General features: G+C 40.4%; 3 protein-coding genes across 4 annotated transcripts; all 3 read right to left on the minus strand.

Moving 5' to 3' along the window:
* Positions 19,956 to 30,067, minus strand: LOC109223391 (putative late blight resistance protein homolog R1A-10). 2 transcript variants are annotated; one of them, XM_019387684.1, is made up of 5 exons: positions 29,929 to 30,067; positions 29,042 to 29,148; positions 21,158 to 23,545; positions 20,735 to 20,950; positions 19,956 to 20,400 (listed from the first exon to the last, which is right to left on the minus strand). In XM_019387684.1, the coding sequence occupies exons 3-5, from the start codon at positions 22,648 to 22,650 to the stop codon at positions 20,346 to 20,348; spliced, it is 1,764 nt and encodes a 587-aa protein (XP_019243229.1). In that variant the 5' UTR covers positions 22,651 to 23,545; positions 29,042 to 29,148; positions 29,929 to 30,067; the 3' UTR covers positions 19,956 to 20,345. The 2 variants fall into 2 exon arrangements, with proteins under 2 accessions (XP_019243229.1, XP_019243231.1); XM_019387686.1 differs by lacking the exon at positions 19,956 to 20,400 and having other exon boundaries at positions 20,868 to 20,942.
* On the minus strand, positions 22,838 to 23,479 carry LOC109224214 (putative late blight resistance protein homolog R1A-3). The gene has a single exon (XM_019388800.1). It carries the CDS (start codon positions 23,477 to 23,479, stop codon positions 22,838 to 22,840), a length of 642 nt encoding a protein of 213 aa, XP_019244345.1.
* LOC109224216 lies at positions 41,001 to 42,733 on the minus strand. Its single transcript, XM_019388801.1, has 2 exons — positions 42,067 to 42,733; positions 41,001 to 41,815 (listed from the first exon to the last, which is right to left on the minus strand). The coding sequence occupies exons 1-2, from the start codon at positions 42,731 to 42,733 to the stop codon at positions 41,001 to 41,003; spliced, it is 1,482 nt and encodes a 493-aa protein (XP_019244346.1).

Below are 72,089 nucleotides of genomic sequence, written 5' to 3' on the forward strand. Positions count from 1 at the left end.
CAGGCTGACCCAGAAGGGTGCTCCGTTCAGGTGGACGGAAGAGTGTGAGGAGAGCTTTCAGAAGCTCAAGACAGCTTTGACTACATCCCCAGTATTGATATTGCCAAAAGATTCGGGGTCTTATACTGTCTATTATGATGCCTCGAGTATTGGCCTTGGAGCAGTATTGATGCAGGACGGTAGGGTGATTGCCTACGCGTCTAGACAGCTGAAGGTGCTTGAGAAGAATTATCTTGTCCATGATCTCGAGTTAGCTGCTGTTATCCACACCTTGAAGATCTGGCATCATTATTTGTACGGTGTTCCTTCTGAGATCTGCACTGATCACCGGAGTTTGCAACATATGTTCAAGCAGAAGGAGCTTAATTTGCTTCAGAGGAGGTGGTTAGAGCTGCTTAAGGATTATGATATCACTATTTTGTACCACCCGAGGAAGGCCAATATGGTGGCCGATGCTTTCAGTCGCCGGGCTGAGAGTTTGGGAAGTTTGGCTTATCTACTAGTAGGGGAGAGGTCCATGGCGATGGACGTTCAGGCCTTAGCCAGCCAGTTTGTGAGATTGGATATTTCGGAGACCAGTCAGGTCCTAGCGTGTGTGGTTTCTCGGTCTTCCTTATTTGATCGTATCAATGAGCGTCAGTATGATTACCCTCATTTGCTTGTCCTCAAGGACAAGGTTCTGCATGATGATGCAAGAGATGTGACCATTGGTGATGACGAGGTATTGAGGATGCAGGGCCATATATGTGTACCCAATGTTGATGGGCTTCGGGAGTTGATTCTAGAAGAGGCCCACAATTCGCGATATTCCATCCATCTAGGTGCCGCAAAGATGTACCAAGGTTTGAGGCAACACTATTGGTGGAGGAGGATGAAGAAAGATATAGCTGGGTTTGTAGCTCGGTGCCTCAATTGTCAATAGGTGAAATATGAGAATCGGAGACCGGGTGGCTTGCTTCAGCAAATAGAGATTCCGGAGTGGAAGTGGGAGCGGATCACCATGGACTTCGTAGTTGGACTCCCACGGACTTTTAGGAAGTTCGATGCCATTTGGGTGATTGTGGATTGGCTGACCAAGTCCGCGCACTTCATTCCTGTGTGTACTACCTATTCTTCGGAGTGATTGGCGGAGATTTTTATCTGGGAGATTGTTCGTCTGCATGGTATTCCAATTTCCATCATTTCAGATAGAGGTACTCAGTTTACATCACGGTTCTGGAGAGCCGTACAGCATGAGTTGGATACTCGGGTGGAGTTGAGCACAACATTTCACCCATAGACAGACGGACAGTCCGAGCGCACTATTCAGATTTTTGAAGATATGCTCCGTGCGTGTGTGATGGATTTTGGAGGTTCTTGGGATCAGTTCTTGCCACTTGCGGAGTATGCCTACAACAACAGTTATCAGTCTAGCATTTAGATGGTACCGTATGAGGCTCTGTATGGTAGGCGGTGTAGATCCCCGGTAGGTTGGTTCGAGCCGGGAAAGGCTAGATTATTGGGCACAAACTTGGTTCAGGACACTTTGGAGAAGGTTAAGTTGATTCAGGATAGACTCTGCACAGCCTAGTCTAGACAGAAGAGTTATGCGAACCAGAAGTTTCGCGATGTTTCATTTATGGTGGGAGAGTGGGTCTTGCTTCAGGTTCCGCCTATGAAGGGCGTTATGAGATTTGGAAAGAGGGGCAAGTTGAGCCCAAGTTTTATTGGTCCCTTTGAGGTATTGCAGCATGTTGGGGAGGTTGCTTATGAGCTNTCGGTAAGTTGGTCTAGCGACGATTGGGGTCGGGGGGGGGGGGGTTGCTTATGAGCTTGCCTTACCTCCTAGCTTGGTAGGAGTTCATCCGGTATTTCATGTTTCGATGCTTCGGAGATATCACGGCGATTTTCGTCTCACATGTTGGATTTCAGTTCAGTCCATCTAGACAAGGATCTATTTTATGTTGAGAAGCTAGTGGCTATATTGGGCAGGCAGGTTTGAACGCTGAGGTCAAAGAGCATTGCATCAGTAAAGGTTCAGTGGCGGGGTTAGCCGGTCGAGGAGGCGATTTGAGAGACCGAGCAGGATATGCGCAGCCATTATCCGCATCTTTTCACCACTTCAGGTATGTCTCTATGCTCGTTCGAGGACAAACGAATGTTTTAAGAGGGGGAGGACGTAACGACCCGGCCGGTCGTTTTGAGAATTAATGCCCCGATTCCCTGTTAACTGTTTTCCCCATGTGTTTTTCTGCTATTGTGATTTGCCGGGATGGTTCATCTTGAGTTTCGGAGTGTTTTGGGACACTTAGTCCCTAAATGAGAGTTTAAGTCTTAGAATTTGGGCTGTAGTCAGAGCAGTATGAAGACGACTCCAGAATGGAATTCCTTCGATTCCGTTAGCTCCGTGGGGTGATTTCGGGCATAGGGGCGTGTGCGAATTGTGTTTTGGAGGTTCGTAGCTTATTTAGGCTTGAAATGGCGAAAGTTGAATTTTTGGAGTGTCGAGCCGATAGTGGAATTTTTGATATCGGGGTCGGAATCCGATTTCGGAAGTTGGAATATGTCCGTAGTGGTGAATATGACTTGTGTGCAAAATTTGGGGTCAATCCGACGTGGTTTGGTTGGTTTCGTCATCAGTTGTAGAATTTTGGAAATTCAAGTTCATCAGGTTTTAGAGGGTGATTCGTGGTCTTAGCATTGTTTGATGTGATTTGATGGCTCGGCTAAGTTTGTATGATGTTTTAGGATTGGTTGGTATGTGTGGTTGAGGTCCCAAGGGCTTGGGTGAGTTTCGGATGCTTAACGGATTTGATTTGGACTTAGGCATTTTTCTGAAGTTTGCTGAACCTGATATAATCGCACCTGCTGATGTGGGACCGCAGGTGCGGTGCCGCAGAAGCAGCTGGGTAGTCGCAAAAGCAGAAATGGACCAAGGAAACGGGAACTGCAGGTGCGGCTGGAGGACCGCAAATGCGGGACCGCAGATGCGGCCCAGTGACTGTAGATGCGGCCCTAGACTGGATAAGTGACCTTCGCACCTGCGATGATTATTCTGCAGGTACGGGATCGCAAATGCGGTGGACCCCTCACAGAAGCGAGATCTCTGGCAGAGAAAGGGCCAAGTTGAGGGTATTATCCCATTTTCAATTTTAGGACTTTTGGAGCTCGGTGGGAGGCGATTTTTTGAGGGATTTTGAAGGAGAGCTATTGGGTAACGAATTCCAACTCTAGTTTGATCCTAATACATTAATCTAATGTTTTTTTTCCTTATTTAATCAAGGAATTTGAGGGTTGAAGTTTGGAAATGGGGAAAAATGTTCCCCAATTGAAAGTCTGAGGATTGAGTAGGAATTTGACGTCGGATTGGGATGATTTTTGTACGAGTGAACTCGCGAGTGAATGGGAGTTCGTAATTTGTGATTTTCTACCCGATTCCGAGACGTGGGCCCGGGGAGAATTTTTGGGCGTTATTCTATTTTCTTGCCTTAGCTTTGAATTCATTAGTTAAATGAGTTGCTTGTAGCTATATTTATGTTATGTAATTGATTTGATTAGATTTGGGCCACTCGGAGTTGGATACTCATGGCAAGAGCGTGATTTCGAATTGATTTTGAGCTTGATTCGAGGTAAGTGGCTTGCCTAACCTTTTGTGGGGGAAACTCCCCTTAGGATTTTGGTACTGATGTTATATGAATGCCGTGTACGTGAGGTGACGAGTGCGTACACGTGCTAATTGTTGAAAACCCCTGTTTTCATTAGGTAATTAACTATGCCTTCCTTTAATTGAGCAATACTAGTATATGTAGACTCCTGTTTAGCTTAGGAAAGAATGCTTATGTGCGTTAACTGTCTTATCTGCTTTAACTGTTCACCTGGATTTTGTGTAGCATGTTTAGAGTAAGAATTACCTGACTTCTTTGCTACGAACTTGATTAAAACTTTAGATTTTTGCTAGCTGGAACTGTTGTATACATTGAATGAGTTGTGTATTTATTTTGGGACTACGGAATGGTATTCCGAGAGATCCCTCTGTATGTTTATATTTGGGACTACGGGACGGTATCCCGGGAGATTCCCTTGTACTGGATATTTACATTGGGACTACGCAACGATATTTTGGGAGATCCCCCTGCACATTTACGATTTGGACTACGGGACAGTATCTCGGGAGATCCTCTGTATATTTACGTTTGGGACTACGAGACGGTAACCCAGGAGATCCCCTGTTGCTATCTCTGTGTACTGAATTATATCTTCTTGTGATTTCATTTTTTATTGACTGCTAGCATTTTTAACTCTACTGCAATATTTCATACTGTTTTATCTTATTATATGTATAAACCAGTAGGGCCGTGACCTGATCTCTTCACTACTCGATCGAGGTTGGGCTTGGCACTTACTGGGTACCGCTGTGGTGTAGTCGTGCTCTTTCCTGCACATATTTTCCGTGTGTAGATCCAGATACTTCTTCTCAGCCATACTTCCAGTGAGGCGAGGCAATCTTAGAGACTTCGAGGTATATCTGCTGCATCCGCAGACCTAGAAGTCCCTCTCTATTCCTCATTCAGTTATAAACTTCCTGTATTATCTTCGTTGTTAGATTTATGGAGTTAGAAACACTATGCACTTCTGTAGCTTGTGATTCATGAGATTCCAGGTTTATGGAGTGCTTATGTTCAGATCGAGAGTATTTTATTGTATATGCCGAGCGGTATTTTAAACTCCTTTATTATAATTACCTGTTAATTGTTAGTTTTCGTATCTTTGTTTCACTTTCACAAATTGTTAGGCTTACCTAGTCGTAGAGACTAGGTGCCGTCACGACACTTCACGGAGGGTTGTTGTGATGCAAAAACTCCTTGAATGTGGTGAAATGAAGAGATTGTGAATCTGCACTCAAACCAGAAGTAGAAGACACATATGGTAATTGAAATTCATCAAAAATAACATGTCTCGAGATGAAAAAATTTCTTGACTCAGGGTGATAACATTTGTAGCCTTTATGAAGTAAGCGATAACCAATAAATATACATTAAAATGTTTTTGGCTGAAATTTATCTTTGTTCTTCCCTTTAAGATGAGGAAAACATCTACAAACAAAAACTTTCAAAGAATTATAGTCAAGCTCTTCTCCATATAGTTTAGCAAAGGGAGATTTCATACTCAAAGTTGAAGTAGGCATTTTGCTGATTAGAAAAACAGCAGTCACAAAGGATTCAACCCGAAGAAATAATGGTAGATTTGCATTAAAGAGCAAAGTCAAACAAGTTTCAACAATATGTCGGTGTTTCTTTTCTGCTACTCCGTTTTGTTCAAGTGTATGTGAACAAGAGATTTGTTGTTTGATACCATTTTAAGCCAAGTGGTTGATAAATTCTAAACTATTCAATTCTCCTCCACCATCACATTCAAACACCTTAGGTTTCCTCGAAAACTGATTTTCTACTTCTCTATGAAAGACTAAAAATGTAGATAGAAAATCATATTTTCTCTTTAGAGGATCAAACCAAGTAAATCTTGTGCAATCATCAACGAATATTACATAGTATTTGATTCTTGAGATGATGAAACAGGGGCAGGTCCCCATAAATCGCTGTACACTTTTGCTAATGGCTCAATCTCTCTTTTATTTGACACTTGAAAGGTATTTACCCATTTGACAACTAGTACAAACAGGAAAATCTTTATTCCATCTTATGACATCAATCTTGTTATTACTATGTAGAAAACTAATAATTCTTGAATGTGGATGTCCTAATCTTTGATGTCATATTGTATCTGAGTTCTTCTCCGCTTTTGAAGCTGTCAATGACTCATGTAAATTTCCTTCCAAGGCGTACAAGTCATGCCTTTTATCCCCCTATGCTAGAGTTGTTCCCGTTGTCTTGTCCTTAACAACAAAACCTTTGTCTGTGAACTCAAAAGAGAAAGGATTATCCTTAACAAGCTTACTAACAGAAATAAGGTTCTTCATGAGTTTAGGCACAACTAAACATCTTTTCAATGTAGGTTCTTCCCAATATTTTTATTTCCTATATGTGTAATCGATAATTTATCACCATTACCTACCATAACAAGGTCATTTCCCTTGAATGGAGAATAATTCACAAGAAGACCAGAAGATTGCACTATGTGATTGGTGGCACCCGAGTCCATGTAGAGATGATTATCAGGTTGATCGCCAAGACACATAACTACTAGAGCATGAGGGTACTTCTTGTTGTGCCTAATAGGAATAATCTCATTTATAGAAACAAGAGAGTGTTGTATGGTTACTTCTCCCACAAATCTGATATGGATTATTTTTTGAGTTCTCCTTCGGCAGATTTATTCCTGGTTGTGTATGAAATTGTCTTTAATTAAATCCCCCTCTATTTACTCATTTTCTTTGATTTTCCCTTCCTCTAAAGGAATTAGTACGACCTCTTCCTTGAGTTTTCTGTACAATAAAGGCTACGGCTGGATCAAAGTTGGTTTGTGTCACATGCTCCTCTCCATCTTTCCTTATTTCAAACCCTCTAAGGGCAGTCACAAATTGATTAAAAGTAGGGTATGGAGCTTTACCCAACATCACAGTACGAAGGGTCTTGTATTTTCTTCCAAGACCTCTAGCAAAATTAATTACTTTGCTATCTTCGTCCAATAGTTTCTGGATAGCCATCAAGCTATCACAGATTTCCTTAAACTCCTTTATATACTTGTCAATGGATTTGGACCCTAGTTTTACAGTTTGAAGTTGAGTCTTCAACTGAAACTCATTGTCTTTGCTTTCTTGTAGGTAGGAATCCTCAAGACAAGCCCACATTTGTTTGTAGTTGAACATCCTATGATGAGGAACATTGACTCTTCTATAATCGTTCCGGAAAGCCAACTCTTCCTAACAAGAACATCGCGTTCTTCCGATTCAGTAAACTTTAGATTTGGATTGGTTTCTCCTTTCTCATCTTCTGTGGTCTCGGATGGGGGATCTTCTTTAATAACCTTGTCAAATTTCAAGGTTTGCATAAGTTGAAGGATTTGTGTTTTCCACATAAGGTAATTTGATGGTTTAAATTTAACCGGACAAATTGCAATGAATTGGTGAAATTGAAGAGGGTGATAAAGCTAGGGTAGTGCTAGAGGATACTGCCATGGTTGTTTTGAGAGGAAAAAAAAGGAACTTCAAGATCGTAGTTATTTTTAATTGAGCATAAGCTCTGACACCATGTATACATATGCCTTATTTATACATTGCTTGTGGTTCCCTTCATGTCTCCTCACACCTAATCTTTACTTAGTTGTATTCATATCAACTACAACTAATATTGTCTTATAAGATATGTATCTACAGAAACTTCAACTTACACACAAACACTTCATACGGTAGAGTCCTAGGTTACATGACCTAAAGTCTTACTTGTGCCATATTGTTTAACACGGGGGTCAAAATCACTTGATTTATATTGTGAATTTGGATATAAACTTTTACATTAGTACAATTAATAGTATTTACCAAAAACTGTGGTAGTCAAGTGAAACTACACCAATTACTAATATGTTCACGTAATATTTTTTTTCATTGGGTAGAGCTCCACCTTGGTCAAATACTAATATCCATCGGTCAAATTTCTTCAACTTGTTCTTTGAAGGTAAAAAGAAGAAGAGAGAATTGAATGTGTTGGAACATCAGAAAGAGTGAGCAAGTTAGCATATTAAGCTAGTGTTTGTCCATAGATTTCCAAATTTATTTTAAAAATTTTATTTGGGTGAAGTTTGATTTGAAGATTGAAAATGTGTTTGAACATCAGATTTAAAAACATATTTCATATGAAACATATTCTCTGTAGAATAGATCCACTTGACAATCGCATTTACTATACTGGTCGATGGAACTTTAGTAAGAACCCATGTTGAAAATTTGGTTTTTTTTTTAAAGATTGGTAATTTTTAGTACAGGTCGATTCAGGTTCTTTTTAAATATATCTTCATATTGTTTACCTCGAAAATACGAGTAACAATTAAATTTGATTTGTAATTTTAAAGATATGTGATTTAGTTCAATACCAATTAATAATCAAGAAGTATTAAGTATAGATGAAAGAAATGAATGGATCAAACCAGTATTACCAAACTGTATCGGCCTCGAGCTTAGTGACCTCGAGACGAACCAAGGACAACAAAGTAAGAATAGTAAAGAGAAAAGACAAGTCTGATGAACAATGAGCCAGAAAAATAAGATAGTATATTCTTTGCCAATGATTAGATGATCTTTACAAATGATTGGGGTCCCCTTTATATAATAGGGAAACCATAAATAAGGTACATTTCCATTTACAATAAGGAATCTTATTGGAACAGCTGTCTAACCGCCTAGTACGGAATCGTACAATTCTATTCCGGGATTTGCGCCATGATTTTGGGGGCGTGGCAGGAATCTCGCTCATTCTGTTAGAAATCCATAACGGCATTATTTCGGGGTCGAGCATACTCGGTTTCGGTACTCATCGTACTTCGATCTTCGGGCATTGCATCCTATCTTCGAGCTCGAGTCTGATCCATCGGGCTCGAACTCGACCTTACCTGAACTCGTTCTTAAGACAACCCCTCGAGCTTGGGAAATCGGGCATACCTGATTTCGACCGTATACAGATACTCCCCGCGTTTCTTAGAATAAGATGATAAGAAAAGATTTGAACCTCGATTCTCCGGCGTCTCCAATGATGATGTCATTTTCGTGACATAGGCGTTCGAAGTGACCGAAACGTCCCGTCGGTTCGCTTCCCCAAAACATTAAATGCATGCCAGTAATGGTAGGCCACTAGCGCCGCCGAACCGTCGTCCCTTATCTATAAATACTGGGCTATTCTTTGGAATTAAAAACTTTACTCCTTCATTGAATTTACTCTGATTTCCTTTCCTCTTCATCTCTTTCTCTCATCATTTGTTTCCACCGCCCCTTTAAGTTTTGGAAAATGCCAGGTTCCCATACAACACCACGCTCTGCTACCGCTTGTACTCCTTAGTTTTAATCTATGGCTAAAACTTCCAAAACAGTCCCCCAAAAAGAGAAAACATCGTGTTCTTCTACCGCCCGGCCAGCCAATCGGTGGTGCCTCCGGCTCTTCACGAAATCACCCCCGGTCCTTGTCTGATAAAGAATGATTTCAATGTCGAGAATCTCCCCGATATCGTAGGCCGATGTGAACACGTATCTCGATATATTAGTTCGATATCGAAGAAGTACCTCAAAGCTATGAAGAGAGACTGCGGCTGGGGAGACGAGGTCATGGTTCAGATCCCAAGCCTCGAGGAAAGTATCACTACCCACGTGGAGGGGTTCTTAAATGTTTACACTTACTCATTCACATTGGGTGCCCTTGATCCGGTAGTGATCGAGTTTTTCAAGACGTACGAAGTTACCCTTGGCCAGATCCATCCCTCTTTTTCGCGCATCGTGATCATGCTGTGGTATTTTTCCAGTAGGGTCGTGGGATTGGAGTTTACGCTCAACCATCTCATTTGGCTGTATCGGCCTCAACTGTTTCGAGGGCTCATTAAGCTTCAACACCGATCAAAAAAGGCTTTCTTCGCTAGTAATGACGAGGATAAAGATCGAGGCTAGATGAGCCGGTTTATTAGAGTGAGGACTTCAGATGTCATCCCTAGGGGAAAGAAGCCATTCCCGGAGAGGTGGAACTTTAATTGTAAGTGAACTCCTTCTCCAAGTATCTATTCATATTTTGCTTCCATGCTTCATAATGCTTTTACCCTTTCTGCAACCGTTGCTTGGACGCCCCACGCAGTCCCTGACCTCGAGGACTGGGTCTGAAAATTAGTTGCAACCTCCACGTACGATGAGCGCAAATGGCACGAATTATCGAGGGGCAAATGGGAGCCCAAATATCATGGTAAATTCTATTCTTAGGTTTTTGATATTCTTCTTTTATTAGTCATGCCACCTCACCCATGCTTGTTTGTGCAGGTATCGGAGATGTCTCTGAAATAAGGCCAGTCCCGCCTGGGGAAAAGACTGCGTCCTCGATTTCGAAATCGGGGAAAGACAACAAAAGTAAGAGGGCTTCGAAGCTCGAAGATTCCTAGGACGAGAGGAGCCCTACTCGGAAGCCGAGGAGGAAGCTTGTACACGTGGACTTGGATTTCGCCACCCAATATATAGAAGATGAAGAAAATGAGGGCGAAGAAATGGCGCTGGTGCCCCGAACTAGGAAACCAGTTGAGACCGCCAAGCCCTCCGACCCTGAGACCTCGTCTTATGGTGAAGGAACTCCAAAAAAAGACTTGGTAAAGCCTTCGAGTCCCCGAAGATTGAGATATTCCCCCTCCTTCAGCAAGTATGCCGGAGATGACAAGTGCTGGGAGGATCGAAGCCAATCAGAGCGCCACGAGTGAGGAGCTCGGGGCCGTGATAATGGGTCACTCACGTTCTTTACCATCTTACTCCGAAGAAGGAATAATGGATGCTCGGGATCTGCAGACGCCCGACCCGAGCAAGGTTCTCGAAGAAGATCCTTTTTGAGACTGTTTCACCGGGGTTGATGATGTCGTTGACCTTAATGATGCATCTACTCTCTTCGACGAGGCTCAGCATATCCTTTCTTGGGTAAACATTAACTTTCATAGTTATAATTTTCTCTTTCCTCCCTTTCCTTTGACTGACATGTCTTTGTTTCATGCGTAGGCCATCGTTAAGTTCAAGGACGAGCTAAGCCAATATGAGGCCAAGCTTAGGAAGGTTTCGGGTCAAGAGAAGGCACTGAGGCTCCTTTGTAGCCAAAAGGAGGAGGAGCTCAAGGACCTTCGGACTGAATTGGCCAAAGCTCGGAAAATCGAGGCCGAGCAAGATGAGCAGGTAATTGTGATTTTAACAGAGTATGGCCTTCTCGGCTTTACTGCAGAGGCTAACACATCGATGTCTCAACTGCAGCAGAAGTTGGAGATGATAGGGCAACTTCAGGTCGAGGTCGATCGGGTTAAGGCTGACTGCCACCGATGGAAAGAGAGCGTGGATCGTCTTGCTGTCGATAAAGAAGTTGTTCTAGCCTAATTGGCCTCGGATGAAACTCAACTTCGAGGCGTTAAAGTGAAGAGCCTGGCCCATGCCAAGAAAATCGAGGAGCTAGAGGCAAATCTTGTCAAAGCCGGGTCCGAGGTTGCAGAGGCCAAAGTTGAAGTTGAGAAGACAAAGGCTACGGCTGATAAGACTATCGCCGTATACTTAAGGAATGTCGAGGCTGTTCAGGCGGAGCTGAGGGAGGCCTCTGACCGGGAAAGATGAAGTAATGATTTGGCTAAGTGCCAAGCCCGGAGGGAGACTCTCGAAGAAATCCATGCCCGAGGATTTCACCTCACTGAAGAAATAGCCCAAGCAAAGGCGCTAGAAACCGATGCTAGGTTTCTCGTTTCTTCTGATGATAAAGATTTTATGAGTGGTTCCGATGGCGGGGAAGGTGAAGATGGAGTCCCCGATGAGGAGGAGCTTCTCGAAGATAGAGCTCCCGACGGTGCAGTTCCTGAGGATGTTGCTTCCGAGGATGTAGCCTTGAAATAGATTAGGTTCATTTTTTTTGTTTCTTTGTTTTTGTGTAAGGGCCCCCCGTGGGTGTTGTAAATATATTTTGTAAACATCTCTATAAAGTATTCCTTTGCTTCATCTTTTATTCTGCATTGTCTTTATTTTGTGAAAATATTTGATAACTTCAATGATCAAGTGAACCTTGGCTCGGATTCTGAATATAACAACCCTTAGGTGTTTTAGTGATCGGCGTGTGATCCTCGAACTTAGAATAGTCTCAAGGTTTTTGTTAGTGTTCGAGCTATGCTTAAGTAGACTTGGCGCGAGCTCGGAATAATGGGATTCTTTAGTCCGAGTTGAGTGAGAGCAAGGTTTTGAACCCTATATGCTTTGGCCCTTAGACTCTTTTATATCGGCTCTTAGGCTCTTTTATATTTGCCCTTAGGCTCTTAAGTTTGGCCAATTCGGCCTCTAAAGCAGCTATAATTTTTTCCTCCTTTTAGCTAAAAGACTTAGTAAAAATTTATCTATGCCATAGCATGTGTTTTTTGTACCCGTTGGGTTTTTTGAAGGTTCGACGTACGGAACCTTATTAGTAATTTGTTTATATAAACATAATCGAATACCTCTTGAGGTTATTTCAAATGCTGATGTTATCGAAGCCTTTATATTATTCGAGAGCTGATTTTATCGAAGCCCTTTATCTTTTGCTTTTACCGAGGGTAGCGTTATTAAACCTGTTTTCTTCGAAGTGTTTGAAGGCCTTTGATTTTAAGGCAGAAGTCGGACGTCTCCGAGCCGCATTATTTCGGCCGTAGCCTTTTTATATGACCGTAGCCTTTAATATGGACGTAGCCTTCGGGTATGTCTCTTGGACTTGTTTCCCGATAACCTTTCGAACTTGTTTCCCGATAACCTTTCGAACTTGTTCGAAAGGTTTGTCCCCGAGTATGATGTCCTTGGCATTTATATCGAGGGGATGCCTCTTTGAGGTCTTATGAGTTCGAGTTTTTGATGATTCGGATGTGTTGACTGTCGATGACAGTCCCCGAGCATTCGGGGTGTATTTGCGTTCCGGCCGTTGGGCCGTTTCTCGTAGAATTGTAAGGGTAGAGCTCGTATAATAGTAGACTTCTTTGAGACACAAAGTGTTTGGACATAGAAGAAATGCTTCTTTGAATAACTGGTACATGCGTGCATGTTTTGCCTTCGAGCCTCGACTATTCTATATAAACAGAGTTCATCTGACCGTTTGGCCCATTACAAACATCTTTTATCGAGGCCCTCTTAGGCGTGAAGTATTTTCCTCTATAATATGACCTCCGAGGGTGATTCCCCCCAGTATTTGAGGTTGATTGAAAAAAAGCCTTGGACTGTTGAGTTCTCCTTAGGTAGCATATAGTTGTTGCCTCGTTAAAACCCTCGCCGGTAAACCCCATTTGGGAAAAAATCCGATCTAAGGCAAAAAGAGTGCTACGCATGCTTTAAAACTTAAGGCCTTCATGTAAAAAGGTGCCTTCGATAGCTTCGATCGAACGCCTGCAATGAGTTAGTTTCAAATTCAAATGGACAAGAAAGATACATTCATACCTTAGCACTAGTATCGTTTGAGTAATGATATGTTCCAATTGTTCGGCAGTTGTTCACCTTCCATTGTGCTAAGTTTGTAAGATCCTTTACTGACAACTCCGAGGACTCGATACGGACCTTCCCAACTCGGGCCCTGTTTCCCTTCAATCGGTTCTCGAGTATTGAGGGTGACTTTTCATAGAACTAAGTCCCCGATTGTAAAGTGTCAAAGATTGGTCCTTCTATTGTAGTATATCTCGATTCTTTGCTTATGCGCGGCCATCCGAACAAGTGCTGCTTCTCGTTTTTCATCTAATAGCTCGAGGCTAGTGTTCATAGCCTCGTGATTTGATACCTCCAATGCATGTCGAAACCTGGAGCTGGGTTCTCCGACCTCGACATGGATAAAGGCCTCGGAGCCATATACTAAAGAGAACGGAGTAGCCCCGTGCTAGACTTCGATTTTGTTCGATATGCCCAGAGGACCTCAGGTAGAACTTCTCTCAATTTTCCCTTTGCATCGTCCAACCTTTTCTTGAGGTTTTGAATAATAGTTTTGTTTGTTGACTCGGCGTGTCCATTTCCAATTGAGTGGTATGGTTTTGATAAGATCCTCTTTATTTTATGTGCTTCGAGGAACTCCGTCACCTTGCTTCCGATGAATTGTTATCCGTTGTCACATACAATCTCGGTAGGTATCCCGAACCGGCATATGATGTGGTCCCAGATGAAGTCACTAACTTTTTTTTCTCTGACCTTATCGAAGGCCTGTGCTTGCACCCGTTTAGAAAAATAATCAATCATAAACAAAATAAATTTAGCCTTACCTGGGGCCATTGGTAGAGGGCCGACTATGTCCACTCCCCACTTCATGAAAGGCCACGGGGATAGGACCGAGTGGAGTTGTTCTCCGGGCTGGTAGATCATCGGTGCAAACCGTTGGCACTTGTCACTTTTTTGACAAATTCCTTAGTATCTTTTTTCATGTTGTCCCAGTAATTCCATGCTCTAATAATTTTGCGAATTAAGACTCGGCACCGGAGTGATTTTCACAAGTACCTTCGTGGACTTCTCGTAAAACATAATCGGTATCTCCCGGCCCTAAACATACTGCCAATGGCCCATCGAACGTTCTCCTGTACAATGTTCCATCTTCATCTAATGCAAACCTAGCAGCCTTGGTTCGTAGGGCCCTCGATTCTTTATGATCTGATAGGAGTTTTCCATTTTTCAAATAATCGATATATTTATTCCTCCAATCCCAAGTCAAACTTGTTAAATTTATCTCTACATGACCCTCTTCAACCACAGACCTTGATAACTGGACGACAGTCCCCGGGATGATATCTTCTTTTTCGATCGAGGATCCCAGATTAGCAAGTACATCGGCTTCGCTATTTTTTTCTCGAGGCACATGATCCAGAGTCCACTCCTTGAAGCGGTGCAAAGATACCTGTAGCTTATCCAAGTACCATTGCATTCTATCCTCTTGAACTTCAAAACTTTTGTTTACTTGGTTTACCACCAACAGTGAATCGCACTTGGCTTCAATGACTTCTGCTCCCAAGCTCTTAGCTAGCTCAAGACCTGCAACCATGGCCTCATTCTCGACCTCATTATTAGTCAACCTAGATGTTTTGATAGATTGCCTAATGGTACCACCCGTAGGTGGCTTTAAGACAATGCCAAGCCCGAACCGTTTCACATTCGAGGCACCGTCCGTAAAAAGGGTACATACCCCCGATGATGTACCCGATCATAGCAGGATTTCTTTCTCCACTTCGGATACGAGGGTCGGCATAAAATCGGCCACGTCAGCTAGGATTTGTGACTTGATGGTCATTCGGGGTTGATGCTCGATATCGTACCCGCCAAGTTCGACGGCCCATTTGGCCAACCGGCCCAATAGCTTGGGCCTATGCAAAACATTTCGAAGGGGGTAAGTTTTTAATATGCATATGGTATGACATTGAAAATATAGTTTTAGCTTTCTAGATGCGCTTATCAGTGCAAGTGATAATTTTTCTAAGTGAGGGTATCTAGTTTCAACATCTCCTAGAGTTCGGCTCACATAATAAACAGGAAATAACGTGCCTTGATCTTCTCGAAATAGTACCCCACTTACCGCTATCTCGGATACTACCAAGTATAGGTAAAGTTTTTCATCCACCTTCGAGGTATGAAGCAAAGGCAGGCTCGATAAGTATCGCTTCAATTCTTCCAAGGCTTGCTGACATTCCGGGGTCAAAGCGAAATCATTCTTCTTTTTAAGCAAGGAAAAGAACTGGTGACTTCGATCTGATGACCTCGAAATGAATCGACTCAAAGCAGCTATTCGTCTAGTCTGCCTTTACACGGCCTTCACACTATCCACGGTCGTGATATCCTCGATGGCCTTGATCTTGTCGGAATTTATTTCGATACCCCAATTCCAAACCATGAAACTGAGGAACTTACCCGAGCCGACTCCGAAGGAACATTTCTCTGGGTTAAGCTTCATGTTGTACTTTCTCAAAAATTTGAATGTTTCCTGCAAATGAGTTAAATGGACCTCTGCGCGCAGGGACTTAACCAACATATCATCAATGTAAACTTCCATTGTTTTACCTATCTGTTCTTCGAACATTTTTTTAACTAGGCGTTGGTATATGGCTCCTGCATTTTTTAGCCCAAAGGGCATTACGTTGTAACAATAAGTTCCAAATTTAGTGATAAACAAAGTCTTTTCCTGGTCCTCCGAGTTCATCTGAATTTGATTGTACCTGGAGTAGGCGTTGAGAAATGTTAGGATCTTGTGGTCGGCTGTGGCATCGATCATTCGATCAATGTTGGGCAGTGGGAAAGAATCTTTCAGACATGCTTTGTTTAAATCCTTGTAATCAATGCACATTCTATGTATATTTCCTTTTTTAGGAACTACAACTGCGTTGGCTAACCATTCGGGGTATTTTACCTCCCGAATAGACCCTATTTTAAGGAGTTTGGTTACCTCGTCCTTTATGAATGCATGTTTCACCTCGGACTGTGGCCTCCTTTTTTGCTTTACCGGTTTGAACCTGGGGTGGAGGCTTAACCGATGTGTTGTTATTTCTGGTGAATCCCCGTCATATCTATGTGGGACCAAGAAAAGCAATCCATATTATCAACAAGAAATTGAATGAGTTTTTTTCTGAGTTTGGGGTTAATCCCGTTCCCACGTATACCTTTCTCTCGGGCATGTATTCGATCAGTATGACTTGCTCCAACTCCTCGACAGTTGATTTGGTTTCATCGGACTCTTCAGGAATGACGAAGGTTCGAGGAGTAAGGAAATTCTCTTCTTCGTCTTCGATTACCCGCTGCTCCGATTCCATCGAGGCTGGGGGACGGTTATTGCTATTTAGCCGCCCGCTTACCTTTGATGCTTGATTTCCCCGAGGTCGAAGGCTCTGGTATCGGCGTCACTTCATCGACTGCAAACATTTCCTTTGGAGCATGTTGCTCTCCATAGACCATTTTTACACCATCCTCCGTTGGGAACTTCATCATCTGATAAAGAGTTGAAGGTACCGCACTCATGTTGAATATCCATGGTCTTCTGAGGAGTGCATTATAGCTCATGTCGCCTTCGATGACATGGAATTTGTATCTTGTGGTCCCGGCTACGTTGACTGGCAGGATTATCTCCCCTTTTGTTGTTTCGCTTGCCATGTTAAAGCCATTTAAGACCCGAGATGCAGGTACAATCCGATCCTGTAGGCCGAGCTGTTCTACGACCCTCGATCTGATTATGTTCGCTGAGCTACCTAGATCCACTAGAACACATTTAACTTGAATTTTATTTAAAAGGGTAGAAATTACCAGGGCGCCATTGTGCGGTGGAGATATGCCTTCTGCTTTCTCATCATAGAATGAAAGGACGTCCTCGGGCACATAGCTTCGAGTCCGCTTTTCTCTGGTGATCGACACCTTGGTGCGCTTGAACACGGGTCCTTGTGGGACGTCGACACCACCAACGATTATATGGATTACATGTTGTGTTTCTTCTTGCTCATTTTTTCTTGCATCTCTTTCCCTGAAGTGGCTTTTAGCTCGATCAATGAGAAATTCTTGAAGGTGACCCTTGTTGAACAACCGAGCCACCTCCTCCCTTAGCTGCCTGCAATCTTTGGTCCTATGTCCATGTGCACCATGATACTTACACATCAAGTTTGGATTCCTCTCAGAAGGATCGGTTTGGATAGGCTTGGGCCACCTGGAATCTTTGATTCTTACAATAGCTGACAAAATCCCTGATGCGTCTACACTGAAATTATACTCTGACAATCGAGGTACCTCCACGAGGTCGGTGTGTTTATCGAACCCGTTTTTACTCATGAGTCCCCGGGAGCTTTGACCTCGATCGTTTCTCCAATCATTCTGAGGAGCGTTACGGCCCGAACCATTGTTTCTCCGATCGACATACGGCTGATACTGTTCTTTGTTTGACCTCGATTCCCTGTCTGTATCCCTCGGGGGCTTAGCTGCCGATCTATTAGGATGAACTGAACCCGAGGGGACTCCCAACTGGTCGTCTTCGACCCTAATCTTCGATTGGTAATGGTTATGTACATCCGACCATTTAAAAGCTGGATACTCGATCAGATTCTACTTTAATTATCAAGACGCAATCGAACTCCTATCATTCAAACCCTGCATAAAAGCTTGTACTGCCCAGTCATCCGAGACTGGTGGTAATTCCATTCTTTCCATCTGAAACCTGGATACGAACTACATTAACATCTCGTCGTTTCTTTGTTTTATCTTGATGACGTCCGATTTCCTCGTTGCCACCTTTATGGCCCCGGCGTGTGCTTTCACAAAGGCGTCGCTAACATAGCAAACGAATCAATAGAGTTAGGAGGCATGTTATGATACCAAATTATGGCTCCTTTCGACAATGTTTCCCCAAATTTTTTTAACAATACTTATTTGATCTCATCGTCATTCAAGTCATTTCCTTTGATCCTGCAAGTATATGAAGTAGTATGCTCGTTAGGGTCGGTTGTCCCATTATATTTGGGTATATCGGGGATGCGAAACTTCTTAGGAATGGGCATCGGAGCCGCGCTCTAAGGGAACGGTTTTTGTATGAACTTTTTGGCATCTAAACCCTTCAAGACTGGAGGTGCCCCGGGTATCTGGTCAACACAGGAGTTATAACTTTCCACTTTTTTGTCGTTGTCTTCAATCTTCTTCTTATTATTGGACTCGATCCTCTTGGTGAGCTCTTCGAGCATTCTCATATTAGTGGGATCAGTCCCCGAGCCATTTTCGTTCGACCTCTCCGGCACCGGTTCAGCACGTCGAGTGTTTTCTGGTTCAGCTATGCTCGGATTTTTATTCTGACTCTAAAGTTGAGCGATGTCGATCTGCTGAGCTTGCAGCATCTCGAATATCACTTGGAAGCTGACTCCCCCATCTCACATACCTGATGTTCCTTGGCCCCCAGATCGGGCTTCTCTGCGTACACTCCCTCCGGGGTCTGTGCCTAGATCTGCATTCAATGCAATGTGCGAACTAATATCAACTGGTTCCACGTTTGGCACTTTCCCAGGGTTTATCGGTGGTACCCGACCCCTACATTATTATTTTTCCCATGAAATCCAAGACCTTCGTTGTCATGAACAGGTGCATTTTGCGAGTTTGACATGTTTAATCTTGAGAATCAGAAAATCTTGACAAGAAAAAGCGTAAAAATAACGTCTGTAATGGGAATCAATAATGAAATAATCACTATTATCTTTAGCCCCACAGTGGGCGCCAAACTGTTTACCTCGAAAATACGAGTAACAATTAAATTTGATTTGTGGTTTTAAAGATATGGGATTTAGTTCAATACCAATTAAAAATCAAGAAGTATAAAGTATAGATGAATGAAATAAATGAATAAAATCAGTATTACCAAACAGTATCGGCCTCGAGCTTAGTGTCCTCGAGACGAACCAAGGACAACAAAGTAAGAATAGTATAGAGAAAAGACAAGTCCGATGAACTATGAGCCAGAAAAATAAGATAGTATATTCTTTGCCAATGATTAGATGATCTTTACAAATGATTGGGGTCCCTTTTATTTACTAGGGAAACTCAGCTTCGGTACTCATCGTACTTCGATCTTCAGGCATTGTATCCTATCTTCGAGCTCGAGTCTGATCCATCGGGCTCGAACTCGACCTTGGCTGAACTCGGTCTTAAGACGACCCCTCGAGCCTGGGAAATCGAGCATACCTGATTTCGACCGTATACACATATCTTCTTTTTCTTATGGTTCTTTTTAATATTGCTTTAGTGATTGCTCATATGCGTTTCCAATTGACAAACGTGATTGTGCCATTTATTAGGGAGGAAGAGTTCTTTGGTATTGCCGTCGTCAATGCAACCTTGAATCCATCTGGGTATTGTATGCAAATCCAGTCACGAGATTGAAATTTATCAAAATCTCTGCAATTTTTACAAAAATATCTGTTGAGCTTGTCTTTGTTGGAATGCCTCCTTGGCCTCTTCTTTTATAGTGAGAAGGTTTTTTTTCCAAGGTGGAGCACTGGAGCTCCTCGGGAAAGAAACTTTTTTAAAGCAGCTTACATCCTAGTTGGTAGGGAAGGTATAAGTGGACTAATTGACGTTAGGAAAATTTTGTGCCCAAATGAAAGTTGGTACGAAGGGTGAAGTTGTTATATTTCTCTTATATAATTCCACATGGAGAAAAGGTATGTGTATATCTAGCAATGACAAGAAGGGAACTTTAGGCTCCTATGCTGGGAGCTTTGGATCATACTTGGAGGACTTAATGGGTGCATATCGTTCACTTGACATGAGAGTACATCTTAGGTCTAAATATACCGAAAGATCAATGATTTAATGGAGAAGCAAACCATAACTCCATGGGCGAACAATAAAAAGTATTTTCCATCAAAAGTTTGATCAGTAAATGAGCAAACCATACCTCTCATGGGTGAAGCTAGTATGGTTGGTAAGGAATTACTTGTTCACAAGTTGAAAACTTTAAACAATCTAACACAATTTATAGACATGAATGCACGATTCTAGAACTTTATGATTTTGACAAATAAACTTATTTAGTGTACGCATTCAAGACAATCCAACAATGGTGCTCTATTTTTTAAATTATTCTTCTTTCTTTTCTCCTCCGTTCTTCTTCTTCTGCTTACTCTTCTTCTTCCTCGTCCTCTTTCTCTTCTGCGTTAATTTGCTTCGTCTTCCTTAGCTTCTCCACCTCCTCATCCTCTTTCATCTCTTCTTGTTTTTATTCCTCTTCCATTTCTTCTTCCTCATCCGATCCCTGTTCTTCGGCGCTTTTCCTTTTAAAAGAAAAAAAATATGTTGGGATTGAAATAACATAATATAATGACATTAAACATTTTGAAGTTATGACAACATAATCATGATATAAAGATAATGAAAAAGTCAATATCTTTGGGTAGCGTCATAGACATCCCAACTTTAGTTAAATAAACTCGTTTAATAAATTTTAAAAATTAATTAAAATTTACTGACAAGCATATACTGACAAGAACAAAACGTAAACCAAGTATAGAAATCTCATCGAATTTATCATTCCCCATTTCCGTCTTCATCTCTTTTCTTTTCTTTTTTTTTCTACAAATTAATTAAGTTGGGTTGATCAGTTCTTACATGGCCATCATGTAGTTGACGAACTCCTCACAGTTGATCCGTCCATCACCATCCACGTCAGCTTCACGAATTATCTCCTCAACCTCTTCATCTGTAGGTGGCTTGTCTCCGTTTGCCATGACACGGCGAAGATCAGCTACAGTAATAAATCCATCCTCATCCTGGTCAAATAGGCTGAAGGCTTCCTTGAACTCAGACATCTGATCATCTGTAATGCTTTTGGGATATTCAAAGGGAGAGGAAAGTAGCAAACTCGAACATGAGAATTTAATTGGAAGAAAACACTTTAAGTTTATAACCATAATGAATTTAGCTGCATATATATCTTACGAGTCACATGCTTGCACCTAGCTAGATAGGAATAAATTTAAATAGTTAATCAAGAAAATAAAAAAAGACTATGTAAAAGGATAAAAGACATACCGAGAGTAAGGAGGAAAAATATAGACGTCGAGATTGTCACATCCTGCAGTTGCATCCACTTCTTCCTTAATCTCCAAAGCTGAAGCCTTGAGGGAGTTTTGTTTACAATGGATCACCTTGATTGATGTAAGCGTTTCAACATCCACAAAACTCTCAGGAATCTTCTCAAGAAATCCAATACGTCTTAGCACTAAGCTCTCAAGCACGGGAAATGATGATTCTGAGACATGCCATTGCCTAAGAGGAACATCTCGAAATTTTAAGATTTTGAGCACCGGGAACTCCACATCTCTCACGTCCCACTCATCTTGGTTGAATCTACAGTAATCTTGGAATTTCAGTCTTAGAAGGTTGGGTAACCCAGCGATTGTGGAAGCTGCACATGCTGGTATCTTAACTTGGTGGAGGATCAACTCTTTGAGGCTTGAAGGTAAATAATACTTGGTGATAACAAATGTGTCCATCGAATGAAGAAAGAGTGACTGAAGTTGTGTAAGAACTTCGAATTTCAGAACGAGAAACTTTGTTTCACCAGAATCATTACCAACTACGAGTGTAAGTTCTTGAAGATTGGGAAACCTCTCAATTAGCACTTCTATATCTTCCTCAGAATCAACCTCAAGTGTCATGCCTTCAAATGTCCTCAAATTCTCCAACTTAGATGGACCTTCTTCAGAAACTACAATCATCTCACGATATAAGATTGCTAGAATCTGCACATGCTTTAGTTTCGTCATTTTCCAAATATGAGGTGTCCCCTCAACTGTTCTATTAGAATCCACCAACAAAGTTTCCAGGTTGCACAAGTGTGACACCCACTTGAAAGAAAACTCTTCGCAACACATTCTAAGGTATCTCACATGAACTAGTGATTGCAGTATATCCTCATAATCCTCAAGAATGCAGTTCTTGAAATCCAAGACACTGACAAGTCGTAAGTCTCCAACTGACGAGAGATCATACGAACGAGATAAATACTCTTTAGAAATAGTACCATGAAAACTACACTCGCTATTCCAAAAATCTCTATAAGCAAGAAAATCATCCACATTATTAGTAACGAAGAACGATTTAAGATCTTGTCCAAAAGATGTTTCCTTTTTGGAGCCGCTTGTGAGGAATTTATCAAGTGAGTTGTTGGATGTTTGCAAATCACGACGAAGCTTATGGTCGAGGTGAATGCATACTCGATGTTCCCCATCATACGAAGGTTGATATTGGTTATGTATCCCTATAACTTGCATGAACTTTTCTTCTTTAGCTTTGTTTAAGACAAAGTCACGCACTAGATCATGAATTTGCAAGGACTTCACCTTGCCGTCAAAATTCGTCTTTGAAACCATTAGTAGGCTACTAGAAATTAGATCCATCAAGTAACCTTCAGCTACTTTCTCCAATCCTCTCTCATCACTATATTGAATGTTGCCTTCGGCCATCCAGAGTAATATCAATTTAGATGCTCCAATTTTTTCATCCTCCCTAAATACTCCCATAGTCAGAAGGCAATGTCTCAAATGATCCGGTAAGTAGCTGTAACTTAACTGTATTGCCAAGTTGCTCTCACTTTCAACTGCTCCAAGATGAGACTTTAAATTGTTTGCAACTTCACACCACTCTGCGACATTCCTTTCTTTCTTTGCCAGAATTCCACCAATCAAAACAACTGTAAGAGGCAGCCCTTTACAATATTTGCAACTTGTAGCCCAACATCCCAGAATTCAGGAGGGCAAGTTTCCTTTTGAAATGTTGTTTTCTGTAACAATTTCCAGCTCGCTTCCTTGTTAGGAACCGAGGGGAATAAGAATCGGTACAGTGCTTGACTTCCATTGCCACATGTTCAATGCGAGTTGTTAACATGATTCTGCTTCCTTGTTTACCAATTGAAAAACATAATCTTAACTCATCCCATGCCTCGGCTTCCCATACATCATCCAAGACAATGAGATATCTTTTGCCTATTAAACACTTGCGCAACATATCGGATATGTCACTCTCCTTTTCTCCATTGCACTTAACACCGGTCACTTGCTTATAGATATCCCTCAGCAGCTCTCTCACATCATATGATTGAGAAATGGTAACCCATGCTCGAACATCAAAGTGAGAAACAATAGAAGAATCTTTGAATATCTTTTTTGCCAAAGTGGTCTTTCCGAGACCAGGCATGCCCAAAATAGAGACAATATCCCGTTCCCTTATTCCTCTTGTCAGTATCTTAATTATCTTCTCAGCATCATCCTCAAGCCCCACAGGTTCCTCTTCAGTTACATGAGTACTTGGCGTAGGATTTAGAGCACTCTCATCAATGTCGACATCCTCCATCCTAATTAGCTTGATCTATTTTCTCTTTGTTGAGGTTGAAATGCTTGATGTCAGAGAGCAGTATGCCTAACATGAGTAAGACCAATGACATGGTCAATCTCCAGTAAGCAATAAACAACCAGTAAGTGCGGATGAAAAACCATAAAGATGAGAAAAGAAATTGGTGCAAGCAATGGTAACTCCCCAGTTAAAATTTCTATAATGATTAAGAACTCTTAGTTCAATTTGAATGTTAGGAGAGATAGGGCCAGGAATAAAGATATTCGGGATTCAGGGTGCCCCCCCCAGGAGAAGATGCGGGAAGTGAGGTTGAGATGGTACGGACATGTGAAGATGAGATGCTTAGATTCCCTAGTAAGGAGGTGTGAATGGTTGGACATAGTGGGTTTCAGGAGGGGTAGAAGAACGCTTAAGAAATATTGGGAAGAGGTGATTAAGCATAACATGACGCATCTTCAACTTACTGAGGACATGATCCTTGATAAGAGGTTATGGAGGTCGAGGATTAGGGTAAATGTTTAGCAGGTAATATAGTGTCTGACCCTTCCATACCGATAGCTTTAATATTACCCTTGTTCGGGCTATCCTAGGATCCCTATTCTTACATGTTGTTGCTTCTGTTTTAGTTGGTGACTATCTTGTTATTGGCTCTGTTTCTTTTTCATAATGTTTTCTTGATTTGTTATTCATTTAATTAGTGTTGTGATTGTGCTTACCTGAGACAATGCTCTATCAAAAAAGTTTCTCTTCCTCCATAAGGTAAAGGTAAGGTCAGCGCACACTCACTCTCCCCAAACCCCACTTGTAAGAATTCTCTAATATGTTGTTGTTCATTTAGCTTTATTTATCAATTTATGGAAATTGCGAACATAGACAATGTGGGGAAAAGATAAAAAGTTAAATCTTAAAACAAATTGAAAAAGAAAACTGAATGGAAAAAATCAAAAGTTAAATGGCCAAAACACTAGGGATCCATGAGAGATATAATTCAAATGGTTTTCAAAATTTGAAAGGATTTATTGGAATGAGAATTAATAAATGGCAATAATTTTTCAAGAGAAGAAAATGGTGTGAGTTGAGGAAAGAGAATGGGGTGTAACGACCCGGTCAGTCGTTTTGAGTATTGTAGCCTCCTTCTCCCATTTATTGCTTATTTTATGTTCAATTGTGGTTATGTGACTTGACGGGGTGGTTGGTTTGGTTCCGGGGATGTTCCAGCATGAATTGGGACCCTTAGTCCCAAGGTTTGAAGCCTAAGTTGAAAGAGTTGACCGGATGTTGACTTATGAGTAAACAACTCTGGAATGGAGTTTTGATGATTCCGGTAGCTTTGTAATAGATTTTTGACTTAAGAGATGTCCGGATTTTGATTTGGAGGTCCGTAGGTGGTTGTAGCTTGAATTGACGAAAAGTTGGAAAGTTGAAGGTTTGGAGAGTTGTGAAGTTTGACCGAGAGTTGTATTTGTTGATACCGGGCTCAGATTTTAGTTTTAGTAGTCGGAGTAGGTCTGTTGTATCATTTATGACTTAGGTGCAAAATTTGAGGTCAATCGGAGTTGGTTTGATAGGTTTCGGCATCGATTATAGAAGTTGGAAATTCATTTAGTTTCAATAGGCTTGAATTGGGGTGTGATTCGTATTTTTTACGTTATTTGAAGTCTCGACTAAGTTTGTATGATGTTATAGGATGGGTTGATATGTTTGGATGAGGTCCCGGGGGCCTCGGGTGTGATTTGAATCTAAATCAGATTGAATTTTGGATTTGTGAAATTTCTGTTATGTTCAGATCTGGTGCAACCGCACCTACAAGAAAGAGGCCGTAGGGGCAGAGCCATAGAAGCGTCCAAGGGGTCGCAAAAGCGGCTCTGAGTGAGTTGGGGGAATTGCGCAGGTGCGAAGAAGATTCCGCACCTGCAAGCTCGCAAACGAGGGAGGATGGTCGCAGAAGCTGGGGAGGTGCAGGAGTGGTAAGTTCGCAGAAGCGGATATTTTTGCGTAGAAGTGCATCCGCAGGTGCAGGTGCAGGCTTGTGACCACAGATGCGATGGGTCGATTTTTACGTGACTTCCGCAAATGCAAATTTTTGACCGCAGAAGCGGTGATCTTGACTGCAAAAGCGTTTTTGCTGGACAGGAGTTTATAATTGAGGGTTTTGAGAATTCTCTCATTTTTAGACTTTACATGCTCTGCTAGTGGAGATTGTTGAGAGGGGTTTCACTACAAATCAGGAGGTAAGCTAGTTTGTATCACTTTTGTCCGGTAATATTAAATACCCATTAATTTCTACACCTAGATTTTGTATTGTTAAGGTGGAATTTGGGGGATTTTGGACTAGGGATTAGAGAGTATGTTTTGGGGGTTTGAGAGTTGATTTATGGTCGGAATTAGATGATTTAGCATGGTTGGTTTCGTTATTGAATGGGTGTTTGGATTTTGTAAATTTTATCGAGTTCCGAGGCATGTGGCCATGGTTGACTTTTTCGGTTGACTTTTTGAATTTGGTTAAAGAACATAGCTTTATCGTATGGGATCAATTCCTATGGCTTGTATTGATTGTATTAAATTATTTGTGACTAGATTCGAGTCGTTTCGAGGCTGATTCGCGAGGTAAGGGTTTGTTGGAGCATTGAGTTGCGCACTTTGAGTTAAGTAACACTTCTAAACTTGGTAGTGAGGGCATGAATCCATGAAATATATGTTATGAGGTGTTGAGGTGACGCACATGCTAGGTGACGGGCGAGTGGGCGTGCACCATGGTAATTATGACTCGGTTGATTCTTTGGTACTTTATAGTTATCTAATCTTTTTTTCTATCCATGAAATTACTGCGTGTTAGAGTAACTGAACTGTGATGCATGTTAGAAATCATGTTTAGGTTATATGCTCATTCTGTTGGGACCCACTGAGATAACTTCTGCTATTGAGTTATTTGCTTAAATCGCAATTATGTACTCAGTCATACTCATTCATTTGCATATCATATCTAAGTCTCTGTTATCATTTACTGTTACATCATGTCATCACTATTTGGGCTGAGTAGTATGAGATATGTGATTTCGTGAGAGTGGAGAGATTGATGAGTGAGTTGGGGCCTGAAAGCCCTGTTGTGAGCGATATTGTGGATCGGGCTACACGGCGTAACATATTATATTGGCTTTATATCTATTATTATTATGGATCGGGTTGCACGCCACAGTAGGCCTTATAGGATTTATATATTATTATAGGATCTGGATGCACGTTGTGGCGAGCCATATTAGCTTTATATTAGTGCTTGGGCAGGATCCGCCCTCCGGAGTCTGGCATACCAGTAGTTAGCGCAGGTACCGTACAGTGCTGAGTGATTGTGTGTGATGAGTGGGAGTGGAGACAGACAGATTGAGTACTCTGAGAATATGAGTACCTGGGAGTATCACTGTGATGCATTACATTTGACATGCATATTTGGCATGTAGTCATAGGGATGTTACATTCCTCATGCTGGTTGTACTAGGCATATTTTATCAGTGTTGAGCTTAAATTGTTGAACTCAAAAGTATGTCTACATTTCTATACTGTGTACGAATTGATTATGAAATTTCTCTAGGTTATTACTGTCATTTCCCTGTTATATCCGTTCTATAATAATCTTGATTCGAACTGTATCTTTCTTGGCTCGTCACTGCTTTCCGCCCAAGGTTAGTCATGTTACTTATTGAGTACGTTGGGTCGGTTGTACTCATACTATACTCTACACTTTGTGTGCAGATCCAGGTACATCTGGACACGAAGGTTGCTAGATTCGGTGCAATATCTGCTCGGAGACTATTGAAGTAGATGTTATGACGCCCACAGACCTCGACTCTCCTTCCTTTTAGTTTATTCAGTACAGCTTTATTTTTCAGAAAATTGTATTAGAGATTTAGACTATGTTGACACTTAGTAGCTCATGTACTCGGTGACACCAGAATTTTGGAATGTTGTCGTTGAGTTTCAGTTGTTTTTAGGCGAAATACATAAAGCGCCCCTTTAAGTTGTCCCCAACGATCATTTGAACACCTTAACTTGCCATATGACCAGACAGACACTTCTGCTTGATAGAAGTATATTCTCTTAAACCCCTTATGCTGGCATGGCAAATTTTGTATGTTACACTTATCTAAGCGCGTGAAGATCTTTACAATTAGGTTTATCTTTTTTTTTCCCCTAAAATCACTGTGGAATCCACCACCTCCTCCAATTTTTTTTCTCCATCTTCTGCTATTGCCCCAAATTGGGGAAGGATATTAGAGATGATTTCTCTTGGGAAAATGCAGTCGCATGTTGGGTCTGGAGCTATGCTCTTTGTTTTCTTAGAATTCTCTTTCCCTTTCCCTTTCTTCTTCCCATTTCCTTTGCCTTTAGTTGTCGTCATCTTAGCTGGGAAGTGGCCGAAGGTTGAAAACGATAAATGGTTTTGTGAAATCGACGTACGACCAACAGCCTAGTCTTCACAAAGAAGAGGGAAAGGTAGGGTTTTGAGGGTTAAAAAGAAATCAACAACACTTGTTTGGATTATATTGGGAAAGATACTTTTGTGGGAGAAAGAAGACCATGAAAAGTGGAGAAAGATTAGGGAAGAAGACGGGGGTTTAAGGTCTGATCTGGGAAAGTAGGGTCTTTTTCTTATTTCTTTAATTAAAAATTACAACTATTTCTAACATAGACTATAATTTATTTAATAAATACACGTGTCATTCAATTATTTGTCAGATGACATGTCATCAGCGAGTGTAACTCAATCATGAGGTTTGTTGAACTCGAGTGTTCACGAGGCACACCTGTGTTAAATAGAGGTGCATGTCTGGTCATATGGTAAGTTAAGGTGTTCAAATGATCGTTGGGGACAACTTAAAGGGACGCTTTATGTATTTATAAGTTTTTTAAGTTAAGGTTTTATCAGTTATTTATGAGATTTTTATTGTGAAACTTATTAAATCATGTTTTTAATTTAAAATACGTAGTTATCTTGTGATTGTCGGCTTGCCTAGTAATGTGATAGGTGCCATCACGACAGATTGGGATTTGGATCGTGACAGGTGGGGGTGGGGAGAGTTTCAAAGAGTAACCAAATAATGTTATAAAGAAAGAAATTAATTTAAATTTTGACATGTGTCATCTAAATAAGGATTGGGATAAAAATTTAAAAGTTGAACGCGCTTATATTTTTTGATTAAGCATTTATGTGTCAAGTTGCTAAAGAAGTGTGTCTTAGACACACTTTAAAAATGTTAAGTGTGTAAAGTGATTTTCACCACTAAAAAGTATGTAATAGGAATTTGGTTCATAGTTGAGATGGTAAGTTATGTATTTTGCCACGAAAGAATAAAAGAATTTGAAACATACACTTGATGGCGCAAGTTTCATGGTGTGCCAAAAAATCTAAATATCCTGTTTTAGGTGTGTACTTATTCCAGTTCAAAAAAGTTTTAGGAAATAGTATGACCACGCAAATGCAGGGTATACCATGAAAATCTGACCTAATTCGATGGATACTTATGCTCCAAAAGATAAGGAAGAAATGAAAAAAGAAAAAGAACTTACAGCCAAGTGAGTTTTTTCTGTCGCTCTTCAATTTCCTAGGTCTTAGCAGATGCAACAACAACCACCATTACGGCTCAGTCTCAAAGGTCTTACGTAGTAGATAACACCTTAAAAATTAAAAATAAAAACAAATAAAAAAGAGGAAAAATAAGGAAATTGCTAACAAACAAAAGTAGTTTCTTTGCATATTTGACTATTCAGTTTCAAAATTTGAGCACTGAATACTTGAAGAATTGTTTATGGATCTGCGGCAGATTGGCAGTACGGAGAAATTAGCAAGTTTTAAGATATGGAAACAAATTTAGTACTTGAAGATTTAAAGTATGGTTGTGGATCTGCAATCACATGTAGAGGTAACTGCAGGGACAGTAAGAATTTATCATATTCTTTCAAAAATTCAGTAGTGTACTACTCCATTTCAGCTTTATATATGACGGTACATAATTGTTCCCAAATTTTAATCAATTTAGAAGAAAACCTTTTTGCACATAAAAAGTATTCTTAGAGCTTATGATCTAAACATGTCATGACAGTTTTATGGTTAAAAGCGCAAACCAATAATGATAAAATGTTGAAATTTTAATTGTCATATGAAATAGAACAATAAGACTACATTGTAACCAATTATTATATAATTAAGTAAATAAATATATATTCTATTTTATAGATTAAACTTTTAGATAACATAAAAGCATAATTCGAAAGATCATGACCACACATGAAAGGACGTATCAAAGGCATAATTATGGTAATACAAGTATAACACGTCAACAGTTTAAAGTTTTAAATACGATGATCACACAATTCAATGGCAATAATTGGCACTTGAAATCAAGAAAACACAAATTAGACAATTGTTTCGGAAGAAGTCTTCCATGGAATCTCACCTTCAAGGCTTCTACCCGCACCAAGCTATGCCTTCTGTGTCTTTGATTGCTTAGGTTGCTTCCCGTAAAGATAATGATAAGGATATAGCAATGGTTGACGATTTTAGAGGGTGAAGCCTAGAGAAGGAATTGTTGTCGACATTATACCAGTCTTAAATTATACCAATAATACAAGATACCTAAGGTTCCAGCTGGATCCATTGACTTTGTGTTCAAGTGGTGATTTGATTAATCATCCATCATTTATTCCAAGGTCTATTCTATTAATATGACACCATTAATATAGTTTTTTAATAAAAAAAGTGTCAAAGAAATTAAATGGTTGACTATTGGAAAACAAAATGACGACATTTTTTGGGGTCGGGATGGGTTAGGGGGGCAGTGAAATTGTGTTGATAACCTTTCGTATGTAGTTGACTATTGAAAAATAAAATGATGACCTCTTTTTTTTGTGTCGAGATGGGTTAGGGGGCACTGAAATTGCATTGATGACCTTTCGTATTTAATATATTCCGCAATTATGATTAAGTGGTATGTATATTAAAGTATACATTCTTTTCCATGTATGATTTCCCCTTAATTATGATCAAATGATATGTATATTAAAGGATAAATACTTATGTACTTTTCTTTCTATGTGAGCAGTTGTAAGTGTTATTGAAACGGTATTGCTGTAAAATTAATAAAACAATAAACTTTCTGAAAAACAAAAATAGAAAGTTAGTAGAACTAAAACGTCAAAATAAATTTTGAAAAACAGGATAGTAACTTCAAAATAAATTTTGGAAAAAGTATAGGAATAAATCGAGCCCACTGAATACACAGTGTGTCCTTAAGGAAATTATTCCCCTCAAGTACCCGAGGTTGTGGAATATATCCTCCCAGGATAGAACGATTTAACTCACCGTAGTGTTGGTACCAAAAACGCCGATGATCAGCGAACCACTCGAAGGCTGTAAAACACACTGGAATATTTTTATGTGCAGAAGAAGAAGAAGAAGATCAAAAAATTTCTTAAGTAAATATTCTGGGATTTGAATGAATATTTATAGCCAATTTGGTATTGTTTCTGAAAAGGTTTGCAACCTCAGAACAACCATAGTTGTTGGAACAGGTTTGACACTGTTTCAGAACAACCATAGATGTTAGAAATATTGCGGGAAAATTTAAACGAATTTAAAATAATCTGGGAAAGAAAACGGGCCGGACCGGACCGGGTCGCGGGTCATGGGTTATTCCGGATTGAATTTTCGTTAATTAATTTAATTAAATATTTGAAAAAAAAATTGTCCAAAAAGATTAATCAATCAATTCGAAGCCGAAGCCGAGCCGAGCGAGCGACGACGACGGCGCGAGGCTTGCCTTCTTCTTAGCTCTTTAAGAGCTAAAAGATGAGCTTCTCTATATATACACAAAGATTTTCTTTCCTTCTACCAATGCGGGACAAAGTGCATTAGTAAAGTGAACTAATTCAAAATTTCACTTCCCTCCATTTCTTTTCCCACCATTTTCCATTCACAACTCTTTTGTTATAAATAACAAATAATAACAAAAATCCAACAATCCCCCACATGAATGGGGAATGGCTATAAACTTAAAGGAATGCACGGACGTGTGTGTGTTTTACGTGCAAGAATTAATTGCATCTGGATAAGTAGGTTTCCCTTTGAACTTTCCATAGTGAACTTATATCGGATATACTCGGTCAATCGGTTGATTTGATATCTTTGAACCGTCGAGCTTTGTTGTATACTTAGACAATATAAGTCACACAATCAATCCTTAACCATCAATAGTTCTTACGGTTGTGTTCGTTTCAGCCATGAACACCGCCTGGTTTCATGAGTGCTTAGAGAATGGGCCTTTACTTTCATTCCCCTTGAAGCGGCTTACACTTCACACTCACATAGGTGATTCCTAAACGTGTAATCCTGAAGACACACTATCTGGTCATATCCTACCAGACTTAGCAAATCAATAAAAAGCTTTAAGCTTTATTGACTCATCAAAAAGCCTTAATGCTTTACCTCATTTTTTAACATTGTCTTCATCACGAGAATGGGTTGAATTATTTGACAATGTTGAACCGTCATTCATAACTTTGTTTGATCTCTTTGAACCTAGCTCTTGGGATCTCAGTCTGCTAAGTAGATCTACCGCCATGATGACTTGTCCTAGGCCTTTAACCCCTTTCCCTTTGTTGATCTTTCAACTTCCTCTCTAGATAGGCCTTTTGTAAGTGGATCCGACACGTTATCTCTTGACTTTACGTAGTCAATTGTGATAACACCACTAGAGAGTAGTTGTCTAACGGTATTGTGTCTCCGTCTAATATGACGAGATTTTCCGTTATACATAACGCTCCCCGCCCTACCTATTGCCGCTTGACTATCATAATGTATACAAATAGATGCCAAAGGTTTGGGCCCAAATGGAATATCTTCCAAGAAATTCCGGAGCCATTCAGCTTCTTCACCGGCCTTATCTAAAGCTATGAATTCAGATTCCATTGTAGAACGCCCGATGCACGTTTGTTTGGATGATTTCCAAGACACTGCTCCACCACCAATTGTGAAAACATATCCACTCGTGGACTTAACTTCAGATGATCCGGTGATCCAATTTGCATCACTATATCCCTCGATCACGGAAGGGTATTTGTTATAATGCAAAGCATAATTTTGGGTATGTTTCAGATACCCCAAAACTTGTTTTATTGCCATCCAATGTATTTGATTGGTATTACTTGTAAACCGACTCAATTTGCTAATAGCACATTCTATATTTGGTCGCGTACAATTAATGATATACATCAAACTTCCCAATACTCTTGCATAGTCCAATTTTGATCACTTTCACCTTCATTCTTTTGAAGTGCATAACTCACGTCAATTGGAGTCTTGGTAATTTTGAAATCCAAATACTTGAACTTGTCAAGTACCTTTTCAATGTAGTGAGCCTGTGATAATGCTAGACCTTGTGGAGTCTTGTGAATTCTGATTCCTAAGATCACATCAGCAACTCCTAAGTCTTTCATGTCGAATTTGCTAGCCAACATGCGCTTTGTAGCATTTATATCTACCATACTTTTGCTCATTATCAACATGTCACCAACATATAAACAAACAATGACTTCATGACCTGGAGTGTTTTTAATGTAACACATTTGTCACACTCGTTGATTTTAAATCCATTTGCCAATATTGTTTGGTCAAATTTTGCATGCCATTGTTTGGGTGCTTGTTTAAGTCCATAAAGTGACTTAACAAGTTTGCACACTTTCTTTTCTTTAACAGAAACCATAAAACCCTCAGGTTGTTCTATGTAAATTGCTTCCTCCAATTCTCCATTTAAGAAAGCTGTTTTAACATGCATTTGATGGATTTCAAGACCATACACGGCCGCTAGTGCCACTAACACCCTAATAGATGTTATCCTTGTTACCAGCGAGTAAGTGTCAAAGTAATCAAGGCCTTCTTTTTGTCTATAACCTTTGACAACAAGTCTTGCCTTATATTTGTCAATAGTTCCATCAGCTTTAATTCTCCGTTTAAAGATCCATTTCGAACCTAAAGGCTTATTTCCTAGAGGAAGATCAACCAATTCCCATGTATGGTTATCCAAAATTGATTGAATCTCACAATTGACTGCCTTTTTCCAAAATACTGAATCAGAAGACGACATAGCTGCTTTAAAAGTTTGAGGCTCATTTTCAAGCAAAAATGTCACAAAATCTGGTCAAAAGGAAGTAGATGTTCTTCGACGTTTACTATACCTTGGATCTTCTATACTCGGAGTATTTTCCTTTGATTCTTCCCAAGGTCGTTTAGGTTTTTCACTTAACGACTCGTATTCAGTTTTATATAGATATATGCTTTCAAAGAATTCAGCATTATCTGATTCCATTACCGTATTAACATAAATCTCAGGATTATCGGATTTACAAACCAAAAACCGACATGCTTTACTGTTTGTAGCATATCCAATAAAAACGCAATCTACTATTTTTGGTCCGATTTTAACCCTTTTAGGTAAAGGAATTTGTACCTTTGCTAGACACCCCTACACTTTGAAATATTTCAAGTTGGATTTTCTTCCTTTCCATTTTTCATATGGAATAGATTGCGTTTTGCTGTGGGGTACACTGTTGAGTAATCGATTAGCTGTAAGGATAGCTTCCCCCTACAAACTCTGCGGTAATCCGGAACTTATTAATAAAGAATTCATCATTTCTTTTAATGTCCGATTTTTCCTTTCCGCAATTCCGTTGGATTGAGGTGTGTAAGGTGTAGTAGTTTGATGGATAATTCCATATTCCGAACATATTTCTGCAAACGGAGATTCATATTTCCACCTCTTTCACTTCTAATCATTTTGATCTTTTAATTCAATTGATTCTCTACTTCATTCTTGTATTGCTTAAATGCTTCAATTGCTTCATCCTTACTATTAAGCAAATGAACATAACAATATCGAGTGCAATCGTTAAAAAAAGTAATAAAATACTTTTTCCCACCTTGAGATGGTGTCAACTTCATATCGCAAATGTCAGTATGAATTAAGTCTAAAGGAATTGAATTCCTTTCAACAGACTTATAAGGATGTTTTACAAACTTAGATTCAACACATATTTAACATTTCGATTTATTACACTCGAATTTAGGCAATACTTCTAAATTAATGAACTTTCGCAAGGTTTTATAATTGACATGTCCTATACGAATATGCCATAAATCATCTGACTCCAATAAATGAGAAGAAGCTGAAATTTTATTCATACTGTCAACAACCATTACATTGAGTTTGAAAAGGCCCTCTGTGAGGTAGCCTTTTCCAACATACATTTCATTCTTGCTTACAACAACTTTATCAGAAACAAATACACATTTGAATCCATTCTTTACAAGTAAAGAAGTAGAAACTAAATTCTTCCTAATAGTAGGAACATGAATAACGTTGTTGAGCGTTAACACCTTGCCGGAAGTCATCTTCAGGAATATCTTCCCATAACCTTCAATCTTGGCTGTTGCATTATTTCCCATGGAAATTTCTTCTTCGGGACCAGCAGTAGAGTAAGTCACAAATGCTTCTTTGACAGCACAAACATGTCGAGTGACTCCAGAGTCAATCCACCACTCCTTCGGATTTCCAACTAGGTTGCATTCCGGAAGCATTGCACAAAGATCATCAATGTCATCATTCTTCTCCACTATGTTGGCTTGTCCCTTCTTCTTATCCTTTTTCGGGAGACGACAATCAGGGCTTTTGTGACCAACTTTTCCACAATTGTAGCAGTTGCCCTTGAATTTCTTTTTGTTCTGCTCCTTAGTTTGTCCAGAAGACCTCTTCCTCTTCTTACTTTTTGGAGCGGTCTCCTCAATGATATTAGCTCCCATGATCGCTGAATTTCCACGAGACTTCTTCTCGGCTGTTTTGTTGTCTTCCTCAATCTTTAGACATATCACAAGATCTTCCAACTTCATTTCTTTGCGCTTGTGCTTAAGATAGTTCTTGAAATCTCTCCACGAAGGAGGTAATTTTTCAATCGTTGCAGCCACTTGAAATGCTTCATTCACGACCATACATTCAGCAATAATGTCGTGAAAAATAAGTTGAAGGTCCTGAACTTGGGTTCCCACAGTTTTGGTGTCTATCATTTTATAGTCTAGAAATATGGCAACCACGAACTTCTTCAAGCATGCATCTTCCGTTTTGTACTTCTTCTCAAGTGCGTCCCATAATTCTTTCGAACTATTCATCGCACTGTACACATTGTACAAGTCATCCTCTAAAGCGCTTTTTTTTTTAAATCCACTAGGCGAGGTGCCTAGGGCTAATTCTTATATATATCTAGAATAAAGTGGAAACATAATGTCAATGTGGCTAAGAATTGTAAATGGCTACCTATTGGCTATATTTCCAACTTCTGCTCGCGTACATGTCATGTTGGCTATGTATTCTGAAAATTCTAGGCCTTGTGATTATTGTAGCTGTTGATTGATCCCTGTCGTTTGTTAAAAATCTGTAACTAACTAGAACTTCCAAAAGTATTGAACTCCTAGTAACTGAGCTGTTGTGCTTCCAAATTTCACAGATGTTCTTTGTGTTTGGAATCCAGATCTTCCCTATCTTGTATTCATTGTTTGCCATAGCTGAAGTATCTGTTATGTAACTCCTTGTTGTCCCATTGTCATAGCCCATAGAAGCCTCTGAAGTACACACTCTCGACCATAGATACCTGGGAATTATGTTGGACTTGGTCTGCTGTGACCAAAATTGCAGTTTGAACCCTGCCCTTATGTGTGAACTTCCTTTAGGATTATCTTGCCTGCGTATCAATAATGTTGTATGTGTATTTTGCCATCCTGTGATTCTTGTTTAGTCCCTTTGGTCACATAGTCGTACCCATCTAAAGTTAGAGTGTGACTCTGTCTGGTATCCTGTTGTATCCATGTTATCTTGTATTCTGCAATCTGTTGCTGAGCATGTTACATTCTTTATCAATAAGGTGCCTTGATCATGAGAAACATGCCAAAGCTCCTCAATAAGCACATAGTAGCCCAGTTTTTTATTGTGTAAATCCCATGCCATGCTTATGCCCATCCTTGCTTCCCTCCCATCGGAATGAGTACATAGTACCAATACCACCAAATGAGAGTTATTCAAAAGATGGGGCATGACCACAGTAGCGTTCCCTGCAAAAAGGAAAACTAGGTTAGCAATAAACAAATTCACCATACGCTCCTCCACATGGATTTGAGTATGATGAGCGTGTGGCATCCCAGAATTTCCCCTGCCCATGCTACTCCTTTCCTCCTCCTCTCCTAGGTTCTTGCAACCTTTACTCTGATGTATGGGCATTGTAATTTATCACTATTCATAATTTTTCTCCCTTTGACATCCAGATCTCCAAATCCAGTACACTCCATTGGGCCAATATCCAAAGCATAATTGGCTATATGATCTGCTAGCTGGTTTCCTTCCCTCACTGTATGAGATATCCTCAAGTTGCATCTTTCCATCAGCTCCCTTATTTCTTCCACATATACTACAACAGACCATGGTATATTCCATTCTCCTGTTAGTACATTCTTCACTAGCATTGAATCAGTGTGCAAGTCAATAAGAATGTAATCATGCTCAACACAGTACCTTAAGGCTTCTAGGATAGCTTTCACCTCAGCTTGTGTATTTGTACCCTCCTCTATTTCTCTACCACATGCATAGACTACATTCCCCCCTTCATTCCTCAACACATAGCCTATGGAACTCTTATCTGGATTACCCCTAGATGCTCCATCGGTATTGACCTTTATCCATCCTTACTCAGGTAACTCCCATAACACCTTAGTATATTTCAACTTGTGTGTGTATTGTTCCAGTAATAGCAGCAAATCAGGCCATTTATGTGGTACATTTTTCAAGCTTGGTTTTCTGAATTTGACTAGGTATTGAAGTGTGGTTGATACCTGGTATATAACTCTATTACCTGAGACTGCATCTCCATATTTGTATGAATTTCTTCTCTTCCATAGTTCCCAAACTATTATCGATGGCAATGCCTGTAGTACTGGTTGTATCCTTGGGATCACCTGGGCAGTCCAACACTTCACCACAGCTTGATGAAATGTGAGTCCATCAATATTAATTCCTGCAACTGATAAGAAATATTCCCACACCTTCCTAGCAGTATAGGATTTGAAAAACAAATGTGCCAAGGTTTCTTCTTGTGGTAGAACACGGCATCAACATAAAGCCATAAGGTATCCCAATCTTCTGAAAAAATCGTCTAGAGGTATTTTGTTCATCCAAACCTTCCACATGAAGAAAGACACTTTAAATGGTAACCCTTTCACCCATATCATCTTATAACCTTTGCAAGGTTCCCTCCTTCTCCTGATATAATCCCAAGCTGACCTCACAGTAAACTCACCCCTTGTTTCCAACATCCAAAAAGGTTTGTCCAGTACCATATTTTCACCTGGTGGTTTGATGTTCTGCAATATATGATTGGCTAGATCCTTAGGTAAGAGTTCCCTTAGTTTCTGCTCATTCCAGTTCCAGCCATTCATTACTTCATTACATTTTGAATTGACTCATCACAGAAGTAGTCTGGTGGTGTTATGAAATAAAGAGCCCCCAAAACCAGTCCAATTCTCAAACCAAAATAATGCAGATCCCATTTTTGGCTGCCACAGAATTTGATGCTCAATACTATCTCTGCATTCTAACATTTTCCTCCAAATATGAGAGCCATTTCTTCTCCATGGAACAACAATGGCATTTAGTTTCTTACAGTATTTTTGGCTCATAAATGAACTCCACAATGATGGTTTTGTTCTGAAGTTCCACCACAACTTACAAAATAATGCCTTAGAGACATCATGTAAAGATCTAAAATCAATCCCTCCTTCTTCTTGTGGCAAGCATAATGTATCCCAAGAAGCCCAATGCCTGCTACCTCCTTCAGTTGAACTACTCCAGAAAAATCTTGCCATGAGTTTGTGCAATTTATTGATAACAAAAGCTAGTGCATTAACTACTGATAGTAAGTGAATAGGCATACTCTGAATAACATGAGAAATCAACACAGCCCTGCCTCCTATAGACAACATTTTCCCCTTCCAAGACTGCAGTTTATCCAGCACCTTGTTTATGAGACCATTATAATATTCCATCTTCCTCCTAGCATAGAAAATAGGGCATCCAAAATATGTAAATGGGAACTCCTGCCTCCTGATCCCAGACACTCTTTCAACCTTGCTAAACACTGTTTCATTGGTAAGATGATGCATATAGACTGCAGATTTTGCTTTGTTAATCAAGTGACCTGAAGCTGCTTCATAAGCTGACAAAACTTGCATTATCAGTTGCAAGGAAGTTTTATCTGAAGAAGAAAAGATAATGGTGTCATATGCGTATGCCAAGTGATTAATCTTAGGACTCCACTTAGGCATGCCAAAGCCACAGAAATAGAGATTATTATGCAAGGCATTCAATCCTCTTGATAATGCTTCTGCTGCCAGTATGAACAAAGTAGGAGATAAGGGATCTCCTTGTTTCACTCCTCTAGTGGACTTGAAAAAACCATGTGGTTGGCCATTTATCAAGACAGAATACCAATTATTAGAGACCAAACCAAACACCCAACCAATGAATCTTTCAGAAAAGCCCATTTTCCTCAGAATTTTGGTCAGAAACAGCCATGAAAGTCTATCATAGGCCTTCATCATATCCAGCTTAATTACTACATTTGGTCCTGCCTTAGTCCTTAACCTTATATCAGTGATTATCTCTTGTGTCAATAGAACATTTTCTACAATACTTCTGCCCTTCACAAAGCCAGCTTGCTCATCAGATATAAGATTAGGTAAGAGCCCAGCTAATCTCTCATGAATAACCCTTGAAAATACTTTGTTGATAAAATTACTAAGGCTAATAGGCCTCATGTCTGAAAATGCGATCACCCCTTTCTTCTTAGGTAGTAATACTAGGTTTGTATGAGTGATAAACCTAGGAAGATCTTGTCCATTGAAGATGGCCTTCACCATCTCCACCACATCCTCTCCAACTATATCCCAGCAACTATGAAAAAAACAGTCATTAAATCGATCGGGACCCCCAGCACTATCACCATTCAGCCCATACACAGCCCGTTTGACCTCTTCTGCAGTAGGTTGTCTCAGCAGTTCTTGATTCTGTTCCATATCCACCATGTGTGGTACATGTTCAATGATATCAAATGCAGTAGGAACCACTTCTTCATGAAATTGTTTTTGAAAAAATTGTACTGCCTCATTAGCCATTTCTTCCTTATCTTCTATCCAAACACCAGCTGTGTTTTGGATTCTCTTAAGCTGTAGCCTCTTTCTCCTCCCATTCACATGTGTATGAAATAATTTCGTATTTCTATCTCCATCATTGAACCATTACATTCCAGCTTTCTGCTTCCAAAACTTTTCCTCCAATGCCAGATATTTGATTAATACTGCCTGCACCTTCTGCAATCTTTCTCTATTTTGTATTGTAGGGTTAATTTCAAACTGAGCTTCATGAACTCTNTACATTCCATTCTCTTGTTAGTACATTCTTGACTAGCATTGAATCAGTGTGCAAGTCAATAAGAATGTAATCATGCTCAACACAGTACCTTAAGGCTTCTAGGATAGCTTTCACCTCAGCTTCTGTATTTCTACCCTCCTCTATTTCTCTACCACATGCATAGACTACATTCCCCTCTTCATTCCTTAACACATAGCCTATTGAACTCTTACCTGGCTTACCCCAAGATGCTCCATCAGTATTAACCTTTATCCATCCTTGCTCAGGTAATTCCCATAACACCTTAGTATATTTCAACTTGGGTGTGCATTGTTCGAGTAATTGCAGCAAATCAGGCCATTTATGTGGTACATTTTTCAAGCTTGGTTTTCTGAATTTGACTAGGTATTGAAGTGTGGTTGATACCTAGTATATAACTCTATTACCTGAGACTACATCTCCATATTTGTATGAATTTCTTCTCTTCCATTATTCCCAAACTGTTATCGATGGCAATGCCTATAATACTGGTTTTATCCTTGTGATCACCTGGGCAGTCCAACACTTCACCACAACTTGATGAAATGCGAGTCCACCAATATTAATACCTGCAGCTGATAAGAAATATTTCCACACCTTCCTAGCAGTATAGGATTTGAAGAACAAATGTGCCAAGGTTTCTTCTTGTGGTAGAACACAGCACCAACATCTAGAAGCCATAAGGTATCCCAATCTTCTGAAAAAATCATCTAGAGGTATTTTGTTCTTCCAAACCTTCCACATGAAGAAAGACACTTTAAATGGTAACCCTTTCACCCATATCATCTTATAACCTTTACAAGGTTCCCTCCTTCTCCTGATATAATCCCAAGCTGACCTCACAGTAAACTCACCCCTTGTTTCCAACATCCAAAAAGGTTTGTCCAGTACCATATTTTCACCTGGTGGTTTGATGTTCTACAATATATGATTGGCTAGATCCTTAGGTAAGAGTTCCCTTAGTTTCTTCTCGTTCCAGTTCCAGCCATTCATTACTTCATTACATTTTGAACTGACTCATCACATAAGAAGTCTGGTGGTGTTATGAAATAGAGAGCCCCCAAACCAGTCCAATTCTCAAACCAAAATAATGCAGATCCCATTTTTGGCTGCCACAAAATTTTATGCTCAATATTATCTCTGCATTCTAACATTTTCCTCCAAAAATGAGAGCCATTTCTTCTCCATGGAACAACAATGGCATTTAGTTTCTTACAGTATTTTTGGCTCATAAATAAACTCCACAATGATGGTTTGGTTCTGAAGTTCCACCACAACTTACAAAATAATGCCTTAGAGACATCATGTAAAGATCTAAAACCAATCCCTCCTTCTTTTTTTGGCAAGCATAATGTATCCCAAGAAGCCCAATGCCTGCTACCTCCTTCAGTTGAACTACTCCAGAAAAATCTTGCCATGAGTTTGTGCAATTTATTGATAACAAAAGCTGGTGCATTAACTGCTGACAGTAAGTGAATAGGCATACTCTGAATAACATGAGAAATCAACACAGCCTTGCCTCCTATAGACAACATTTTCCCCTTCCAAGACTGCAGTTTATCCAGCACCTTGTTTATGAGTCCATTATAATATTCCATCTTCCTCCTAGCATAGAAAATAGGGTATCCCAAATATGTAAATGGGAACTCCTGCCTCCTGATCCCAGACACTCTTTCAACCTTGCTAAACACTGTTTCATTCGTAAGATGATGCATATAGGCTGCAGATTTTGCTTTGTTAATCAATTGACCTGAAGCTGCTTCATAAGTTGACAAAACTTGCATTATCAGTTGCAAGGAAGTTTCATCTGAAGAAGAAAAGATAATGGTGTCATCTGCGTATGCCAAGTGATTAATCCTAGGACTCTACTTAGGCAGTCCAAAGCCACAGAAATAGAGATTATTATGCAAGGCATTCAATCGTCTTGATAATGCTTCTGCTGCCAGTATGAACAAAGTAGGAGATAAGGGATCTCCCTGTTTCACTCCTCTAGTGGACTTGAAAAACCATGTGGTTGGCAATTTATCAAGACATAATACCAATTATTAGAGACCAAACCAAACACCCAACCAATGAATCTTTCAGAAAAGCCCATTTTCCTCAGAATTTTGGTCAGAAACAGCCATGAAAGTCTATCATAGGCCTTCATCATATCCAGCTTAATTACTACATTTGGTCCTGCCTTAGTCCTTAACCTTATATCAGTGATTATCTCTTGTGTCAATAGAACATTTTCTACAATACTTCTGCCCTTCACAAAGCCAGCTTGCTCATCAGATATAAGATTAGGTAAGAGCCCAGCTAATCTCTCATGAATAACCCTTGAAAATACTTTGTTGATAAAATTACTAAGGCTAATAGGCCTCATGTCTGAAAATGCGATCACCCCTTTCTTCTTAGGTAGTAATACTAGGTTTGTATGAGTGATAAACCTAGGAAGATCTTGTCCATTGAAGATGGCCTTCACCATCTCCACCACATCCTCTCCAACTATATCCCAGCAACTATGAAAAAAACAGTCATTAAATCGATCGGGACCCCCAGCACTATCACCATTCAGCCCATACACAGCCCGTTTGACCTCTTCTGCAGTAGGTTGTCTCAGCAGTTCTTGATTCTGTTCCATATCCACCATGTGTGGTACATGTTCAATGATATCAAATGCAGTAGGAACCACTTCTTCATGAAATTGTTTTTGAAAAAATTGTACTGCCTCATTAGCCATTTCTTCCTTATCTTCTATCCAAACACCAGCTGTGTTTTGGATTCTCTTAAGCTGTAGCCTCTTTCTCCTCCCATTCACATGTGTATGAAATAATTTCGTATTTCTATCTCCATCATTGAACCATTACATTCCAGCTTTCTGCTTCCAAAACTTTTCCTCCAATGCCAGATATTTGATTAATACTGCCTGCACCTTCTGCAATCTTTCTCTATTTTGTATTGTAGGGTTAATTTCAAACTGAGCTTCATGAACTCTAAATAACTCTTCCATGCTAGCTATCTTCTGAAAAATATCACCAAAAGTAGCCCTGCTCCATGTTGATAGAGCCTTCTTCAGTTTCTTGAGTTTGTGATTAAACAATATGAAAAGATTTGCATAGAAATCTGCTTTCCAGTTCTCCTGTACCACTGCCTTAAAGGATTCATGTTCTGTCCAAAACTTTAAAAATTTGAAGCTCTTCTTTATAGGAACAAAAACTGAATCAAATGAAGTCAAGAGAGGACAATGATCTGAATCAATTTTGGGCAGATGAGTGACCTCCATTCCTGGCCATAACTGTTGAGCTTCAAAGTTAGCAAAAACTCTATCCAGCCTTTTAAAAATGCAGTCTTCTTCAGCACGACCATTCCACCAAGTATATATGCTCCCTTTAAAACCAAGATCTGAAAGGTTGCAAGTAGTCATACAATGCCTGAAGTCATCAACTTCATTTAAAGGAACTGGCAGCCCTCCAAACTTCTCTTCTTCATCCCAAATCACATTAAAATCACCTCCAACCAACAATGGGATAGTCATGTCTTGAGCTAAATAGTACAGTGAATCCCATAACTCAATTCTGTCAATGTGATCACAGTTAGCATAGACTAATGTGATCATAAATTCCTTCTGCTCCTCTGTATCAAATAACCTCAATGTTAACTGTTGTACTAAATTAATCTCCACAGTTACATCATACTTGCCATCAATAAATACCCAGATCTTATTAGAGATGTTGACAAAGGCTTGTTCAAAATCATTTTGCCTCCGTAGCCATCCAGTTTTCTTGATTGCTGCATTGGTTCCATCAGCCCTATGAAATCAAAATGGTATTTTCTATGCATCGTTATAAGCATTTTAAAGGCTCCTTGTGTATTGACAGATCTAATGTTCCATAATAGAGCATTCATCTCTAATTGATGGATTTACAGTGAGTCCTCCTTGTTTGGACCCCAGCTGGTTGACTGCATGGAATCTCCTTCTTTTTTTTACCCCTACCAGCTGATTTGCCCTTATCCATAAACCTAGGGGATATGTCTCCTTGTCTAGCAACATTTCTGAAGTTTTGACAAATGGATTCTGCATCTAAATCCCCTCTTTGTCCTGTTGTATCATCTTCCATATCCTTCTGCTGATCATTAGGAATAATCTGATTGTTGGTTGGCTTTGGTATAATGCTTTTGTCTGCAGCAGCTATGTTCCCTTGTTCTGCATTCATAGTACTGACCATTTGATCATTCTTTTATACATCAGTGGCAGCTACTTCATTCTCCTTTTTTGTGTCTCCAATCTTTTCTGCATTTTGTTCCTCCTCCCCCTCACCAATATCACCAGGATCAATTGGCTCCTCAACTCTAGGATCTGATGTTGGATCAGTAGTGTCATCGGTGATGGGAATAGGGTTGGATCTATTATCTATCTGTTGCAACTTAGAACTTGATCCAACAATCTCCATTGAAGTGTGAGTTGTTTCTGTAGTTTTTTCTCCTGTCTGACCCTCTCCCTTGTTAGTATTCCCATTAACACTGATTTCTTCTCCTTGTTCCTCTCCTACAGGTACAACTTCCTCTTTATATCCTTCAGATAAATCCCCCTCATCTGGATCCTCTTCTGTCTGATTGCTCCATAGTCTACCACCAGTCCAATTGACATTTTGTTTCATCAATTCCTGCTCAGCTAGTTCTTCTGGATCAGTTGCCTGAGATGGTATCTCTTGGCAAGACTGATTCATAATAACATTGTTGACATCAAAAGTTCTACTAACCCATTGAGCTGTGGATTCCTTTCCTTGTTCATTACTCTTCTCCCCTGTATGTACTGCATCTTTTGTACCATTATTCTCCTTCCTTGTCTTTTTTCCATTTGATTTAGGATCAAAAACAGGTGATGCTGCATTAAGTGGCCTCCCAGATACCTGTGAAGTATCATTTGGACTTGATACATTGTTGGTATTCACTACTGCCAATTGATTAGCTCCATCTACATTACTCTCTTCATTCTCTAAAACTGCAAACTTGTTGGCTACCTGAATCTGCTAATTAACTGGCAAATTAGCTGGGACTATCTCCATTCCTGCACTAGGCAGGACTTGTTGTCTCTTCTGATTATTACCCACTTCAAATGGAACCATCTGCTTACCTCCATTCCCTCCATTTTGTTGCACATTCTGGGGATCAACTAGAACAATTTCTTTTCCAGTGTGACCTCTAATTTCAGCCTGCTTTGCACCATTTTTTACTCGATTGTCCCTAACTTCCTTCCGTTTTCACCAAGATTCCCAACAACTTTACCACTAGATAAGATCATAATTAAATTATTCTGAGAGTTCTGAGCATTACCTCTTGCATCAGTAGCTGGCTTCTCCCTATCAGGCTCCACAAAAAGTTCTGGATGTAGTCTCCAACATGATTCTTCATTATGTCCTTGCAACTTGCATTCCTTACAGTATTTAGGTATATAATCATATTGTATCTTCACCCATTCAGTTTTGACAGTACCTGCAGCTTCATCTTCTATATCCATACGAACTCTTTTTGGCAGATCCTCAAGCAAATCCACCAATACCTTAACTCTAACACAACTTGGCCTAGTCTTGTTGACAGTGGCCAAATTTAAATGCAAAGGAGTTCCGACAGCTGAAGCCAAAGAAAACAAACACTCCTTTACAAAATACGTGGGCAACAAGTTTGGAAAAGAAATCCATGCCATCACCTTAGATGTCTCTTCCCCGACTTTAAACTTGGTATCATATATCAATGGACGTACTTGATATTAATATCCATCCTTAGCCTTCAAATAATATGCTCCTTTAGACGTAAAATTTGCAAAATCCTCAAGCAAAGTAAATCTGATCAAAACATGACGATCTCTAAACAAACCAATATTGCATTCACCCTTGATTCCACATTGCGCTGGAAGAATTTTACGTATCTCATTCAATTCTAGCCATCCATAGGAAAATTTCCCAAGAACTGCGTATTGTAATCCTTCCATGATATTCATTCGTTGAACTTCTGCTTCAGTCCACTTAATCATAGGCTGCCCATGTAGAAAAGTAACAGGTTTCATTGGAATTGGCTCGATGATCTCATTAGTTTTTGAACTGGACGTACTCGTGTGCATGGAAGTATTTAATGCATTGGGTTTAAGGATCTTGGAGTAATCTAATGGTTGTGGAGTAGGATTAGGAGTGGCTATGGGGTTGAGGGGAGGCAACCCAGCCGTTGAAGATGGCTGGCCGCCGGCCGGCGTGGCCATGGCAGCGAAATCGCGTGTTTCTCTCTCTAGTCGCCCGGAAAATTGCCAGAGCCTCTCTCTCTAGACTCTAGGGTTAAAATGCTCACTAACTTGCTTAACTTTTTGGTTAAAATCACCGTAGTGTTGGTACCAAAAATGCCGATGATCAGCGAACCACTCGAAGGCTGTAAAACATATTGGAATATTTTTATGTGAAGAAGAAGAAGAAGAAGAAGAAGAAGATCAGAAAATTTCGTAAGTAAATATTTTGGGATTTGAAGGAATATTTATAGCCAATTTGGTACTGTTTCTGAAAAGGTTTGCCACCTTTCAAAACAGCCATAGCTGTTGGAACAGGTTTGACACTTTTTCAGAACAACCATAGCTGTTGGAAATATTGCGGAAAATTAAAACGGATTTAAAATAATCCGGGAAAGAAAACGGGCCGGACCGGACCGTGTCGCCGGTCATGGGTTATTCGGAATTGAATTTTCGTTAATTAATTTAATTAATTAATAAAATATTTGAAAAGAATTTTGTCCAAAAAGATTGACCAAATCCAAATCCGAAGCCGAGCCGAGCGAGCGAGCGACGACGACGCGAGGCTTGCCTTCTTCTTAGCTCTTTAAGAGCTAAAAGATGAGCTTCTCTAAATATACACAAAGATTTTGTTTCCTTCTACTAATGAGGGACAAAGTGCATTAGTAAAGTGAACTAATTCAAAATTTTACTTCCCTCCAGTTCTTTTCCCACCATTTTCAATTCACACCTCTTTTGTTATAAATAACAAATAATAACAAAAACCCAACAGTAAATTTCTTTCTCTTTGATGCTTTCTTCAATGTCACAACCTAAAATCCCACCTTAGGAATCGTGATGTCACCTAGTCTTTAAAACTAGGTAAGCCTAACACATGAGGAGATCTAAAATAGATAACCATCTTAACTATATAAAAGTGATAAATGAGATAACGTAACTAAAAGTGAATAAATGTTATATAAGTACAGAGTCATAAGCTCTACCAACATACACTAGAATTTCTTAATACAATATTGTTCTAAAATGAAGATAAACAGTAGTAAAGATCATATCCCAATGTGACTCCGAGGCCCGCAAACGTCATGTCGCGCCCCCTTTTTCCCTCTTTGCATCAGAAAATCGGGTTTGTGATATTTTGGGCATAGGACAACTCATTCCTTTTGGGAACTGGGTTTTGCATTTTTAAGAGTCGCCACCTAATGATTTAGGGTGCTTTAGGACACCTATAAAGTTCAAATACAACTATATTTTTGGATAACCAGAGATAGGGTAAGGGCTTGAAATTATCCCAAGGGGAAGGTGTTAGGCACTCCTCAGGATCCACTAGTGTGGTTCCCGGCCAGACAGTTCTTTGTGAATTTGTGCAATTAGCAAGTAAAAAAATAAGGCTCAAATAAGAGGGAATTTCAATACACAAGTATTTGGAAGTGATAAAAGTAAAACAGAGTTTGCAAAGCAATCATTAAAGGGTTGATTTTGAAAACAAGTTACAATTCTATAAATAATTAAAGGAAAGAAAGGGTAGGGGGAGGTCTTAGGTTTATTTTTAATATGGATCACATTAATGCAATACCCGGTAATCACTCCTCGAGAGAGGGGCTACACGTGGTATTAGCGCACCGGTCATCATATCCATATCTACCCTTCCCACCCCGTCGAGGTACTAAAGCGCAGATTGGTCTCGACCACTATTGCATGCTATTACCCGTTCCATTCCTATCAGTCCCGGAGGCACTTAGGACTACTATTCCTAAAGGGGAGGGATATTAGGCTGACTTTGAGGTTTCAAAAGGGGAAAAAGCTAGGGCGGCATACAAAACACATAGGAATGCACATTAAGGGGGAACATGTATACCCCCAAAAGGGCTCATGTATACCTCCTCAAGCAAAGCACATAAATAGCATGACTTAAACAACAATCAAGGTCTGAATCTAAAATACTAAGGCAAAGGGAGTTTCAGTTGTTGAAGCAGACCAATTTATTACATAACTCAGATAAGAAGTCTGAATCAGGCCTGCCTGCTGGTTGTAGCAATTACTAATGGCAGAATAGGCTGCTAGACACTTGTACTTGTAGGCGTTTGTCATCCCGGTCCTTATACTCAACGAAGTTTCATCCAGGAACTTATAATTATTCAAAATCAGTATTTTGAACCCCTCTGACCATTGACCGAGCATATGTGGCAACTTGATGACTGAGTTGTACAAAATGCGTATATTTCACGCGTATAACGAGCGTGAATGTAAAAATTTATATTAAAAATCATTAAAAAAAAAAGAAGAAGAAGAAGACAAAAGAAATTAAAAAACAAAAACATATTGTAGTATGTTTCTTTCTGGGTTTTCACCGTGACCCACCCCTTCCTTTCCCCAGTTCTTTTTTCTCTTTATCCCCTCCTTTCTCGTTCTTCCCCCAGCCCTAGTACCAATTCTTTTTCTTCCCCCCCACATTTCTCGTTCTTCCCCATCCCCTGTCCCATTTCTTTTTCTTTTTCTTTTTTTTCCCTTCCTGTTCTTCCCCAGCCCCTGCCCCTTTTCTTCTTTTTAAAATATCTTTCATAGATCTGATTTTCCTTTGTACGGTCTAGTTAATTATCTATTTGCTGTGTGAATATTTGTTTTTAGTACAAAATAGTGTAATTTGATTGATAGAAATTTTTAATTTTTATTACTCTTGTATGGTTATTGTTATATAGGGATGAAGTTAAATTTACTAAATATGAGGAACCCTTTTCTGGGAAGCAAGATTTTAACAGGGGAAGGAGCTGGATTTAAAGCTAGTGAAATCGAGAATGAGTGAAGATGGGCAAAAATGGCGAGAAGGGTAACGGAATTGGATTGCTACAATGGTTGGCCAACTGTATTTTAGAGAGAAAAAATATGGCGAAGATAAGGTATTCAGGTAGAGGTGGGATAAGCATTCTTATGGAGGAATTGGGAATGGGAGAATACTGTTCATGGTGTTATCTGGTAGCTAGATTCAGGCTGAGGTTAAGGAGAGGATGATGGTGGAGAAGAAAGAAAAATAAATAAAAGGTTTAAAAAAAAGGATGGAGGAAAGATAAAAAGTTTTTTTTTTCATGTAATATCTTTTTTAAATGCTGATGTGGCATTTTTTTATCTGACGTGGATTCTAGTACCATGCGATTGAGGGACACGCAGCGTCAGAAGGGTTTAAAATATTGACTTTGAATAAGTGGAAGTGCCTGGATGAAACTTTATTAATTATAGGAACCGGGATGACAAATGATAAGAAGTATAAGTATCTATTAGGCTATTCTGCCATTACTAATTAACAAAGGCGGATTCAGTTTTATTATTGTTATCACCTAAGGCTTGCCTAGGTGTTTGTGTGAGATCCTATAAACATGATATCTATAACCAATTCAGAATGGGGAAAAGCAGTAACAAATTCTAGAATAAACGATTTAAGATCCTATAAACATGCTTTCTAAACCGTATTAATAGGAAGGGAGAGAGTCATTGAAAATTAGTTCAGAATAGTGAGAGTTAGGCTGATTTTAGACTAGACTAGTTTCAGACGATGACATCTATTATTGCTGATTTTAAATCCTATAGACATGATATCTATTATTGCTGATTTTAATTTCTATAGACATGATATCTAGTTGAACGTGAAATGAAGCAGGCAAGGTTTACTTGAGATTCCTATAGGCATGATTTCTATGGAGAAATACTGATTTTAATATTATGAGCATGATGTCTGATTGTAACCATTTAGATCCTAGGAGCATGGTGTCTAAGTGTGGTAATAAACATGCAGAATTTGGGATAAATCCTATAGGCATGTTATCTAAATGCGTAATTAAACATGCGGGCTAAAAATCCTATAGGCATATTATCTAAATGCTGAATTAATCATACAAAAATAGTTCCTACAGGCATGTTTTCTACCCTTCTAATAGTTGAACATGCATAATTACCCAGCCCTTTTCACTAACCAGCCCCAATGTTTATTACAAATTATTATAGATCAATTACTGAATTACATCAGAAAAGTGTGAAAATAAGAAGTTACAACCATAGGAAGCCAGATTCTGACTTCCTCTCTGAGTTATGGAACAAATCACCTCAAAATGCCACTTGTTTCAAGCCTTTCTCAGACCTGGGTGTGTCAAAGTTCCCTAAGGGTCTCAAGGGACCCTGGGCAGTGCGTACACCCAAGTTTGCATAACCAGATAGAGATGAGTCCAGTGTGGAAGGGCCAGCCCTTATGTGTCCAAGTTCAGAGGGAGCTCATGGGTCCCAAGGAAAGGCTCACACAAGAGGGGCAGAACCTAAGTCTAAGAGTATAGTGGAACTGCAGAAACAGAGATTTAAAACTGAGTGGAGTATAGAGAGGGGTAAGGGTAAAAAAATAGTAGTGGTAAAGCTAACAATCAGCATTTTCATACAAATGGGTCAAGGGTTTGGGAATACATTGCAGGGAGCATATGACCCTAGGAAGGGAGGTTTGGACATGCATAGCAATAGATGGTGCTGGCATACCCATGAACCAGCCAGAGAATACAACACATAGAAGGGATATGAAGGTTATGACCCCCGGGAAGGTCAGGTTTGGGTTATGCACAACAATGTCTAATGCTAACATGCCCCCAAACCAACTAAGGAATACAAACACATAGGGGATATGGGGGTTTGGGATTCATAAGTCATAACAAGTGACTGACAAAGTTCATATATAAGAAAACATTAATTCAGAAGAAAAATGGGCAGATTACAGTATACTCAGTAATGGAACTTGATTAAACACAAGCAGGAAACAGGCAAGAGTGAGGGAAATAGTAAGGAAACATTGTTGTTGATGCTGGAAAATTAATTAGAACAAACCAGTAAAGAAGCAAATGCAGAATTAAAAGTAAGCAAATTTCCACAACCTAGCCTTGGCTTTCAGCCGGCTAGACAAGGCAGCAACACAAGCAGTAACAAAGAAAAAAAAAGGGAGACTTTTGAGTGAAGTGTGTATTCTGAACTCAAGTATTTCGTTCCTTGTGTTCGTTGTTTTTGAAAGAAGAGGGATGCAGGGTATATATAGCCTTTTTGAAAATGAGTGAAGGAAAAGTAAAATTTTAGTACAAATATGGAAACAATCAATAGTCAGAATCAATCATACAAGTGATTTCCTTTAATTAAGGAATCACTGTTTAACAGATTCAAATAAGGAAGGAAATCAATTTAGAGACAGCCTGATTATTGCCATAAAAGAAGTAGTAAAGAATATTAAGTAAGCAATCGAGTCTAAGTGCAGAAATATACTTATTTTGGGAATAGATTCAGCAAGGTAAATATTATAACAAATGGAAAAGAATCAATCAATTTTGAACAGGCGAGTGAAATCAGGGTTCATAAAAGGAGAGCTTTGAAATTAGTCACAAGATGAAGATCAATCAAGGAAGAAACTTCAGCATATAAATAAAGTGAACAAGTTCATCAGACATGCAAGGCCTAACTCATGGACAAAATCACAAACGGGCAGTACTAGCACAAGTACGCTAGGTTTCAGTAGTAAAGCAAGCATTCGAAGCATAGTAATCAAGTACGTCAAATCACATTGAATCACCAGAGAAGAAAACATAGCCTCAGAGACATGCAAAGGCTTTGAAAATAGCAGGTGAGGAAACCCTTTTAAAAAGTTAGGGTTTCAGCCATAGTCAGATAAGTCACATAGAAAAGAGAGTTTTAAAACAAAGCTTTAGTCGAGTCAAGTACTCAAACAAGCAATTTCAGACCCCAAGGACCTAGGGCTTCAACAACAATCGATTTTAAAAGATAATAAACAAATAAATCAAATAAGTACTAGCAAACAGATGGGTACACATCTAACGAACAGTTTCAGAACTCGAATGGACCCAAAAGAAATTAGGGTTTTCAACATGCTAACTTCGATAGGAGAACAACATGAACAAAACATAGCAAAATCAGAAACATGTTAAAATTAGAGAGGAGATTTTGAAAAGAAAAACTTGAAGGAAAACCCTAATCGGAAAGTGAAGAGTCATTTTGAAAGAAAGGTCAAAGAAACTTCGAGAAACATTTAAAAAGTTCATGGAAAGCACAGATCTAAGGTAGATCTGAAAGAAATCGGAAAAGTCTTATAGATTAGGGTTTCAGAAAACCCAAAAGCAATAAGAAAGGCCCTGAAAGTTATCGATCTAGCCAGGAGAGTCAAGGATCTGACTCGAATGGCCATGGCTGGCCGGAGAAAGGTCAGGGATAACCGGAGAAAGGTCATCGAGCAAGGACTTGACCAAATTCCTTCAAAATCTGGTCATGAGACCACATAACCAAACACATAAAAGCCAGGGAAGGCTGGTACAGTTCTCAGATGATCCTGGAAGGCCATGGATTATGGTGGATTAGGGTGGCGGTGGCTAGGGTTTGGGTGGTGTTGTAGAGAGAATTTGGGAGAGGAGGGATTCAGGGGCGGTGCAAATGATTGAATGGGGTAGGGTTTTAGGGGGTCGTTGGGTTAAAAAGGCAAGAAATAACGTGGACCGTTGATCTGGTAGATCAACGGTCGAGATTAGAAAGGGTAGGTGGGGATCCGGGTCTGGGTTGGTTTAATTGGGATTGGGTCGGGGTTTAATTGGGTTCAATTGGGGTCAGATTTTAGGTTATAATTGAAATGAAATTGGACCATTATTTAAATAGCCAATTTTCCCTATTTAATTTATAAAAAGTAATAAATTAATTTCTGGAAATAAATTGAAAGAGCTAAAATGATTTATAACATATAACTATTTAAAAATACTGGAGTTAATTTTTGTAAATGTAAACGTAATTAAGTCCTAAAAGAGGCTAATACTGCAATTATGCAATTTTAGCTTTAAAAATACTAAGTAAAATTTGTAAAAATATGCAAAAATCATCTTGGCTATATTTTAGCATACATATAAAAGTTCAACAAGTGAATCACCAAAAGTGACAATTATTATTGGATTTTTATGGATAAAATAGGGGAATAAATTGATTTAAAAATCTTTAAAAATTAACGAAAAATAATGAAACACTTGGATATACTTATATATGCATACATATGCTATTTTAATGTTATTTTGCATACTGAAAAATACATAGGGAAAAATTGGGTATCAACAGCTGCCCATGTTTACCCGCGAAGGATGAAAGAGTTGTCGAGTAAAGATATTATGGCCAATTTGACCGAACGAAACGGTTTGAAGAAGATAGGCCGCGCCCTGGCTTCTGAGCTGCCTACATATCCCTGGTTTTACGGGAATCAGGCCATATGTAGTTCAGGATCCGTTGGCGGAGCATGCCTACGGGTACTTTCCAAGAACGGATGCAATATTTCGGTCAGGGTGAGTGAAAGGCTTACGGGGATGGTTAGGTTTGATGTGACAGTGGGCACTGGAACGGAAGCGCTCCTGCCGGGACATCTGTTGCTTGCCTGTTTACCTACAAATAAGTAATACAAAGCATATATTTGCGTAAATTTAGACATGATGCGAATTCCCATCGGACCATGAATGTTGTCTTTGGACGGTTAGGATGACGTCTTTAGACCATGGTGTCATGGGCCATGAAGCGCATAATAAAGGATTCGCAGTCTATGAAATGATGCTCTCGGGCCATGAAAATGGTGCCTCCGAACCATGATGCCTTTGATAATGATATGCAAAAGATTCAAGGGGGTCCTCAGGCCATGACATGGTGTTCTCGGGCTATGAAGATGGTGCCTCCGAACGTTGACACCTTTGGATAATTTGGTGATCTTTCAGCCCATGAGATGCAGTAGCATGTGGCGATCTTTCAGCCGTGCAGATGCAGTATGAGGCGATCTTTCAGCCATGCAGATGCAGTATGAGGTGATCTTTCAGCCCATGAGATGCAGTATGTGGCGATCTTTCAGCCCATGAGATGCAGTATGAGGCGATCTTTCAGCCATGCAGATGCAGTATGAGGCGATCTTTCAGCCATGCAGATGCGGTATGTGGCGATCTTTCAGCCATGCAGATGCAGTATGAGGCGATCTTTCAGCCCATGCAGATACAGTATGAGGCGATCTTTCAGCCCATGCAGATGCAGTATGAGGCGATCTTTCAGCCCATGCAGATGCAGTATGAGGCGATCTTTCAGCCATGCAGATGCAGTATGAGGCGATCTTTCAGCCATGCAGATGCAGTATGTGGCGATCTTTTAGCCATGTAAATGCAGTATGAGGCGATCTTTCAGCCATGCAGATGCGGTATTAGGGGATATTTCAGCCATACAGATGCAGTATGAGGCAATCTTTCAGCCATGGAGATGCAGTATGAGGTGATCTTTCAGCCATGCAGATGCGGTATGAGGCGATCTTTTAGCCATGCAGATGCAGTATGAGGCGATCTTTCAGCCATGCAGATGCGGTATGAGGCGAACTTTCAGGCATGCAGATGCAGTATGAGGCGATCTTTCAGCCATGCAGATGCGGTATGTGGCGATCTTTCAGCCATGCAGATGCAGTATGAGGCAATCTTTCAGCCATGCAGATGCGGTATGAGGCGATCTTTCAGCCATGCAGATGCGGTATGAAGCGATCTTTCTGCCATGCAGATGCAGTATTGAGGCGATCTTTCAGCCATGCAGATGCAGTATGAGGCGATCTTTCATCCATGCAGATGCAGTATGAGGCGATCTTTCAGCCATGCAGATGCAGTATGTGGCGATCTTTCAGCCATGCAGATGCGGATGGAGACAGCATTTAGTCTCGGAAGGCAAAATAGTAGCCTTATGCAATACAGAAGCAGATAGAGGTAGAGCTTAACCTCGGAAGGCAGAATGGTAGCCTTATGCTGATTGGAAGGCAGAATTGTAGCCTTATGCAATGCAAATGCAAATAGAGGTAGAGCTTAACCTCGGAAGGCAGAATGGTAGCCTTATGCAAGAAATAAAATAACAAATGACAGTAGAGTTTTCTTAGCTGATAGCAGATTGCGGCGTTGTGATTACTGGGAGCATTGTGCGGGTGCATGCTGAAAGCAGATATTGGTAAGTGTAATGATTCGGAGAATCGTATTCCTGAACAATGTTTGCCTGCATCCAAAGAAAAATCGTGAGTTTTGTAAAGGGAGGAAAGGTTAGTTCGTATCCCCGCTGGCTCCGCTTGACCTGCTTGGCTTTGATCTGGTGATACTGTATGTATCATTGGGGTAGCGTTGCTAGACAAGGCAAATTTCAGTAATAGACATGCACGATTTTGTAAAAGTATGACATAAATGTATAATAAAAATAGTTTTTAGATGAACCGCCGACTGTGACGCAATTTAGGACATTGTAACCTCTCCTGCTACGGAATTTTGAGGGTCCTCCTCAAAATTCTGCCCCAGTTTAATGGGTTGATGCTTCTGACTGTTGCTTGTGCAGCGATTGGCTGAAGTTACTTCGGAATTTTGAGGGTCCTCCTCAAAATTCTGCCCCAGTTTCCAATTTCGGGAGAAAATGAAAATTTTATTGAATTGTGACCGAACCCATAGGGCTGCCTACGTATCCCCTCTTAAACGGGAATCAGGTCAGGCGTAGTTCAATTACATCATGTAGGGAAAACATACAGATTACACATAGTAGCGCTTGACTACATCTGAATTAATCGGCTTTGGCCAAACTTCTCCGTCCATTTCTGCAAGTATGAGGGCTCCTCCTGTCAGAACCTGGTGAACCATGTACAGACCTTACCAGTTGGGAGAGAACTTCCTCTTGGCTTCATCTTGATGCAGAAAAATTTTCTTTAACACCAGTTGTCCCGGTGTGAACTGTCTTGGCTTGGCTCTTTTGTTGAAGGCTCTGGGCGTTCTGTTTTGATAGAGTTGGCCATGGCAATTGCGTTCATCCTCTTTCCGTCTGTAAGAGCTAGTTGCTCATAACGAATTTTCACCCATTCTGCGTCGTCGAGCTCAGCTTCCTATATGATCCTTAGGGAAGGAATTTCTACTTCGGCGGGAATGACCGCCTCTGTACCATAAACCAACATACAGGGGGTTGCCCCGGTCGATGTGCGGACTGTGGTGCGATACCCCAATAGAGCAAACGCTAACTTCTCGTGCCACTGTTTATGTTTTTCTATCATTTTCCTCAATATCTTCTTGATATTCTTGTTGGCAGCTTCTACGGCTCCATTTATTTGACGCCTGTAGGCTGTGGAATTCTTGTGTCTGATCTTGAAAGTCTCACACATGGTTTTCATCAGGTCGCTATTGAGGTTGGAGCCATTATCAGTAATGATTGACTTTGGAATACCGAATCGACAAACAATGCGGTTGCGGACAAAGTCTGCCACGATTTTCTTAGTCACTACTCTGTAAGATGCTGCTTCGACCCATATGGTGAAATAGTCGATTGCTACTAGAATAAACTTGTGCCCGTTAGAAGCGGCAGGCTCGACTGGTCCAATAACATCCATTTCCCAAGCGGCGAACGGCCACGGTGAGCTTGTTGCATTAAGCTCATTTGGAGGCACCTTTATCATGTCTGCATGTATTTGATAGCGCTGGCATTTCCGGACATACTTGATACAGTCTGTTTCTATAGTCATCCAAAATTAACCAGCCCGGAGTATCTTCTTTGCTAAAATAAAACCGTTTATATGTGGACCACAGGTCCGAGCATGAATTTCCTCTAGCAGCTTGGATGCTTCCTTTGCGCCGACACACCTTAGTAACCCCAAATCAGGAGACCTCCTATACAGGATTCCTCCGCTATGAAAGATGTTGTTGGACAATCTCCGAAGTGTGCGTTTCTGAGTATGATTGGCAAGCTCCGGGTATTCTCCTTTTGCCAAATATTCCTTGATATCATGAAACCAAGGCTTTTCGTCTGCTTCCTCTTTATCCGGATGCTGTATCATAGATGATAGGGTAGCCAATGCATCGGCGAACTCATTCTGGACCCTGGGAACGTGTTGGAATTCTGTCTTCGTGAACCTCTTTCTGAATTCCTGTACATGATGCAAATACGGGAGTATCTTGGAATTCTTGGTTTCCCATTCTTCTCGTACCTGATGTATAAGTAAGTCTGAATCTCCAATTACTAGCAGCTCTTGAATGTTCATGTCAATGGCCATTTTAAGCCCCAAGATGCAAGCTTCGTATTCGGCCATATTGTTGGTGCAGGGAAACCTGAGTTTGGCGGACACTGGATAATGCTGACCGGTTTCTGATACCAAGACTACTCCTATGCCAACTCCTTTGAAGTTTGCTGCTCCATCGAAGAACATTCTCCAACCATCATAGGACTCCGCAATATCTTCTCCTACGAATGATACCTCTTCATCAGGAAAATACGTTTTCAGGGGTTCGTATTCTCTATCCACGGGATTCTCGGCAAGGTGATCTGCCAGTGCTTGTCCCTTGACCGCTTTCTGAGTTACGTAGACAATATCGAACTCACTCAACAAGATTTGCCACTTGGCTAGCTTGCTAGTGGGCATGGGCTTCTGAAAGATGTACTTTAAAGGATCCATCCTTGATATGAGATATGTAGTATAGGCACAGAAGTAATGCCTTAGCTTCTGAGCCACCCAAGTCAAAGCACGGCAGGTGCGCTCCAAAAGAGAATATCGGGCCTCGTACAGGGTGAACTTCTTGCTGAGATAATAGATGGCTTGTTCCTTTCTTCCTATTTCATCATGTTGCCCCAGGACGCAACCGAAATCTCCGTCCAACACCGCAAGGTAGAGTAATAAGGGTCTACCTGGCTCAGGCGGGACCAAGACTGGTGGTGTTGATAGGTACTCCTTGATTCTGTCGAAGGCCTTTTGACAGTCATCGATCCATTTGGTAGCGGTGTCCTTCTTCAATATCTTAAAGAATGGCTCACAGATGACTGTAGACTGTGCTATGAACCGGCTGATGTAGTTGAGTCTTCCCAAGAAACTCATCATGTCCTTCTTGTTCTTTGGCGGTGGTAGTTCTTGAATGGCTTTGACTTTTGATGGATCTAGTTCTATTCCTCAGCGACTCACAATAAACCCAAGCAACTTCCTGGCAGGAACCCCAAATGCACATTTTTCGGGGTTTAATTTCAGGTTGTACCTCTGTAATTTGTTGAAAAACATCCTCAGATCTTTTATGTGGTCAGCAGCTTTGTTGGATTTGATGATAACATCGTCCACATACACCTCTATTTCCTTGTGTATCATATCATAGAAAATGGTAGTCATGGCCCTCATGTAGGTGGCCCCTGCATTCTTCAGGCCGAATGGCATCATCTTGTAACAATACATTCCCTACAGCATAATGAAAGTCGTTTTCTCAGCATCTTCTTCATCCTTCCAAATCTGATGGTAACCAGCGAAACAATCTACAAATGATTGCAACTCATGTTTGGCGCAATTGTCAATCAGGATGTGTATATTCGGCAAAGGGAAGTCATCTTTCGGACTGGCCCGGTTGAGATCCCGGTAGTCGACACAGACTCTGACCTTCCCGTCCTTCTTTGGCACTGGCACAATGTTGGCTAACCATGTCGGGTATTCTACTACCCTGAGAACCTTAGCTTTGACTTGCTTAGTGACTTCTTTCTTGATTTTCAAACTCATGTAAGGCTTGAACTTTCTGAGCTTTTGCTTTACCGGTGGACACATTGGATCGGTTAGCAATTTGTGAGCCACAATAGACATACTCAGACCAGTCATGTCATCATATGACCAGGCGAATATGTCTTCATATTCCCTTAGAAATTCTGTGTATTCCTTCTTTTCTGATGGCGATAAGTGAATGCTGATTCGTGTTTCCTTGACGTTTTCTGCATCTCCAAGGTTAACAACTTCTGTCTCGTCCAGGTTGGACTTAGGTCTGTTCTCAAAGTTCTCCACTTCTTTGACAATCTCCTCGGGTATGTCATCTTTTTCTGAATCAATGTCTGTTGGTTGCGTTGTCTCATTGCATGTCACAGTCATTGGTTAATCAAGAGAAGTAATAGTAATGTTGTATAAGTAATGAGAGAAAAATAATAATGAGTGTTGATTCATAAGAAAGGTCTAAATGCTTTGATAATTTTCATAATTGTTTTGAACGTTGAAGATCTTATTGCGGGAATTAAAACGCGAAAAGAAAATCATCTAGTAAATAAAAATAGTGCATAATGCTTGTTTTAGCCTAGCTACCCCGAGGCTCGTCGGGCTCTAGTTGTCCTGATAGTCTAGTTATTTGGTGTGCTCCTCTGCTTACAGCCTGTATGGAAGGGCCTTCCTCCCCCTCCTCCTCAAGAATAACACAGCAGTCCATGTCATTGTCCTCTAAAAACAAGTTTTTCACTGCTGCGAGCGCTTCTTCTTCATCCGTTCCATAGACGACGTCAGCCTGTTGGAAAGTCTGCTCCAAATGCGGTATCGGCTGCTCTAGTGGGTAGTAAGGGCCGCGCCATGGTGGCGACCAGTTGTTGAACTCTTCCCAGGTCTATTCCTACCCCAAGCCGAAAGTGGTGCCATGTTTCTTGAGTGTTATGGGTTTAGAGATTCCTTGGAGGTTTTTGCCGAGTCCTTTGCCAGGCTTATATCCACTCCAATTCAATATACTCTCGATCTTATTATCCCACCATTTGTCTTTGTCGACAGCATTGACCCGCTCTATGTGGTGGTAGGTTTCTCCGCCCAGCTTTCTTCTCCCTCCGATCGCTGGAATGGTCTGGCAACTGTATATGGGGTTGCTACCGTCGCCGTGAATGATCACCTCCTGGTGATTCCATTCGAACTTTACTGCGTGGTGCAGTGTTGATGCTACGGCCCCAGCAGCGTGAATCCATAGCCGTCCCAACAGCAGGTTGTAAGACGCTGGCACATATATCACCTGGAAATCAACATCGAACCAGGTTTGCCCCATTTGCAAGCATAGATTAATCTCCCCAATGGTGGACCTCTGAGACCTATCAAAGGCTTTCACGTTGATTGCTCATTCTTTTATCTCATGCAGCCCTTTGCCCAACTTCTTGAGTGTCACTAGAGGACAGATGTTAAGGCTGGAACCGCCGTCGACCAGGATCCTGGTGATGAAATAGTCTTCGCATTGCACGGTGATATGCAAGGCTTTATTGTGACCCAACCCTTCAGGCGGCAACTCATCCTCATAGAAGGTGATTTTATGGCTTTCTAATACCTGTCCCACCATATTAGCCATTTCCCTGCCAGTGATGTTGCTTGGCACGTAGGCTTCACTCAGCACCTTCAACAGAGCATTTTTGTGTGTCTTGGAATTCTGCAGCAGCGAGAGGATGGATATCTGTGCTGGTGTTTTGTTTAGCTGGTCGATGACCGAATACTCCTTAGCTTGCATCTTCTTCCAAAGATCGTCTGGACCCGTCTCAATAATGAGTGGCCGGTTGGAGGCCTGCTTGCTGGACTCAGCTAGGTATTCCGGGGTATAGACTCTCCCAGTTCTTGTCATACCATGTGCTGCAACAGTCTCTTCGAACCTGACCTTGCCTTTTTTCCTTGCCTCGGCTATATAGTCCCAGGGTATAGCTATTGTATGGAATGACGGTATGGTGGACATTGCCACTGGGATCGGTGCAACCACCTTTACTTCGAATGGGACATGCTTTTTGGGTGGCAAAACTGCAACCTCAAATGGTGCTAGTACTTTTGTTGATGGCGCTGCCTCAAACTCAAGAGGGATAGACACATCCACCTCGGTGAACTCGGACGGTTGGATCTGGACTATGATGGGTTTCAGAGTAACTGCTGGCTTCTTTGGATCATCGCCTTCTGCGATCAACCTGATGGATCCCTCGGGATCCCAATCATCCTCTACTTCAATCATGTGAATAACCCCGCCTTTGTGGTTTGGTAGGGGATTGTTGCGGATGTTCGGAGCGGCTTCCTTTGCTACAATGACCTTGTTATCAATCAGGGACTGTATCTTGTCTTTTAAAGAGCGACATTCATCGATGGGGTGCCCCTTAATGCCGGAGTGGTATGCACAAGATTTGTTTGGGTTAACCTACTTAGAAGGATTCTCAGGGGTTGTAGCAGGGATAGGGGTGACATAACCGGTGGTTTTCAGTCTCTCATATAGCTGATCAATGGGTTCGGCGATGGCTGTGTATTATTTTGGAGGCCTCCGATCAAAATTAGGTCGGGGCCTAGGGAAATTTTGGTGGGTGGGGGGTGATTGGTAATGAGATGGTTGGGCATTGTAAGTTTGGTAGACATGTACGGTTTGGGGATATCTAGGCGAGGTAGGCTGATATGTGGGAGGTGGAGATGAGTGATAAGTTGGTGGTGGAGCTTGGTAGGAGGGTGCTTGGTAATTTGGGGTTGGCTGATATATAAGTGGAGGTGTTGGGTAAGTTTGGTATTTGATAGGAGATTTGGTTCTTTGTGCAACCATCACGGCTCCTACGTCCCTTTTCTTGGACACACCACCGGACTACAAGGCCTTATTTGTAGCTTGCAAGGCCTCGAAGTTTGTAACCATACCACTTGTGATACCTTCTTCAATCCTTTCACCCAGTTTGATAATGTCGGAAAATTTGTGGCTCTCGATCATCATTAGTCGTTCCTAGTATTGCAGGTCTTGGGCCCGGACAAAGAATTTGTTCATCTGTTCCTCCTCTAAGGCAGGTCTGACCTTAGCAGCTTCGGACCTCCAGCGGGTAGCATACTCGCGAAACGTTTCTGTAGGCTTCTTCTTTAGATTCTAAATATAGAACACATCCGGTGCATTCTCTGTGTTAAACCTGAACCTGTCCATGAAGTCGGACGCCATGCCTACCCAGCTTGACCACTTCTTTGGATCTTGGCTGATGTACCAAGACAGCGCATCTCCTTTCAGACTCTTCATGAACAGCTTCATGCGGATTCACTCGTCTTTCCCTACTCCAACCAGTTTGTCACAATACGTCCTCAAATGGACCCTTGGATCGCCTGTACCGTCAAACATTTCAAACTTCGGAGGTTTGTACCCCTCGGGCAGTTCGGCATCGGGCTGTATGCAAAGATCTTCACAGTTCAGCCCCTCAATTCCCTTGTTTCCTTCAACGCCCTGAATCCGGCTAGTCAATTTCTTAAGTTCCTCAGCCAGGATCCTTATGAGCAAGTCTTTATCATCAGACTCGGGTGTGCTTGAGGGGGGCTGGGTGGAGTGTGGCATGGTCTCCACGTAGATGGGGGTGTTATGGTGGGTGTGGAAGTGTTCATTTGTGGAGTTTTGGAGTTCTGGGACAAGTAACGGGGTGTTGTTTGAGGTATGGCAGGTGTTGCATTGGGTCTTTGGTGGAATAGTATGAGGAGCGGGATGATTCTATTGCTTCGGGATGTTTTGAGGAGGTGTAGGGTTTTGAGTATTCGGAAAGGTGACATCCGGGGTGCTGAGGGAAAATGACAAGCTTGCCAGATTCCGAACCTAGTCGAGCTCTTCCTGGAATTTCAGCAATTTCGTTTCAAGTTGGGATACACTTTCCTAAGTACCATGACCATTAGTGGCCTCTACCCGTTCAGTTGAATTCTCCTTTCTGACGTTGTTCAAATCTTCCATCTTGCCTTTGTTCTTGGTTTTGACAGGACTAAGAGGAGGAGTGGGTGGAGGGCCCCTGGATCTCGTGGAATAGGATGATGTTGCAAGAGTGCACGAACTAACCTTTTGGGGAGGGGAATAACAAAAGATAAAACAACAAGGTAACGAAGTTATTGAGGATTATAGGAAGTATTGCAATATTAAACACATAGTGCGGGAATGTAAATCGTGTCCTAATTTGGGGACCACTGTGTGCCCGAGGTAGGCCTAACGACAAGTTGATTTGGAGAACTTAGAATGCTAAATGCTTCATTTTATTGATGAAAAATAGACGAATCCCAAAACGACACTAAATAAGCAAGAAATAAAATCACTAATGGCCATTGCCCTGATTACATTTTATAAAGCGAAAAGATAAACTCCTATCTATTTGGTCCCAGAAGGACCCTTCCCAGATTCGGCATCATTTACTCCTTCGAACAGCTTCCCCAACTCGCGAAGTCCCAGCAACAGGTAGGCCCTGGCCAGATATCCGCCTTCGGTTCCTTCAGCATTTTGGCAGTCTTCAACCCTTTTGAGAAACGATTTTGGTCACTAGAGTGTAAATCTTCCACCAGCTTAGCAGTCTTGGATGGTTGTTGGTGACCATGCCGAATCTGGGGATTTCGTGCCTCATTATCTGCAAAACAGAAGGGTTAGACCCTACCCCCACCAGACTCGACTATTTAATATCAACAATTAGCATGAAGCATTTAGTTCTCCAAATAAATGCACAGAACGTGATGATTTCCGTTTGGGTTTAGGGCAACCCAGTGGGCTTTTGGACAAGGCTATCTTAAAGGATCATTATGTGGACAACATAACTGACCCGGCTAGGTTTAACCATGATGCATGCACAGTTTAAACAGAGTAAGGTTTCTATTGGGTCTTAGACTGGTATCTTGAGCGGACAACTCAAGGGGGAAAGCTCGGAACTGTTGACTGCACCGCTAATCGACTAGTTTTACCGCAAATATGCCTTTCCGAATTTAGGGGGTAATGATATAGGAAGAGCGCAACCACTCATTGTAAGCGTTGCAATAGGATTTGTTTGGCACGAGTGGAGTATGATGTTGAGCATGATTATGCAATAATTAAAAGCATGTTCACACGTATTTGCACATTAAGAAAGCGATAAATACAGCAGTTTCATAATTTAAAGCAATAAAGGAAAGAAAACAAGTAAAATATGTCAGTTTTGCTTTTAAAGAAGAAATTAAGTGCTTAAAGTAAATAAACAGATAATCGCACATAGGGAGAGGTAAAAATTCACAAAACAATCTGAAATGGTAAAAGCCTAAACATCCCCAGCAGAGTCGCCATGCTGTCGTGCCCACTTTCTCCCTTTTTGCATTGGAAAATCAGGATTGTGACATTTTGGGCATAGGACAACTCATTCCTTTTGGGAACCGGGTTTTGCATTTGAAGAGTCGCCACCTAATGATTTAGGGTGCATTAGGACACCTGTAAGATTCAACTACAACTATATTTTTTGATAACCAGAGATAGGGTAAGGGCTTGAAATTATCCCAAGGGGAAGGTGTTAGGCACCCCTCAGGATCCACTAGTGTTGTTCCCGGCCAGACAGTTCTTTGTGAATTTGTGCAAATGGCAAGTAAACAGATAAGGCTCAAATAAGAGGGGATTTCAATACACAAGTGTTTGGAAGTGATAAAAGTAAAACAGAGTTTGCAAAGCAACCATTAAAGGGCTAATTTTGAAAAGAAGTTACAATTCTATAAATATTTAAAGGAAAGAAAGGGGAGGGGGAGGTCCTAGGTTTATTTACAATATGGATCACATCAATGCAATACTCGGTAATCACTCCTCGAGAGAGGGGCTACACGTGGTATTAGCGCACCGGTCATCATATCCATATCTACCCTTCCCACCCCGTCGAGGTACTAATGCGCAGATTGGTCTCGACCACTATTGCATGCTATTACCCGTCCCATTCCTATCAGTCCCAGAGGCACTTAGGACTACTATTCCTAAAGGGGAGGGATATTAGGCTGACTTTGAGGTTTCAAAAGGTGAAAAAGCTAGGGCGACATACAAAACACATAGGACTGCATATTAAGGGGGAATATGTAAACACCCAAAAAGGCTCATGTATACCTCCTCAAGCAAAGCATATAAATAGCATGACTTAAACAACAATCAAGGTCTGAATCTAAAATACTAAGGCAAAGGGAGTTTCAGTTGTTGAACCAGACCAATTTATTACATAACTCAGATAAGAAGTCCGAATCAGGCCTGTCTGATGGTTGTAGCAATTACTAATTAACAAAGGCGGATTCAGTTTTATTATTGATATCACCTAAGGCTTGCCTAGGTGTTTGGGTGAGATCCTATAAACATGATATCTATTACCAATTCAGAATGGGGCAAAGCAGTAATGAATTCTAGAATAAACGATTTAAGATCCTATAAACATGCTTTCTAAACCATATTAATAGGAAGGGAGAGAGTCGTTGAAAATTAGTTCAGAATAGTGAGAGTTAGGCTTATTTTAGACTAGACTGGTTCCAAACGATGACATCTATTATTGCTGATTTTAAATCCTATAGACATGATATCTATTATTGCTGATTTTAATTTCTATAGACATGATATCTAGTTCAACGTGAAATGAAGCAGGCAGGGTTTACTTGAGATTCCTATAGGAATGATTTCTATGGAGAAATACTGATTTTAATCTTATGAGCATGATGTCTGATTGTAACCATTTAGATCCTAGGAGCAATGTGTCTAAGTGTGGTAATAAACATGCAGAATTTGGGACAAATCCTATAGGCATGTTATCTAAATGCGTAATTAAACATGCGGGCTAAAAATCCTATTGGCATATTATCTAAATGCTGAATTAATCATACAAAAACAGTTCCTATAGGCATGTTCTCTACCCTTCTAATAGTTAAACATGCATAATTTCCCAGCCCTTTTGACTAACCAACCCCAATGTTTATTACAAATTATTACAGATCAAATGCTGAATTACATCAGAAAAGTGTGAAAATAAGAAGTTACAACGATAGGAAGCCTGATTTTGACTTCCTCTCTGAGTTATGGAACAAATCACCTCAAAATGCCACTTTTTTCAAAGCCTTTCTCAGACCTAGGTGTGTCAAAGTTCCCTAAGGGTCTCAAGGGACCCCGGGCAGTGCTTACACCCAAGTTTTCATAACCAGATAGAGATGAGTGCAGTGTGGAAGGGCCAGCCCTTATGTGTCCAAGTTCAGAGGGCGATCATGGGTCCCAAGGCAAGGCTCACACAAGAGGGGCAGAACCTAAGTCTAAGAGTATAGTGGAAGTGCAGAAATAGAGATTTAAAACTGAGTGGAGAATAGAGAGGGGTAAGGGTAAAAAACAGTAGTGGTAAAGCTAACAATCAGCATTTTCATACAAAGGGGTCAAGGGTTTGGGAATACATTGCAGGGAGCATATGACCCTAGGAAGGGTCGGGTTTGGACATACACAGCAATAGATGGTGCTGGCATACCCATGAACCAGCCATAGAATACAACACATAGAGGGGATATGAAGGTTATGACCCCAGGGAAGGTCAGGTTTGAGTTATGCACAGCAATGTCTAATGCTGACATGCCCCCAAACCAACCTAGGAATACAAACACATGGGGGATATGGGGGTTTGGGATTCTTAAGTCATAATAAGTGACTGACAGAGTTCATACATAAGAAAACATTAATTCAGAACAGAAAGGGGCAGATTACAGTATACTCAGTAATGGAACTTGATTAAACACAAGAAGAAAACAGGCAAGAGTGAGGGAAATAGTAAGGAAACATGTTGTTGTTGATGCTGGAAAATTAATTAGAACATACCAGTAAAGAAGCAAATGCAGAAAGAAAAGTAAGAAAATTTCCATAGCCTAGCCTTGGCTTTCAGCCGGCTAGACAAGGCAGCAACACAAGCAGCAGCAGAGAAAAAAAAAAGAGACTTTTGAGTGAAGTGTGTATTCTGAACTTAAGTGTTTCGTCCCTTGTGTTCGTTGTTTTTGAAAGAAGAGGGATGCAGGGTATTTATAGCCTTTTTGAAAACGAGTGAAGGAAGAGAAATAAGTAATATTTTAGTACAAATATGGAAACAATCAATAGTCAGAATCAATCATACAAGTGATTTCCTTTAATTAAGGAATCACTGTTTAACAGATTCAAATAAGGAAGGAAATCAATTTAGAGACAGCCTGATTATTTTCATAAAAGAAGTAGTAAAGAATATTAAGTAAGCAATCGAGTCTAAGTGTAGAAATATACTTATTTTGGGAATAGATTCAGCAAGGTAAATATTCTAACAAATGGAAAAGAATCAATCAATTTTGAACATGCGAGTGAAATCAGGGTTCATAAAAGGAGAGCTTTGAAATTAGTCACAAGATGAAGATCAATCAAGGAAGAAACTTCAGCATATAAATAAAGTGAACAAGGTCATCAGACATGCAAGGCCTAACTCATGGACAAAATCACAAACGGGCAGTAGTAGCAGAAGTACGCTAGGTTTCAGTAGTAAAGCAAGCATTCGAAGCATAGTAATCAAGTACGTCAAATCACATTGAATCAACAGAGAAGAAAACATAGCCTCAGAGACATGCAAAGGTTTTGAAAATAGCAGGTGAGGAAACCCTTTTAAAAATTTAGGGTTTCAGCCATAGTCAGATAAGTCACATAGAGAAAAAAGAGTTTTAAAACAAAGCTTTGGTCGAGTCAAGTACTAGCAAGCAATTTCAGACCCCAAGAACCTTGGGCTTCAACAACAATCTATTTTAAAAGATGATAAAAAAATAAATCAAACAAGTACTAGCAAACAGATGGGTACACATCTAACGAACAATTTCAAAACTCGAATGAACCCAAAAGAAATTAGGGTTTTCAACATGCTAACTCAGATAGGAGAACAACATGAACAAAACATAGCAAAATCAGAAACATGTTAAAATCAGAGATGAGATTTTGAAAAGAAAAACTTGAAGGAAAACCCTAATCGGAAAGTGAAGAGTCATTTTGAAAGAAAGGTCAAAGAAACCTCGAGAAGCATTTAAAAAGTTCATGGCAAGCACAGATCTAAGGTAGATCTGAAAGAAATTGAAAAAGTCTTAGAGATTAGGGTTTCAGAAAACCCAAATGCAATGAGAAAGGCCTTGAAAGTTACCGATCTATCCAGGAGAGTCAAGGATCTGACTCGAATGGACATAGCTGGCCGGAGAAAGGCCAGGGATGACCGGAGAAAGGTCATCGAGCAAGGACTGTACCAAATTCCTTCAAAATCTGGTCATGAGACCACAGAACCAAACACATAAAAGCCAGGGAAGGCTGGTACAGGTCTCAGATGACCTTGGAAGGCCACGAATTATGGTGGATTAGGGTGGCGGTGGCAAGGGTTTGGGTGGTGTTGTAGAGAGAATTTGGGAGAGGAGGGATTCAGGGGCGGTGCAAATGAATGAATGGGGTAGGGTTTTGGGGGGTCGTTGGGTTAAAAAGGCAAGAAATAACGTGGACCGTTGATCTGGTAGATCAACGGTCGAGATTAGAAAGGGTAGTGGGGATCTGGGTCTGGGTCGGTTTAAGCACCAACTCTCAAGCACCAACACGATGAGAAGTACCTAGATCTGCACAAAAATGTGTAGAAGCGTAGCATGAGTACACCACAATGGTACCCACTAAATATCAAGCCTAACCTCGGTAGAGAAGTGACGAAGCCAGGTCAAGACACCTACTAGAAATAGACATCTGTACAAGATATGAATAAAGCTTAATATGGAAAGAACATTAATGTTGACTAACTGTAAGGCCCCAGAAAATTTTGCTATGTAATCTAGGATTTCGTGGTGCCACGTAGGCTAATTATAATATTTTATGTGCTATTAACATGGTGGGCATCAATTGGATTTGGTAAACAACTGTATGAGTCATATATTAAGTAAGGTGGGGTCCAAGGAGAGGCCTAAGTGCAAGCCAAATGGGAAAATTTTCATAATAGGCTAAGATTACAAAGGTACTTGCATTACTCCACACTTTGAACGAGCATATATAAATATGTATAAGGTTTTATGTGATGAATAACCTATCAAATGAAATTTCTTTGAGTCTAGTTTCCAACGCTTCAAACCGTTCATCATTTGGACATTCCTACACAAAGTTATGATAAAATTACCGAAGGCGGGAAAAATGCGATCCTGTGTAGAATCTGCGATCGCATTTCTGTAGCATTTCGACTTTGCGGTCGCAGATTTGTCGCAAATTGGGCCAGTGTCGCCCAGTTTTGGGCACCTATTTTGCGGTGCACCATGCGGACCACATTCTTTTTTTGCGGTCCATTCTGCGATCGCAGACCCGACGTCGGAGGCTTATTTATCCTATTTTTATAACCCGACCCCATTTTAATATATAGTCTTTGGGGCTTCATTTGGGGTCATTTTCTCCTGATTTTAGAGAGAGATGAGAGCATATAGAGAGATAAAGGAGGGGCCTAACTCCATAATCATCCTAAATCTTGCTCAAGTCTTCAAAAATCAAGGAAGATAGCCATAGATTGTCCTCCATCCGGGTAAGTCCTACTTCCAGAACTTCATGCAATAGGTTAATGGTTCAAATGTGTTGTGGCGGTTAAAAATATGCCATGCATGTGGGGCTAAGTTGTAATATGTGATGTTAAAGAACTAATAAGGGTAGTTCTTATTCAAATTGGGTTGGAGAAATGAAGGAAACCTTGTAAAAGAGATTTGAAATCAAGATGCTCAACTAGTATTTGATAAAATGCTCAAATGAGCTGAAACCATGAATACCTTTCTAATTTGTGTTCAATTTTATTATGTCTCAAAGTAGATTGGGATTGCTAGAATTTTCGGAACGTCGTAGTAACTTAAGGAAAGCTTAAACGAGGTATGTATGGCTAAAACCCCGTCTTTTAGAAATTGAGCTTCATCGGTGATTGGGTGAACGTGGTAAGATTAAAGTTGAATTTGTTGCATTGCTTGTTATTTTACATGAGTTGGTGTTGTAACCTTATATGTATAAAAAATGTGTCTCAACATGATCAATGTGCTATCTTGATAACTTGAAAGGGGCAAAGATATGAATTATGTATTGAAATGCTTAGACCTTAAATCGAGATTGAAGTTGCATATATTGTGCCGTCTATGTGAAGTCTTACCCATGCTTACAATTTAAATTGCTCTTGTGTGCACCTACTGTCCTAAATGGCAAAGCTAATATTGAATTGGGAATGATGTAAAATGAGGCCTAGTGCCAAGAATGATGTGATAAGTTGTGGCCCCAAGTGCCTATGAAATGATATAGCTGAAATGAATTGATTAATGAGAAGGGAACAATGCCTTGGTAAGGCGGCCTAGCCGATCGGGCCGAGATCGGACTCCGCTCTAGATAGCGGTGGTGTTGTGAATGAATTCCGAAAAAAGGGAAATGAGATTGTGATTGAAATGTATGTCTCAAATGAGGCAACCTAGCCGATCGGGTCGAGATCGGACTCCGCTCAAGATAGCGGTGGTATTGGAAACAAATGATGAATAGTATGGAATGCCCCAAACTAAAAGCTATGGAAAAATGATGTGAAAATTGTATGATTCTTTTCTTTGATAATGTGGTGATCGTTTAAAATGTTGAGTTATACTTGTGATTTCTTATTCTTGTATGAAAGTTCTTTCTAACTAGATGTTGTTTAGTTATACATACTAGTGCTATTCGATGGCACTAACGTCCCTTTTGCCGGGGGCGCTACGTCTTTGAATGGATGTAAGTGTTTCTATAGCAGGCAGTGTTGGTCGCAGCTAGTGCCGCATCATCCTTTCAGTTGACTTGGTGAGCCCCACTTTGTTTCGGGGTCCTGTTTCATCTGTTTATCATGTACTTTGTATTTGAGGTATAGCCGGAGCCTTGTTACCGGCATTTCCATATTACATTACTTTTTAGTTATGTTTAGAGGCTCCGTAGACAGGTTGTGGGTAGTGTCGGATATTGGAATTAAAGTAGAAATATTGATGTTTGGCAAAGATTTATAAAACTTGTAATATTTTGATAATTATGATTTAAGCTGCTAATGGAAATGAAATGAAAGTTGTTAATGAAATACTTACTAAGTGTGATTAATGGAGTCCATCTCCTATTTATTCATGAATTAGTTTGGGTAGAATGAAACCTAACAGGATTGCTCAGTCGGGTTTACTCGATTGAGCGGCGGTCGTGCTCCTCGGTTTTTGGGGCGTGACAAACTTGGTATCAGAGCCTAAGGTTTTAAAGTGTCCTAGGATGTCTCAGAGTCGTGTCTAGTAGAGTCCTTCTTATCGATGTGTAGTCGACCACATCTATAAGTTGGAGGCTATTCGGACATTTAGGAATTTCGCCCTTCTTTGATACTCCAATCGTGCGATAGAGCTCAAGTTAGGGAGCTGATTTCCTCTCTATGTCTTATTCTCAAGATTGGTAACCTTGATACCATAATCCGCGAATTTGAAGCATGTAAGGAGGGATTGTTCCCACCATTGAGTCTGAGTGGTTTGCCCAAGGGCTTGTTAGGAGAATGTATTGAGCTGTGGATGGATTGGTAAAACCTATCGCTAAGAGGGGAGTGTCCTTGTCCTTATTGATGTCTCTGCACCATCAGATCATGTAGTATATCGGTATGTTGCCTACATACGTTAGGGATGTGCAGTCGAGGGGTATCTATTGAGCTATTGTCCTATTAACCTAAAGTCATTAAGTGTATCAAATTAAAATTTCTACTCGTTTTATATGTACATCCATATTGAAGAATTCTCATAGACATGGTCTTAACAAGGTGTTGAATAATAAAACATTTCATGTATTGACTCTTTGAACGAGACGCACTATTCATGAATCCACTCTATCACAAATTCTCTTATTTACACCTTTTTGTGGAATTAAGTTATATTATTATGTCCTTGAATTGAGTTATAACTCTAGGATTGACACTTCTTACTTGCTTTTACTAAATTCTCAACAAGGGACTATTCCCGATGAATTCCTTACAGAAACTTTTTATTTAAATGGACAAAATCTACTCGCTTGTGCCTATACATGCACCGTCGTAAAGTTTACCTATGTGGTGTCAAGTTCCATGCAAAGCATCCCAGCGTTGCGATCCTTCTCGAGTCACTCTTTTACTCAGTTGTTTATATGGCTTATATGGTTTGAACAGTCAATCTACTCTCTTGCGAATATCATCATGAAAGCTTCTCACTGTCTAGTAACATAAGAGCATACCTTAAAACCTCACATGAGTGCATGTCAATCGAAATGGTCACCGTGTGCATAAAGTCTCTCTG

The sequence above is a fragment of the Nicotiana attenuata genome, chromosome 3, assembly GCF_001879085.1.
Source record: "Nicotiana attenuata strain UT chromosome 3, NIATTr2, whole genome shotgun sequence".
Lineage (NCBI taxonomy): Eukaryota > Viridiplantae > Streptophyta > Magnoliopsida > Solanales > Solanaceae > Nicotiana > Nicotiana attenuata.

Coding starts and splice junctions, on each gene's coding strand:
- LOC109223391 (XM_019387684.1), bottom strand. CDS start 22,650: ATGGGAGTATTTAGGGAGGATGAAAAAATTGGAGCATCTAAATTGATA. Junction 20,951..21,157: donor ATTTTTCCTCCTTACTCTCG/GTATGTCTTTTA, acceptor ATATCCCAAAAG/CATTACAGATGATCAGATGT. Junction 20,401..20,734: donor GTCAACTACATGATGGCCAT/GTAAGAACTGAT, acceptor TTCTTTTAAAAG/GAAAAGCGCCGAAGAACAGG.
- LOC109224214 (XM_019388800.1), bottom strand. CDS start 23,479: ATGGAGGATGTCGACATTGATGAGAGTGCTCTAAATCCTACGCCAAGT.
- LOC109224216 (XM_019388801.1), bottom strand. CDS start 42,733: ATGGCTAATGAGGCAGTACAATTTTTTCAAAAACAATTTCATGAAGAA. Junction 41,816..42,066: donor ATTCATTGGTTGGGTGTTTG/GTTTGGTCTCTA, acceptor TTTCTTCTTCAG/ATGAAACTTCCTTGCAACTG.